Source organism: Rosa rugosa, chromosome 5 (assembly GCF_958449725.1).
Source record: "Rosa rugosa chromosome 5, drRosRugo1.1, whole genome shotgun sequence".
Lineage (NCBI taxonomy): Eukaryota > Viridiplantae > Streptophyta > Magnoliopsida > Rosales > Rosaceae > Rosa > Rosa rugosa.
The window spans coordinates 28,754,995-28,826,883 of NC_084824.1; the positions used below are offsets into that span (position 1 = coordinate 28,754,995).

At 38.2% G+C, this 71,889-nt stretch overlaps 5 protein-coding genes, 2 long non-coding RNA genes and 1 pseudogene across 7 annotated transcripts; 2 read left to right on the forward strand and 6 right to left on the reverse strand.

The window, feature by feature from the left end:
- Positions 1-7,608: 7,608 nt before the first annotated feature.
- Positions 7,609-8,418, reverse strand: LOC133710528 (major strawberry allergen Fra a 1.08-like). Its single transcript, XM_062136619.1, has one exon. The coding sequence runs from the start codon at positions 8,285-8,287 to the stop codon at positions 7,805-7,807; it is 483 nt and encodes a 160-aa protein (XP_061992603.1). The 5' UTR covers positions 8,288-8,418; the 3' UTR covers positions 7,609-7,804.
- A 3,622-nt stretch (positions 8,419-12,040) lies between these two features.
- LOC133711494 (probable purine permease 10) lies at positions 12,041-22,909 on the reverse strand (annotated as a pseudogene).
- A 2,945-nt stretch (positions 22,910-25,854) lies between these two features.
- On the reverse strand, positions 25,855-26,682 carry LOC133711495 (uncharacterized). Its single transcript, XM_062137605.1, has one exon. The coding sequence runs from the start codon at positions 26,680-26,682 to the stop codon at positions 25,855-25,857; it is 828 nt and encodes a 275-aa protein (XP_061993589.1).
- A 643-nt stretch (positions 26,683-27,325) lies between these two features.
- LOC133712695 (uncharacterized) lies at positions 27,326-30,192 on the forward strand. Its single transcript, XR_009847545.1, has 3 exons — positions 27,326-27,892; positions 28,568-28,643; positions 29,569-30,192. It is a non-coding gene; the product is annotated as an uncharacterized LOC133712695 (long non-coding RNA).
- A 228-nt stretch (positions 30,193-30,420) lies between these two features.
- LOC133707821 (protein WUSCHEL-like) lies at positions 30,421-32,630 on the reverse strand. Its single transcript, XM_062133302.1, has 2 exons — positions 31,741-32,630; positions 30,421-31,651 (listed from the first exon to the last, which is right to left on the reverse strand). The coding sequence occupies exons 1-2, from the start codon at positions 32,264-32,266 to the stop codon at positions 31,434-31,436; spliced, it is 744 nt and encodes a 247-aa protein (XP_061989286.1). The 5' UTR covers positions 32,267-32,630; the 3' UTR covers positions 30,421-31,433.
- A 1,056-nt stretch (positions 32,631-33,686) lies between these two features.
- Positions 33,687-37,090, forward strand: LOC133712203 (uncharacterized). The gene is made up of 3 exons (XR_009847223.1): positions 33,687-35,121; positions 35,797-35,872; positions 36,798-37,090. It is a non-coding gene; the product is annotated as an uncharacterized LOC133712203 (long non-coding RNA).
- A 2,809-nt stretch (positions 37,091-39,899) lies between these two features.
- On the reverse strand, positions 39,900-40,606 carry LOC133710716 (major strawberry allergen Fra a 1.08-like). The gene has a single exon (XM_062136852.1). It carries the CDS (start codon positions 40,532-40,534, stop codon positions 40,052-40,054), a length of 483 nt encoding a protein of 160 aa, XP_061992836.1. The 5' UTR covers positions 40,535-40,606; the 3' UTR covers positions 39,900-40,051.
- An 11,421-nt stretch (positions 40,607-52,027) lies between these two features.
- LOC133710772 (major strawberry allergen Fra a 1-3-like) lies at positions 52,028-53,008 on the reverse strand. Its single transcript, XM_062136904.1, has 2 exons — positions 52,720-53,008; positions 52,028-52,546 (listed from the first exon to the last, which is right to left on the reverse strand). The coding sequence occupies exons 1-2, from the start codon at positions 52,901-52,903 to the stop codon at positions 52,257-52,259; spliced, it is 474 nt and encodes a 157-aa protein (XP_061992888.1). The 5' UTR covers positions 52,904-53,008; the 3' UTR covers positions 52,028-52,256.
- Positions 53,009-71,889: the final 18,881 nt, after the last annotated feature.

Here is a 71,889-nt window from a genome sequence, read left to right on the forward strand (position 1 = left end):
GCCCTACCGATGCGATTACTTCGATTGGTCATGGTCTTTCTGCTCCAAAGATTTGGTTGAATCAGCAGCCTCCTTCTGGTTTCGGGCATTTAATTTAGACCAGCTTAGTATAAGTTGCCCAAGGGGATTCTCCTTATAATTTTCCTTTTCTTCTAAAAAAAAAAAAGCCTTTTATGGAGAGATTCACCAAGTTTCTTTATAAAGGAATGAAGATCGAATGCTGTAGAAATTTTGAGTTACTTTTGCACTAGAGCTCTAGTATAATTACGGACATTAGATTATTAGATAGAAATAAACAATCCAATATAAACTTCGAAATTTGTAGTAGTCAATATGCAGTTTAAATTTGTAGGAGTGACGTACTTCTCCAATATAGGGCGATTAATCAATGATTGCAAGGTTCTTGCAACTGAGGTTAGGGGTATTTATTTTCGCCTATATATCGTGGAGAAGTTTTAAATACACACCCTTAATTACTTAATACACACTCCTTACTCAATACACCTACCATTTAATTTCTCATTCTAATATTTTACTAAATACACAACCCAAATTACCTAAAATATCCTTAACCTAAAAAACCATGAAATACACTATTATTTAACTACATTAACGCTACTATTTAATTTGATTAGTATATATTAACATATTAGTGTTTTATAATTGACCATGCATATTAATTACTTGTGTTAGAAATAGGTATTGTATTATTTGAGTTCTCATCCACCAAACACCATATTGATCAAGTATAAAATTTTGAGTCGAACATTCAACCAAAATTGTATCAGTAGTTTCTCTACAATGGCAGAACTACGAAATTGTCATTGGATGGTCAAACAAATTAACAATTACAAAGTTTTATACCTCTGATGTTTTATATTAGATAATAAATTGACTAATCATAACTTTTAGAAAAAAAAAAAAAACTAAAACTGGGAGTAAAGCGATTTGTTTTAAAAATAGGGTCCTTGACCAAAACCCCTAAAATGAGTCAAAGTTATCCCACTTACCCCAGCAAGAGATTTTTATTCTCACTTACCCAATTTGAAGGAAAATGACAATTTTACCCTTAATCAAATTAATAAACCCCTTGATCTCTCTCATCTCTCTCATCCCTCTCCGATTTCTGTCAGATCTCTCTCTCTCTCTCTCTCTCTCTCTCTACCCTACAAAGTTCCAACGCCAACTCTGCCTACTACTAGACTCCGTCCGCCCACCACGGCGTCGTCACCAGCCACTGGCTCGCCTAGGCTCAGACCACCGTGGCCGAAACCCCGACGAACAGGGGTCGGTTGTCGCCGCCGTTAACCTCGACTACCGTCGCCGTCGACTGCATCTCTCTCTCTCTCCTCCCTCTCGCCGTCGTCATTACGCGGTCTTAGTTTCAGCAACAGCATCCTCGGGTTTTCCAGAAACAGCTATGGATCTTCCTCTGCCTTCTGCTTGTTGTTCGTGCTCGCTGCTTCTACCTCCTTGTGTCGCTTTACAGAGAGACACTAGGCCAATAACCTTAACATACAACACTTTTTACACAACGAAAAAAAAAAATTTGTTGTGTGATGAGGGAAAGTGAATCATACAACACGTTTACAAAACTTACGTTGTATAAGGCTGTTAAAATTATGAAGTTTTTAGCTAGAAGATCATTGCATAACACTTACAAGAATAATTTGTTGTGTGAATGAAAAAAAAAATAGCGGCAGATTTTCCTCCTAGCTTGACTCAAATTTAGCTTTAAATTGATACTACATAGTACAACAGAATAGTTATATCTGTTGTATGAGAGTAGCGTGCAAAATATCATACAACAGTTTTTGACTTTGTGTTGTACGATCAAGAGGGAAAGGTTTGGACGTGCCTATATTTGCCCCAAAATAGCACTCATTCCCCCTCAAGACCTATAACTTTTGATTGAAATATATCTGGTAATTGATGATCCCACAACCAAATGACTTATTTGTGTTGTATGAATGAGTAATGCCTAACCTAGAGCCAAAATTGTCGAAGTATTTGCATATAGGCGGGAACTTTCCCTCCTTACTCGCTCAGCTCAAATTTAATACGTACCAAAACAAACAATATTTATGTGTTGTCTAATTCATGAATGAATACAAAATAAAAACAACCAAATGCTCGTACACTACTAGAATTTTACTCTTAGACATCACGACAATTACATCGGTGAGGAATTCACGCGATGTAAAAAAATATCATTAACATCAATTCCTTAAATTCTGATTTGTATGCATATAACTGACATCGATTTTTAAAATAGCTGGTGACTAAAATTTTATTCAAATTTTTGTGAAAACGTAGAGCGGCTAAGTTTAAAAAATTTCAAGAAACGCGGGACATGAAAATTTGTTTCCCATACTTCGACATATTTGGACGGCTAAAATTGACTTTTGAGGCCCCAACTATTCGACTAGCACCCAACCTCCCTTTCCTCTCCTCCTCCGCCTCCGATCAGAACCCTCATCCTCTTCATTCTCCGCCTCCGACCAGAACTCGATCCTCCTCCTCCTCCTTCTCCGCCTCGGACTAGCTCCTCTGCTCAAAGATGGTGAACGAAATCGGAGTTCGAGGGATTTGTGAGCTTTTGTGTCATAGGTAATTCACGAATCTGTTCAAATCATGGCTTCAAAGGATTTGCGAGTTCTTAATTCACCGATCTGCTTAGTTTTCTTTCAAGGGTTTTCGAGAAACAAGCATTCTTCATTCATTGAGCTTTCTGGGCAAGTTCGAGCTTGCTGGGTTGTGACCATGTAATTGCCATTCATGTTCTGAGCTTTCTAGGCATTCTCCATCTCTGGTTTGCTCTCTCTCGATTCTTCTAATTGTTTTGTGATTGATTTGGAAGGTTTTGGGCTTTTGTTGAGTTTTAGGTTTTGGGTTTTGCAGAGGAGACTTCATGCTTGTTCTCGCGCTGGTCAAGACATTCGATTCTATGTTCTCTGCCGATGAAGGTTTCTGTAGCTTGAAGCAGGTCAGTAACTTCAAATTTGTTTCTCTGTATATTATGAATTGGTCAACAGAGATTAGATTAATTTCAATCTTGGGTCTTGGGGATTGAGATTTGAGAGCATGTGAATGGTGGGCAAGTTGATCTTGGTTTTCAAGGTTTCTGATCTTGGTTTATATGCTTACAACAGGCTTCCTTCTCAGTTAATGGTGTTAATGGTGAGTCACTGTGACTAAATTCTTTGTTTTCTGTTTGGGTCCTGTGAATTTTGGGTCTTCAATTTTGAGGGTTTGGTAATTGATCGAAAATTGAATTATAGATGGGTGGAGATTCAGGGATATATGCTTGAATGAGATTTAGAATGCAGATTTGTGATATGGTTGCAGAACATCTGTGGAGAAGAATTACAAAGAATTCATATACAGAAGGTGAGGAAAGATCTCTTGGTGTGTACTTTCTTTTAGTTATCTTACCTTCTATCGGTTGGTTGCAGAACTTGGAAGCAAGGTACGGTAGTCAAATTGGTTAGAGGAATTCATTTGCACTTTCATATAATTAAATGACTCTAACTTGTCAAATTGTCTCCGTAATTGTTTGCTTTTGTTGATTGCGGTCTCTTGTCATACTAGTATCAATGTCATACACAGCAACCTCAGATTACAGAACTAGATATACCATTTTGACACTTCAGATTAGTGTGTTATTTATTTTACTATATATCAGCTAGCTGTGTACTCGATCTTATTTGGGATTGACTATTATTGGGTAGGCAGGTGAGCTCATGAAATTTGAGTACCAAAAGAAGGTCGCCTCGCTGAGCAAGCTAAAGAAATGTAGTACTAACTCAGAAGCATTGGAGAAATCAAGAGCACCAGTGAGTCATCTGCATATAAGATACATAGTTGACATGCAATCCATGGACCCAACAGTATCAAAGATAAACTCTTTACTTTCAGCTTGTTGCAGGGTGAGTTTGCAGTGTACTCATATTTGACATTCTTTGGTTGTGATTTTGTCTGTGGTTGGAGTCTTTTAACTTTGCACCTGATAATTACATTTCTAGATGAGCAATTTCAAACAGGTTATTATAATTCAATAGAGAAAATTGAATTTGATAACATCGAACTAGAATCTATTAATTTTGGTTGCTTAGGTACTTTTGGTTGATCAAGGCTTTGGTAGATAGTTTAATGGGTCTGATGGTGAGTTGTGGGTAGTTGGTGGGGAGGGCAGGTAAAGGTTTAGGTCCTAGGTTTTGAGTATTAATAAATGAGTTGTAGACTTGTAAATTTTGCTAGGAGGTCTTTTCACCTAGAAGCATTATAATAATGCCTTGTTAGGAGCTTCTGATACCATTTTTGCTGCTGTCAAGTGTGAACTTTTTCTGGGTTGAATTATGTTCTTTTGGTGAAGTAAAGTATCTGTTTTCAGTTAATGCTTAGTTGTAATATATTTTCCTTACTTCAGATATTTTCCTACTCGAGCTAGATATGGTATTATTCCCTCAAGAGAGGATCCCAACTTTGATAAGATAGCAGCTAGTTATGACACTTCCCTAACTTTTTGTTTTCTGGGTTTTCAATTTTTTTGGTTGACATATCTTAATGCTTTTGCAATTTTGATTACTTAGAAATGAGTGAAAAACTAGGTTATCAGATCCTCTCCCCATGACCAGACATTTATTTTACCTGATTAAATCCTTCATAACCTTGAATTTTGCTTATTCTGTTTGCAGGTTTGGGAACATCTAGTGAAATGTTGCCTAAAGAGTCACTAAGTGATCAAGCATGGAATACCAAGCAATGAAGCAAAATATATTTTCCTTCATCATGTAAATTCAGCTAGCTATGAAACTTTATAGTAATGACATGTTACTTGGATTCAATATTTGGTGGATATATTGGAATTTTATTGATGTATCACATTGCTTTTGGCGTAAATATTAATCATTGTTCATTGGATAATGATTTCAAGCACTAATATAGTAAACTTCACACAATTAGTCACTGTTCGTTAGGTAAAATGGAGCATTATTATCAATGCACAAAATCCAGAAAAGATGATTATCACACAACAGAATTTCTAATGTTAATAATGTTGTCTGAAGTAACAATTTGGATGTTCACACAATGAATCCTTATATAACATGCAACGGTTCTACCAAACATACGTTGTCTGATTTACAATAACACAACTGTAATAACTAGAATACGTTATCTGATTCGCCTTTCATACAATGGCTCGGAAACAACTTTCGTTATGTGAATGATGCCAATGACATGTGCAGCATGACTGCGCGGCAACTGTGGCTGCCATCTGCTGAGAGAATGCACAACAGTTTTAACCAAATAAGTGTTGACTGTTTGTGATTCACACAACGGGTTTCCACCGTTGTGCCATTTTTCATCACACAACGCTCCGATACACAACGGAGATCGTCCAAATCACACAACGAATTTGGTCCGTTGTCTGTTCGCTTTTTTGGCCTAGTGAGAGAGCTTCGAATTACAGAGAGCATGGCCTCCAAGAGCTCTACGAGATCGAGCTCAGCGACCTATTCGTACATACGGAGCTTGATTGTATCGAATTGGTCTCTATTAAGTTTATTTACTGGCTCTACTATTGTGTAGATTAGAAGTTGTGGTAATTATGAACCTGCTATTGGAATTTGACTGTCAGTAAATTTGAAAAGATTGTACAGTGTTTGTGATTATGGTTCAATCTCGGAGTTTTGTAATTGCAATACTTTGATTTTCGGTTCACTGTCAGTTCTTTTTTTTTTCTTTTTTCTTTTTTGTAAAATGGGGACTATTAAAGTTCTATTGGAGGGCAATAGACAGCTATTGGGGGGCAATAGACGTTTTGAATTGATGTAATCTCCTTGTTTTTTTTCTGTAATCAAAGTTTTATTTGTCTAAACTTAGGGAGATTAGTTCTCATTCTAGCAACTGAAAGTCCTATTGGGGGGCAATAGACATCTATTGGGGGACAATACATGCCTGATAGTCGTTTATTAGGGGGCAATAGACTATTAGGGCAATAGACGTCTATTGGGGGCAAAAAACTTTCCAGTGAGATTTTCAGCAAATTCCAGTAGGCGGCAGCCGATGACCGGAATCTGGCGAAAGTTGACCGGATTCCGGCGAAAGTTGACCGGATTCCGGCGGCGGGTGATCAGGCTCCGGCGAAGTTTCTCATGGTTTCTCTCTTTCTCTCTCTAAGTAACAAAGGGGAGGGTAAAATGGTATTAAAAAAAATTAAAAAACAAAAAAAAAATCTTAATGGGGTATTAGGGAAGACCTCCTTAGAGTGTTTTGGGTAAAAGGGAATTAAAAAAACTTAATGGGGTAAGTGGAAAAAAAATCTCTAAAAATGGGGTAAATGGACAAAAACCCTTAAAAATATTTAATGCCATTGATTTTGAAATTCTAAATTATATGGTTTCTCACCCCATTTAATTACAATTTATTTAAGGAAAATTTAAATTAGATGGTTTCTAACTTTATTGTTGTTTTAAATGAGGATGCATGTATAGAAATTTATTGTGTTTATAATTATAGAATCATATAAGGAATATATGATTATTATTATTTTTCTTCTAATACATAGATGTCTATTTTGGTCATTTAATCTACCTATAAAATCTGATTTGAAATATAAAATAATAGGGATGTGTATTAACTAGTTTGGAATGTGTATTAAAAATTTCCCTATATCGTGAAGCAAATAATGTGGCACATAGATTCGTCCATTTCACTAGTTTGTCTAATGAAGATTTATGTAATGTACACTAGGGTCAAGGTTTATGTCCCCCTGATGATTTCTATCATCAATAAAGTTTGAAGATTGTTAATTTCTTCCTTTCAAAAAAAAAAAATATATATATGCAGTTTAAATTTTAACAAATAAAACATATGTGAATATATTGAAATAAGAATTGATACAGGATCGATCTCTTAGTCTATAGTCAAATGCTAGCTATACCATTATTCTAAGAGCTCAATTCAAAGTTTCACCATTAGTTAGAATCCGAAGCGGCATATGGTACCCTTGTTTGGTTGAGATTCCACAATGTTTCTAGAGGTTGAAATTTATATTGGTAGATAACTAATAACTCATGGTTCACTGAGATCGATACTGACACTTCCAGAATTATTTGACAATTTTGGATGTTCATAATAACAATTTAACTTCCTCCAAATTTCAAACTAAAATAACTATAATGAAATTTCAGCTGTTTAAAACGCTCATGTCTAAATGCTTATACATGTATGAATGCACAAATTATTTGAAAACTCCACCAGCGACGGAAAAATATGATATGTTGATGAGAAGAATAGTAGTGAAAGTAGTGTGACTATAGACTATAGAGAATGAAGATTGAAGAATATACACATGAACAGTTAAAACGTAGCTTGTTATGCAAAAGATATTCATGTGAACGACAATTAACTGTACGAAAAGACATGTAGGACACTTCTTTATTTAGATTGTCAATTGATCGGATTCAAACTGTACGTGTTAACATAATTGTTCTTTTTTTTTTTTTTCTTTCTCGATAAGGATAATTGTTCTTTTATGATTGTAGCTCAAGTTGCTTGAACTCGATTAGCAGTAATTAAATATTTACATGGCGACCAGGCATGCACTTTGAGTTTGCTGAGACAATTAAAAGAAAACAATACACAATTTAATATTGAAATCAAATACGAATACGTCACTCAATCAAAATAACTTGAAAGATCAAAAGTTGAACAAAAATGAAAGCCACGCACACAAACATAGAAATGAGGACATGTAGGGTTTGCCAGCTCTAGCATATCGAGTATAGTAGAGAGAGGTTTAGTTGTAGGCCTCAGGGTTGGCTAGAAGGTGGCTCTCGATGATCTTGAATAGACCAGCGGCTCTTTCTTTTCCAGCCTTGACATGCTCTTCCTTGATCTCCACGTCACCCTTTATGTGGTAGTTACTGGTGCTCTTGATGACGGAGCCTCCATCGGAAGATGCTACCAACTTAGTCTCATAGGAGATCTTCTCGATTTTGTCAGATATAGCGTCTCCCTCAATCATGCTGTATTTGTAGACAAAGTTGTCTTTGTCAATTCCGTCAATCTGGTGCTTCACATAGCTGTATTCACTTCCTTCACCAAGGTTGATCTTCTTGATGGTGCCAACTCCTCCATCACCTTCAAGAATCTCGGCACTCTTAACTGCTTGGGGGGCAATCTTGGGGATGAGGTTATCGGCATCAAGGACAAAGGCCTTGAACAACCTAGCTGGTGGGATGACAGAGGTGAACTCAGATTCATAAGTGAAGACACCCATGATGACTTAAGTTAATGATTTGATGAAAGAAAGGTAGTAAAATGCTCGTGGAAGAAGTGAAGATAATCGATATTGATCGAAGGTATTAGATGTCGGAAAGTATGAGCACTTGATGTGGTTTTATAACCTTTAGGAAGGAGAGTGTGGACATTTTTTTTATATTGTTCAATAGCTGTTGAATGTTGATTATTCCAGCAATGTGAAAATAAGGGATATAATTTTCAATTCAATACATCAATAATATTTTAGTCAAGTCATCCCAGTTTGAAGTTCTGGAAGTACAAATATACTAGCTAGTTGTTAAGTACGGACTGCCTCATGGGAACTGTGAAACTTAGACGTTAAAACCGACCCAGTATCCATTTGATTCAAGTAGTAAACTACATCTCAGTTTTTTTAACCAACTGTTTCACCAAAGTAACAATTGGAGAGTTTCTTTCTTCTTCTATTTTTTTTTTTTGTTTTTTGTTTTTTTTTAGAGTTTCTTTGAGATCCTACAAGTTGGTTCAAAATGTGGTACACAATTCTCTAACAGAAGTAAAAGAAAGTGACACCAATTCCCACGTACAAGACTAGAGAATAATTAAGTAGCTTAGAGCAAGGAAAATAAATAAAAACATTAAAAAATGGCAGCCAGAATTATAACAAGATTATTATTCCTATTAGAAGCTTCATTCGAGACTTGAAAGCTCGAGTCTCTTTCAAAAATGGCAGCATCACTACCATTATCTGTCATTTAGAAAATATTAATTTTCATTGACATGCACTTCGTTAATCTATATATATATATATTAAGGGGTCTCTTTTTTTTTGCCATTCTAAGGGATAGCTTATTAGACCCACTTTACGATCGCATTTCGGCATCTTGACCGTTCAGTTTTTAAGTTCTAATGTATAGATCCTTATACAAATTTTCAGCCAAATTGATGGTAGTTAAGGTACCGAACTAGATTAAATCAATGGACGAATTGAATTGGTCAAACTCGAACTGTTCATGTTTATAATTGTAAACACCAGTTATAAATGCCCTAATGATAATCAATTTGGTTGAAAATTTATAGAGGTGATCTACTCATATATACCTACAAACTAAACGGATGAGATGTGAATATGCAATCGAAAAGTGAGTCTAATAAATTATCCATTAAAATAGCCAAAAAAAAAAAATGATTCCTCACTAGAAAGGTCCTGATATATATATATATATATATATATATATATATATACATATATATATATATATATACAACCATTCTCAGGTGCGGACGTCCGTACCTAAGCAAAAGGTACGGATTTCCATTTTTTCCCCAGATTCCGATCACACATTTACATCTTAACCGTTCAGTTTTTAGGTCCTAATGTATCGATTCGGAACCGTTCGTATTCATTGTTCTAAATTGCAGTTTTGAATGCCTTAACAATCACCAATTTGGCTGAAATTTTGCAGAGATGATCTATACATTAGGACCAAAAAACTGAATGGTTAATGTAGTACCCCGGAAATTCGTTATTATTTTTCGAGGATTTTTTGGAATCTAATTTGTGGTTATTGGACGGTTTCGTGGCTCATGGATGGAGCGGAAGTGTTTCGGATGAATAATTATTCGGGTTCTTTCCCGTATACCCAAAAAGCTCTGGTATTTTTCTCAACTGCCCAACACTTTTGTATTACACTGTTCTTTTTAAGAATAGACTACCAATGATAAGTCTTTATCTAAATGCCATTTGTATCCTATATTAACCCGTGGTTTTGCTAATACTGTTCGACCAAACAAACTTCCTTTTAAAAGACAAAAGCAAAACAAAACTAGCCTTCAACATGCCTAAGTTTTTCTCTTACGGCCTCTTGCCTAACGGATACTTTAACAGGCGGAATCACTGCTGTTTGTCTTAGTTTTGGTTTTAAAACTGGTTTTTTCAATTGAATAGTATAATCAGAACCTTGGATCTCTACAAGATGCAGACATTTGGATAGTGACCTATAAAGATGAATAAAGATGAAGATAACTATATAATGACAACGATATTTGTTGAAGAGGTGAATGAGCAACCACATGAATTCATTTATTCAAATAATATACATGTTAAACATTCAGAGCCTCATTCTTAGGTAAACAGCAAAAGCTGTTTAGCTATCCATGAGAATGAGAACAGGTACTTACTTGTACTGAAGCACACTACTTCACTTCTAGATAGGAATGGAAGCACACTATTATGGCTCTTTTCGAATATCGGATTGATGTTTCCGTTTTTCGAATGCCTTACAAATGAAACTAAAGCTCTTTATATAGAGAGCGGAACTCAAACTGGAATTCAAAACACAAAATGTACAGAACAACTCCGTGATCTTCTGCTTTTCTGAGTGCTCCTGATGATGGAGGTCGGACAGGGAAAAGCAAAAGTATCTGGGTGAAATGTTTTTCACCTTCTTCTTTTCTGAAAAGCAAAAGTATCTTTTTGAAAAAGGGAACAGTTGCTTTTTTGTTTTGGTGCTTTTTTCTTCACCAGCTGCTACATGTTGTCGTCAGTCTCCGAGTTGTGGCCAAAGACAAAGGAGTTGTTGTCTGCCTGGGCCATTCTGACTGTTGTAGCATTGTCTTCAACGTCTGTGTCGACATACATCTTGTAGTGGTTGTCGTTTTCAAGTTTGTCCACCCACTGCATGCATGCCACTGTTGAGTCTATCTCTTTTCTGGTGAGAGATAGGAATAGGTCACTGCTGACTACGTCAGGATGATCGTAAGCAATGATAATAGTCTTTTCTCCTGCTGCCAGGAAGGTATTGCTGAGGTCTTCAGAGATGATCTTTTTCATGTATTCCAGAGCCATGGCCTTCATCCATGGGATGCTAGAGTTTGGTTGGCCATTGTATCCAATACAGGCAGGTTGTAGATATTGTCTTGGAATAATTCTCACATAGTGATATGGAGCAATGTATTCAATTTCCCCATTTGCTTGCTGGATCCATTCTGGAGGAGTGGATCTAAACTTCAGTCGAAGCATACAGTCAGTTTTTCTAACATTCTTGATTGTATTGACGATGATGGGCAGCAAACCTTTTAGATCATCATTAGTTTTGGTCCACAGATTATGGACAAAACCATTTTCAACAAGCCAAAGCTTGTGTTCTTGTGGATGTTCACTCTGAACATTTACCAGGTATCTTCCAACATATGGTCCCGCGATGATGAAGAGGGTTGGAGGAACTAGGTCTTCTGAATTGTGCCTTCCTATTAGATTGTGGAATTTATGCCAGTCTGCTTCAGTGAGTGCCATGATAGGGACCCTAGCACTTTCTGGGCTTTCAAGGAAGTTAATTTTTTCTTTCTTGACAGCACTCTGCTGTAGTTCTTCGAATTGTGGCCTGCCATTTTCATAAAGTTCTTCAGCTAAGGCAAAGAGGGCTGGGAACATTAGACCACTGCTTCTTTCTTGAAAGGCAAATAAAAGATTATCCAGAATTGCCTTCTGGTGGTAAGCTAATCTCCTGCCAGTTCTGAACACAGGAGTATCGAAAGTCCGAAGTTCGTAATTGAAAACATTTATTACTCCAGTTGGAGTAGGTTTGCTTTTTGGCAAAGCAACAGCCGTCAACGGTCTTGATGAGCCTTTATCGTCTGCCGTTTGAGACGGGCTAGTCAATCCTTTACCCTGGGATTGATCAGTTGTGGCCAAGCCCTTTGGACTTAGCAGGAATCTCTTGAGGATTTTTTCTTTGGGATCCTCATTGGTTTCATGTTCTTTCCCAGCTCTTCTGCTTCTGGGATTGCGACCTTCGTCGTCGTCATCATTTCTTTTGCTGAACATGGCTAATTCTCTTGTTAAGGCGTCTGGAAGATAGTTTTTGTTTCCTACAATTAATTCAACAACATAATCATATTGGTTAAGGAATAATTGCCAGTTAGCTAGTCTTCCTCTATCAGCAGCTTTATCAAGTTTGAAATTTTTGAAATTCTTTACTCTGGTACAATCGGTGCGGATAGTAAAGGGTTTTCCAAGGAAAGCTGGAGAATTTAAAATTGTTTTCTTAACAGCCAAAATTTCTTTTTCCCCTGTGGGATAATTCAGTTCTGCAGGGCTGAACTTGCCACTACAAAATTTACAGATCTTTTCAATGTTAGTTCCAGGCGCTCTCGCCAGAACCACACCAGACCAATAATTATCACTCGCATCTGTTTGGAGGATAATTTCATCGTTCTCTTCAGGTTGTTGAAGAGGAGGGAGGTTTTTGCAGAGATTTTTTATCTGCTTCACGATTTTCTCATCATCTTCTGTGAAGTTCCATTTTCTTTTAGAACTTGTTTTAGGAGATAACATCGCTGTTAACCCCGATAATTTAGGGATAAAATCTCTCCCATAATTAATGACACCAAGGAATCATTCTAGACTCTTAGCATCAGGAATCCTGTCTGGGAACTTCCAGATCTTCTCAAGGATATGAGGTTGGAGTTTTATCACTCCATTTTTGATATTTATACCTAGGAAATCAACTTCATCAAGGATAAAGAAGATTTTCTTTTCACCTAGGATAATTCCATGCTGAACTATCAGCTTTACAACCTCATGGAGGTGTTTCATATGTTCTTCTCTGTTTTTGGAGAAGACCAGAATGTCATCTATGTAGACGACGCAAAACTCCGCAATGTGTTTGAAAATGTTGTCCATCTTTCTCTGGAATATTGAGGGAGCTTGCTTTAGACCAAAATGCATTACTAACCATTCGTAATGTCCTTGTGGTGTTCCAAATGCAGTGAGAGGTACACTCTCAGGATGCATTTTGACCTGCCAGAAACCCGACTTTGCATCGAATTTCGAAAAGACCTTGGCTCCTCTGAGCTGGTTGATTAATACTCTTACTTGAGCAATTTGATAACCGTCTTTGACAGTCTTTTTGTTGACATCTCTGTAGTCAATCACCATTCTAGCTTTTCCTCTTAGATTTTTTGCATGATTTCTCACGTAGAATGCTGGAGCATGATGAGGGCTAGTGGAAGGTTGAATTAATCTCTTGTTCAGGAGATCTTCAATATCTTTTCTGAATTCTTTTTGGTCTTCCTCTTTGTATTGAGGAATGGCTTTGACATGACAGATGGCATTCATGTCATGCAATCTTAATTCACAGACCACTGGGTCTTTTTCCCAAAACTTCTGTGGGTCTACATTGATGTTCTGCTCGAGTAGTTTTTTGATTTTTTCAAGAGTGGGAATTTTCTGAGACTCAAGCTTATTCTGAAAGTGCTTGAGGTTATGCTCATGGATGAAACTAGCTTCTTCTTCTTCACTAGTTTCTGCTTCTTCTTCTTCTTCAGAAGATTCTTCAACAAGTAATTCTTCTTGTTGTTTGATTTGGAGTATGGGTTCAAATTTGGGTTTGTAAGGGGTAAGATCACCACTATTCTGTTGCGATCTTTGATATTGGGTAGTAAAGTTTGGACCTACAATACTTTTGGCCTGAATAAGCCTATCAGCCCAGAACACCCGTTCTCCTTTTCTGAAGCCTATTGCTTCTTCATCCTGAATAAATCTCTGTTGGAGAATAAAATCATTTCCCAACAAGAAATCTGCGCCTTGGCCTTCAGATTGCCAGACGTTGTGGATGATAAATGTTCCTCCACCAATGGTGATGTGAACATTTTTTGCTACTTTATTCATGGTGAGATGGCTTCCATCAAAAGTAACACCAGTAGCTGTTTTCTTTTCTTCTTTCCAGAGTTTTTCTGGAATTGCAAATCTTTTTGCAATTGTAAATCCTGATCCATTATCTACAAAGGCATGTAGATGATATTTTTTGTGATCAGGAAATTTTAGTCCAATCTCTATGTAGTTGCTGTATCTACTCGTAGAGACGACTTTCAATTGCTGAAGCTCATTTTCTTGAGCTTGTTCCTTTGGAATGAATGGTTTACATTCTTCCGGAACAATTTCTGGTGGTTCAACCAGTTCAAAATTTAAATTTTCATCGGTTTTTTCTTCTTCGATGATTTCTTCCTTTATTTTTGAGGAAGATGGTTCCATAATTTCTTGGAACAAAGTTTCTACTTCTTTCTCTTTTTGTTCAGAGAAATATTCTTCATATTCTTGTTCAACCAGTTGGCTGACAAGACCATTCTTGGTTTTTCTTCTTGCTTCAACTATGAAGCATTCTTTGTGGTAAGTCTTTTTTGACTCTTCACAAAACATAGGGAGACCATTCTTTTCATGACATAAGCAGTAGTCACAAATGAATGTACCAGGGTTCACCTGATAAGAAGACATTAAGGATTCTGTCTTGCTTTCTTCCCAGTTTTTGATTTTCAAAACATTCATTTGTCTGGATTCGAAGTACTCTACTTCAGAATCTGTCTCAGACTCAGATGAATCTTCTTCTTCGGACCAGGCAGAGTAAACTGACCTGTCGTCTTCTTCATCATCAGAATAGGCTATTTTGTAGCCTTTCATATTTGCTGATTCTACTATATGCTCATATTCTTCAAAGAGAGCTTTAGTAGATCTTTTACCCTTTTCCGGGCATTCATTGGCATAGTGCCCTTCAGCTTTAAATAGCCAACATCTGCAAGCTTTCTTGCTTGGTTGTTTATGTTGACGAGTATTCTTCTTTTTCTTGAAGAATTTCTTTTTTAGATCTTCATCCTGTTGTTTCTTGTAATTGGAACTATTCTTGAATTTCCAATTCTTTCTTTGATTACTCTTTTTGAATTTTTTAGAGTAATATCTTCCTTTCTTTTTTCTGTAGAACTTGGATTCATGACATCCCCAGTTGGTTGGCATATCCAGTATTCCGTAACAGAAATTTTCAACTCCTTTGAGTTGTTTCTTGGCCATCTTAGCTCTAAGATTGGCTTTGCATTGTTCTTTCAGTAATTGCCGGATTCTGTCAGCAATTCCTCCAACTGAAAATCTTTCAATTGGTTTTTCTGCTATGCTTTCTCGCACAGCTGTTCTCCATGGTTCAGGGAGTTTCCTGTGCAACAGGTTGACTAGATCAGTACTTTCTAGTTCACCAATTGTACAGTAATATTCTTGAAATTCATTCAAGTATTCTTCAAAATATCTCATGTCACAAATTTTGAGAGCATAGATATTTGATTTGGCCGTTTCTCTGGCTTTTTCACTCATATTTGCAGAATCTCCACAGAACTGATCGTACAGGGGTACTGCAAAATCATACGGAGATTTTGAAGCTTTGATATCTTCCAGCCATTCTTTTCCTCTGGCTGTTTCTTTGAAAGAGCAATAATATTTCTTAGCTACTCCTGTGAGAGTAGTTTCAAAGTACATCTGAAGATCAGAAGCTTCGAATTTTCCAAAGGTGAGAGCAGATGCCATCATCAGGCTGTCTACCCATTGGTCAAGAGTTTTTCTCTTGTCTAGAGTTTTGTCTAAGTCTAACCAGATACCAAAATTGGTAATTGGTACTCTGGGTATCTTGTCCTCTGGGACAAATCTTTGAGAATTTCTTTCTCCATCTCTGCCCGTAGGGGCCTTCTGTATAGGGAGTTTCACCTTTCCTTTTTCTCTGGTGATGGAAGTTTTGGAGCTTTCTCCTTCTTCCATTTCAACATCCTGGTAAGGAAGGAGTTTTCTTTCCTTTCCTGGATTGAAATTTTTCATTTCTTCGATTAGTTTTTCTAATCTTTCTGGATTTTCACAGAATTCTGCTTCTTCATAAAGATCATAGAGCTTTTGTGCTCCAGGCATATTAACTGGTCTGTTTAGATCAGCTTCTAGGTCTTCTTCAGTAATTGGCTCTTCAATAGTGGGTTTTGTGCCACTAGTACTAGCTTCTCTAGTGCTATAGCTTCTTCTGAGAAGATTTTTGTTTATCCTGATATTCTCAGGACAGACATCACTTTTTTTGTGATTGTCAAAATTTAGACTGATTTCTCCAGTCTTTCTGCTTTCATAAATTTTAGCTTTTGCACTTTCTGCTGGTAGCTTCGGACCAGATAATTTCCATTCAATGGGAAAAGTTACTTCATTCCAAGTAACCTTATGGATCTGTTGTGAATGGTTCTTCTGACTGGTGAGGAATCCAGTAGTAAGACCAGGGATGTTTGATATCCTTGTCTTTGGCTCTACTGTAGTACTCATCAGTTTATAGTATATCCTGTATACTATTGCCAATTCTTGCATATCATTTTTCATAGATATGTCATCTGTCTTGACTCTCAGTCGGAGACAGTGGGCTGCATCTTTCAAGCTTGTTGAAAAGTTGGGGAAGCAGTTGAAATATGTCACTTGGTTGCACAGAGATGCTTCAAGGGTTCCCAAAAGACTAGCATGAAAATCTGTTAGTCTATTGTCTTGTAAGACACATAGAACTGAACAGTTTATGCCTTCTCGAGCAAGAAGTTTTATGCCTACTTGGACTGCTCCAATGTGCATAAATTGATATTTTTTTGCTTTTGCTCGGGCAACTTCAGCAGGAGTGATCAGTAAAAGATCGGTTTCTCCTGTTGTAGAGGGGGTTGTAAATTCCAGTAATTTGAAATGATGGCTATCCATCAGGTCAAATGTTCCCCTTTTGTATATTTGTTTGAAATCTAGCTTTGGAATTGAGGCGTTTTTTACCTCATGCTCGATTTCATTATATTCAAATTCTTCAGCATTTAGGAGTTGTACTCCTTTCTTTTTCCCGAAGATGCTCATCATGTTAACATCTCGAGTTTCTTTCGGCTTTTCATACCGAATACTAGTAGAACTAGTTGAGGGATCCAGAAAAATCAAGTTTGGAACAGGATTCTCTGGTCTTTCTAATGGGTTAAATCCATTAGCTTTCTTTTTTACTGTAGGCACTTTCTTGTCCTTCAGTATAGTTTTCATAGAATCCAGCGTTTTTTGCTGTTCATTGATTTTTCTACTAACACTTGTTAGCTTTTCTTCTTCCGTTTTTGGAAGTCCTTTGATATAATCCAGTTTGTTTTCCAATTTTTCTAACCGGTGGATTATAACAGGAATTTGTTCTAGATGATCTTGACATCTAGCTATTTCTTTCTGCAGGATCTGATATTTTTCATCAGAAGATTTTAATAGAGAATTCAGTCCCTCTATTATTAAATCAGACATTGTCCCCATAGGGGATTCCCCTGCTGAGCTATTTTACAAGCTCTGATACCAGTGATTTGCGGATCTAACCAATGCTCAAATAATCAAGAGGTTTTTGTTCCTCTTCCAGAATATATAAGAGATTATCAATATTTTCTTCTATTTTATAAATTCTGGTTTGAAGCCTATAGATAATATCCCAGTAGTTGGGAGTTTCTCTCTTAGATATTCTTTTAACTTTCTCAATTTTTCTCTCTCCTTTTGCAATTCTTTGCTAGTATTTTTACAAATAGCATTTAACTCAAGTCTGTCTACGATTGAAATCTTGAAGTGTACTGTTTACCTTTGAAATAGAGGATGAATGCAACAGCTGTATCTATTTAAACAAATATAATTCTTATGAGCCCACCACGTTTCAACAGAACAATAGACAACAGATTTTTAAAGGAAAACCAACTGACAGGGACTTCAAAGAAGGGTACTACCGGTAAGAAAGTTGATAAGATGGGTTGGTAGGAATGGAAAAGAGAAAGAGTTGTGTAACGAGGAATAAAAATAAGACACTGGGGTGTATGAGAAGTATTCTCAGGAATCTGGAGTGTATGAGCATTAACCCTAATTATTCGAAGAATTTGGTTTTAAGGGGGTTGCAAAGGTTGACTTTTTATTCGTTGGGTTTCTCCGAAAACTTCCTTCATGAAAGTCGTGAAGCGCGTCGATACGAGTTCGTGGACATACGGAACGCAGAAATCGGAGTTCGTATGAAGAAGTTATGGCCATTGGAAAACGTTTCCATTTTGGTATATATGGGAAATTTCCGAAAAAATATCAGAAAAATCAGATTTCCCTTTTTGGAAAGTTTTTCTCTCTCCTCTCTCCCGAGTTTTCCTGAGCAGTCATCTTCACTGAGCTCGTTCTCCCTCCTCCGGCCACCAATCAACGAGATTCTTGTCTCTATCTCTTCGCCTCACTCCCATCTACGACTCTATGGAGTTTCACGACGTGGGTCGGCCTGTGAACGACACAGCAACTCCGGGAAGTTTGGCACCCAAGCTGCAAATCGCCTTGATCGGAGTCGGCTATTCCGGCCACCATAGCCGGTGGTTCTTGAGGGCTTTTGGAGCCCAGAGGATGTAGACGCTTCTCCCAAGGTGGCTTGCATCGATTCAACTTGTGGAGATCGAATTTTGGAATTTGGGATTCTAGGGTTCATCGGAATTCAAAGCTTTCGAGGTAAATTCCGGCCATATGGCTTTGATTTAGACTTTGTGCTAGTTATGGAAGTTGTAATTGGAGTTGAGATGAAGAACTTTGGTGTTGGAAGTTTTGCCAAATTTCGACTTTGGGCCGACGGCGGTGCTGCCACTGTGGTGGTGTTTTCCGGCTGTTTTCGGCCACCTCGGGATAGTTTCTGTTCCTGATTTCGATCTACTCGTCGATACGAGCATTTTGATATACAATACGTAATTTTTGGAGATCATATGAGCAAGTTATGAATTTTCAAAGTTTAGGGATTTCGGTTCGATCGATGTTCGATCCGTGAGGATTTGGCCGTCTGATTGACTTGTAGTTTTGATTTATTGATCGTAGAACTGTTCCGAAGATGTTTGATGGTCTCGGATGAGGATCTGATGTTGGATCGTCGTGTAATTGTGTTTTGTGAATTGTGTGATTTGTGTTGTATTGAGTGTGACCTTGATGTGATTAGATGATTGACAAAATTGTGTGAGCGGAGTTTGGACGATTTGTGCTTGTCTTGGTTTGTGTGAAGACGCAGCAGGATTTGGAGGTGAGTAAATCTCACGTGGTTCATTTACGAACGGATTTATTTATTACTCGGAATTACTTGTTTAATTGTTAAATCATTTTCGAAACAATTATTTATTTTAAAATATATGAACTTGATCGACAACGGTTCATGGGTAAGTTAAAACAATGTTTTGATACAAAATGATTTTCGAGAAGTATAATTTATAAAACTATGGTTGGTATTAGTGGTCATTCCTGCGTGAATGATTACGTATATATATATTTACGTGGAATATATATATGGATGGCGTGACATTGTGATATGCGTATGATTTGGGAATTATTCGCATTATTAATTGTGCATTTACTCTTTTCGAGAATGCAATATATCATGTGATTGATTGATGTGATTGTGTTAAAGAGTATCTTGTGTTGAGTGTGATGTGTTGAGTTGTGTGGGACTTTATAAATATTTTCGGATCTATGGATCTGGTGTCACAGTTGTGACTGTTTTCGGATCTACGGATCTGGTGTCACAGTGGTGACTGAGGCAAGTATATCGGGAACCACACATTTGGCCAGGTTAGTGGTTACGATCAGTTAGAGCTCTAGTCTGTCTGCCTTTGTACTGCATGGGAGTGACGCGTTGGGTTACTTGAGATCCATGAGTACGTACTGCATGGGAGTGACGCGTTGGGTCACTTGAGGTTCATGAGTACACGTGTTTTTAAAAGAGAGTTCGGGTGGGTTCTTTCTTTTATTGTCCAAGAGGGACTTGAGTTTCATATTATGGGTGAGTTGGAATAATATGATTTTTTTATCACTTTTGTGATGTATGTTACCTTAAGGGGTAAGGATGTCGAGTTTTGAAAACGAGTCATGTTGTGAGATGATTTATTTGGAGTTGATGGGTGATCATCGACTTTGGTGTTGATGGGTGATCATCGACTCTAGTGTGAGTTGTTTGACTTCTTTATCTATTTTCCGTGTCATTCTAATTGTTTGATTTTAAATGTAATCTCCTGAACTAAGTTATATGCAGGGATTACTGCCTTTTGAATTGTTTGTTTTAATGTAATCTTCTGAACTAAGTTATATGCAGGGATTACTGCATTTTGAATTGTCTGTTTTAATGTAATTTCCTGAACTAAACTATACGCAGGATTTGATATGATTTGAATTATGTGATTTTGGTGATCTCCTGAACTAAATTTCTATGCAGGGATTACTAATTTTTATCTAGTGTGATTGGATGTTTGGTTGTGTTTTGTGGAGTTAAATGTTGTTGCTTTAATTTATCTCACGAGCTGCGAAATTATAAGCATGAGTGACGTGAGTCATTTTAATTGAGTTTACTCATACGAGCTTAAAAAGCTTACCGGGTTTGTTGTTTGCAATCCCGGTGCACTATTCCATGTTGTAGAGGTTATTGTGCAGGTTAGAATATTGATTAATCGTCGTCGAAGGGTACTCTTAGTTTTAAGTCTTCCTTTGTGTAGTGAGTTGTGGTGGGTGTGTTTACTTATTGAATTGTCATTCAGTTTAATTTGTAAACTATCTGTAATGTAATATGTGACTCTAAAGAACGAGTCGGTATTGACATTCTGAGCTCAGTTTGCAATTTTTTAATTTCATTTCTGTTAAGAAAGAAATGTCATTTTATTTGTGTAGTAGTGTTATTCTTCAAAAAATCTGAAATTAGAAATTATATAGACTTTGTTGCACTCTTGACAAATTTAGAAAAAATGACTTATATTCGAGTTAATCAATATACAAATACGGGGCATAAGAATAATTCTCGCCCAGGGCCTTGAAAGACTCAGGACCAACTCTGACCAAATGAAACAAGATATTAAAGGCAACCTAAGATTATGCTAAGATTAAGACTAGAGGAACTAGTAACCTGACACTACTAGGGAAAGGACCGGAACAAAACCAAGAACTTACCTTAATATGATCCATTGAACCTTAGGACCACCCTACGCAGAGGAGGCGTCCTTAGGGAACAAATCTAAAAGAATTAAACTATGCTCGAAAGGAAAAAAAAAAACCCAAACAGACAAGGCCCAAAACAAAGCAGGCCCAGTCCAAGCCAGCCTAGCAAAATGGAGGCCCAACACTGAGACCGAGCACCCACCCTCTGACCAAGGCCCCTGCCGGACCCACCTGCACCCACCTCGTTCGATGCAGACCAGAAGGATGAGTAGTCGCCCTTCGTCCGCCAACCAAGACGTAATCAGTAAAGGTATCTCTTCGTAGAACCCATCCGTATCTTATCAAAACAAAAAACAGAACCATAACCAGAACCCACAAGTCCTTAAAGCCATAAAACGACTCGGTATGCTATAAAAATTAACATCAACTTGGAAATTAATTTCAGAATTCTCTCAGGCAATCCTAGAAATTTGTTGCCATTTCTGTTTGCCTTGGATTTTAAATAAGGGGACGGGTGGTGGGCTCCCAGAGTGTAGTAGACCCTTCACCTTTGGGTTTGAGGGTGGGACTCGCTCCCTAAATCGTCTACTTCCGAGGAGCTGATATCGCCTCATCCCTTATTTAAAAAAAAAAAAAAAAAAAAAAGTCATCTAGGTAATGTTGATATATGTAGGAAAGAAAGGCCCAGATCGCCAAAAGCATTGCTATCACCTTCATTGCATCCATTTTATCATGTAAAGTGATGACAGCAAGAATGGGAACTAGTGACAAACCCAAGGTACTGATGACATTGGAGAAGAGAGAAGACACTTCAAAAATCAACCCCAACAAACCCACCGAGCAAATTTGCCATGACACAGCAGTCCAGAGCAGGTTCATTATATAAGAGATTCTTCCTTCTTTGTATTCCTTCATCTCACTTTCCAACCCTTTCCATTCCCCACTTGCAAAAAGCCTTACCACACAACCACATGTTGCAACAAATGATGGGTACTATAATTGCATATCTAAGACAGTAGAAAATGTTTATCTTTTTATCACCTTCTGGAATGAAAGTTGCACAAGGGAAAGGTACAATGAGTAAGTCGCGGAGGCGCCGAGGGTACACAAGAAACCGATCACATACTTTCGTTTAGAGATGCGATCGGTAGTGTTTTCAGAGTCAGAATTGATTGCGAGAACGGAGGCAGACATAGTGACAAGGACAAGAGAGTTGAATATAAAAGGAGTAAATTTTTGAGAGTTCAGAAAGAAAGAGAACAATGCATTGAAGGCCAATTGGGTTTCACATAATAAAGAGTAAGTAGAGACGGGGAGAAAGAGAAACCCGTAAGAGTACCTCATGTTGTCTGCCGTCAAAAGCAAGCCAAGGGCAACATAGAGGAATACCATTGTTGTGAGTTTGAGTAATTTGGAAGCAGATGAAGTAGTACTACCAACAGGGTTTGTAGACAATGTGGTTGTTGATGAAAAGAAACAGAGGAGAGGAAGAAGAACTGGGAAGCCGGCGGACTGAACAAAAGTTGCGATCCATTTGCTATTTCCACCTTGATCATAGTACAATCTTCCCAAGAGTGTCGCTGTAGATTTTCCGGCGAGAAGAAAGACGGTATAAATGGTCACACGAAGCCACCACTTGTAATTAGTTGATTCCAATCGGTTACCAAAAGAGTTTAGGCCAGTGTTTGTTGGTGAATCTGGTCTCGGTCTCCAACTGGCCGGTACCAGCACACATGTACATAAAAGTTGATGTTCAGAAACTATTTTCAAATAATTTTATTGGATTCTCCAAATTTTACCCACCAAATTTGTGTTTGCAGATTCCACAATGTTTCTAGAGGTTGAAATTTATATTGGTAGATAACCAATAACTCGTGGTTACGTGAGATCCATATTGCCAGTACTTATAGAATTATTTGATAGTTTTGGATGTTCATAATAACAATTTAATTTCCTTCAAATTTCAAACTAAAATAACTTTAATGAAATTGCAGCCGTTCTAAACACTCATGTGTAAATGCTTATACATGTATGAATGCACAAATTATTTGAAAACTCCACCAGCGAGGGGGAAAAAAATGAAATGTTGATGAGAAGAATAGTACGTAGTGAAAGTAGTGTGACTATAGAAGATGTGTTTAAGGATACTTAGATTATGTGTCTAGTGCAAACTCTAGTAACAAGTTTTAGCTATAATAGGGGTAGATATCTATAAGATATTTCAATAATAGTAAGATTACGTTTCCTTGTAGTATTCAGATTCTGTATCTTGTAATCTTCTATATAAAGGGATCCCTTCTAATGAGTACCACTATAATGAGGACTAGTTGAGGACTTTTTTGTTAGACCTACTTTTCAATTAATCACGTACATTTCCGCAAATCAACTGTTAGATGTTTAGATATTTATGTATAGATCATTTTTGCAATTTTGCAACCAAATTTATGATCGTTAAGACATTCATAATCATGATTTATCAGTTATAACCATGAATGGTTCATGTTTGACAGCTTTAGTTCGTCCATTGATTTGATATAGTTTTATACATTAACAATTAGCAATTTGGAAGAAAATTTTCAGAAGTGATCTACTCATGTATTAAACATCTAACGGTTGATTTGCCGTAATGTAATTGAAAAGTGGGTCTCCCAAACCGTTAATTAGAAAGCCATCAACTAGTCATCATTATAGTGGTCCTCATTAGAAGGACTCTCTATAGAGGTCCCTATTATCAATGGAATACATAATTCATTGTCCCCAACCTAGTTTCTCTTCAACATAATGAAGATCGAAGAATATAGACATGAACAGTTAAAACCTAGCTTGTTATGCAAAATATATTCATGTGAATGAAAATTAACTATATGAAAAGACATATATACAGGAAACTTATTTATTTATGATCCAGGCGAGGATCCTGATCTGTGCATCTCCCAGACCTAAGCATGGGCCTGGGTTAGGTGGCTTATGGGTTTGGAATTGTTTTCTGGGCCCAGATTGCTTTAAAATTTATTTATGTTGTTTTTTACTTTTGATTAATGGTGGCTTAATGCCGGTAATAAGTCCCTACCGAGTGGTGGTAGGGCGACGTGGGCTCTGTCCCAGACTGCACCTTTTGTGTGCCTGGTCTGCCTTAGTTAGGTGGCGAGTTCCCAAGTGGTCGCAACCTCCTAGTGGCAAGATGAAACTAAGTGTCATCGGACTTGTTTTCCGGTGGCAACATAGTGGGAAAGCTGATTTTATTAGTATATTATGGCTTCGAGTAAGCATTTACTTTCCGGTATGTCGCCGTATTTGTAAAGCGAATAGAGTTGCTAGTAGTGCACTCTTCGCTAGTTGGTGCCTATTTAGAATACACACTTGTGTGGAGACTCTCGTTATTATCTCGAGTTGTTCTTCTTATGCTTATTGTAATTTTGGGGTCAGGTATCATGTTCCCCCCATGTATTCTCAAGTTTCATTAATGATCAAGGCCTAAGGGCAGCTCTGCAAGCCCTTTTCAAAAAAAAAAAAAAAAAAAAAAGACATATATACAGGAAACTTATTTATTTATAACACATAATAGTCCTGTCTCTTTTTTTTTTTGGTGAATATAATAGTCCTGTCTCTCTTGTCGAAAGCTCCGCAAAAATAGGAAACAGAAAACAGGTAGTTAACTATTTGGTTTCTCTGCTTTTCCGGCAGTGCCTCTACGCCGGCGTTCCTTTCCCCGGCCTCGTCAATGTGCTTACAGTGCGGCCGGACGGGCTGATATATTTCTCTAGTAGTTGGGTAGATTGGTTGCAACAGATGTTCGTGATCTTCTTCTTCTTCTCGGATGGCAGTTGGTAGTGGCGGTAATCTTCGACGCAACTCCGATGGGTTGGTTTGCTCGGCTTCTCCGACGGATTCCAAACAGATCGGGTTGTTCGGCAGTTCCTCTAATTCTAGTTGCTCGGGTTTGTTGGATTTCTTCGACGGAGTTCTTCAAGATCGGTTTCTTGGGTTCTTCGACGGGTTGCTCGGAGGCTGGGTATGGGGATTCCCAGAGACGGGTTATCTGATTTTGATGGGCGGTGGTTCAGAGGTTGGTTGGGTTTTTTTTTTGCGCGGTCAGTGGCTATCTAATGGGGCTTATCGTAGTCTCGATAGGTCTGTGGTATGGTAGGGACAAAATTGGATTCTTGTTGTCTATTTGGATCTGGCCGGAGTCTCTGGTGATTGTTGTTCACCGTCTAATGTCAACTCTTTCAGGAAGCAAGGTGGTTCCCGGTGGCTTGTTGTAGTCTCTTTATTAGGGTTTAATTTTGGATTTAAGTTTTGTTTAGGGTTCTTTAAGTCTCTACTCTCTTGAGTTAGGGTTGTTTGTGTGGTTGTCCCATGATTATGGTGTCATCTCCAGGGACTAGTTGTTTTGCTAATTTCGATGTTTTCTTGTACGTTGTCAATGTAATGGAGAGTCGCCTCTACACGTATACTGGCAATTTTGGTATATAGTGTCAAAAGGGGTTAGTCTCTTCTTGAGATTAGTTGTAAGAGTGTATCGACACTAATGGGTTAGGTTGTTTTTCTGTATATGTTACAGTCGAGCCCCTATCAGTTCATGGTGTCTGTAATCGCTAGTTTTATATTAGGGGTATGAGTAATTCCTCCTCTCTAATTGGAGTAGTTAGGATTTACAGTGTCATTCCCGTTGTAATTTATTGGATCAATAAATTATTTATTTTTCTATAAAAAAATAAAATAAAATAAAGGACACACTTGTTTATTTTAGATGTTGAACAATGCAAATTAATAAGATTTTCAACTGATCATCTTTTTTTTCTTTTTTTGAAAAAGCTACATGTTCCATTAATCAATTAAGCAATATGAGCAGAGTCATATTGTAATACATCAGAGATACATTCAGGGAGTCGGTTAGTCCAGACCATATTAGACAGAACAGAATCAAAAGCATAGGCAGCAAGCTTGTGCGCTATAGCATTGCAGGTTCGCTTGGCATGCTGAATTCGAACCTGTGGTAAGCTTAATAGTTGGTGCAGAATGTCATCCACAAGAGCACCCAACTCATCCAATTCATGATCCTTCTTAAGAATTAATTGCACAGCATCAAGACAGTCACTTTCAATTGTGACTTGCTGCAAGTTTAAACCCTTAACAAAGGCCAATCCTTGTTTGATTGCCATTAGTTCAGTCTGCTTCGCTGAGCTAGTATGCGGTACTGCATGAGCAAATGCAGCCATAAACCGGCCTTGTGAGTCCCTAAGAACTCCACCAGTGCCACCCCTTGCCAGTTGAGGAACAAAAGCTCCATCCACATTTAACTGTGGATTGTTATCCTCCGCTGGCTGCCAGGTTGGTTTCGGTGGTGGCTGCCCTGCCCCATGCGTAGATCGGGCTTTTTTAAATTCTTCCAACCATGTCAAAGCTTGCAGACTCAAGCTTTGAGAATTTTGCGACTTGTTGTTCCATAGCAAATTGTTTCTGTTCTTCCATAACATCCATAGCTGCATCATCAACTTTGCAAACACTTCCAACCCAAGATGCATCACACATTCTAGTAACCAATCCTTGAAATTTGTAGCCGTCAATAGTGTGTGTTGTAGCTGCAGAGAAGAGTCAGATAAAACTTCCAAAGCAATGGGGCATTTGCAGAAAAGATGCAAAGAATCTTCTAGTCGATGCATGCACAAAAGACAATGCTCTTCTCCCTCATAACCTTTAGTCAACAACCTGTCTCTAGTAGGTAATAGGTTGTTTGCAGCTCGCCATATACAAATCTGAACTTTCCCCGGTACCTGCGCTCTCCAGATTTTATTCCATAAAACACCATAGGGATCCCCACTGGAGGAGGAAGCAAGAGCGTTACCGAGAACCGTTTGGCGTGCAATCCAATATGCAGATTTTACTGTAAACTTTCCTCTCCTCTCCGAACTCCAAGCAATCTTGTCCGGCCTACTACACTGTAATACCCGAAAAATTCAAGTTAATTTCCGATGACGTTTTGGAAATGATTTCGTGGTCGTGGACACGAGTACGAAGCTTAGAGGAGTGTGGAATTAGTTCGAACGATTTTATTTTGAAAACTGAACGTTTTAGGGGGGTCAAAGGAGTTGACTTTTTATACATTGGGAAATTGGGAAAACTTCCTTCATGAAAGTTGTAGAACGCGTCGATACGAGTTCGTGGACATATGGAACGTAATATTCGGAGTTCGTATGAATAAGTTACGAATATTTGAAAATTGGGATTTTCTATAAATATGAAAAAAAAATCCGAATATTGCAAATGAGGACAAAATTTCTGGAACTCCAGAAATTTCTCCCCATTTCTCTCCCGAGCCCAGCCGCGACCCCCTCCCTTCGTCACCTTCGTTCTTCCTCATCCGGCCACCGATTGATGTGAAACAAAGTGGGTTTTTCTGGTCTCGACCCCCTTTACGAGTTTGTAGAAGAAATCGAAGTGAAATACGAGCTGTATGAGGCTCTACAAGGTCGAGAAGAGAGCCTCGTCGGAGACGAAATCGCTCTTCCCCACTTTTTCTGGGCTCTACTTTGTCTGGCCATATCTTCCTCTACAGGCCTCCGATCGACCTGATTCCAAAAGTAATTTTTCTCACCGTGAAGTTTTCTACAACTTTCCAGAAGACATCGACTTGAGATAACCATCGTGGTGGCCACTAGAAGACCGAGAAGCCGCACAGCCGAGCTGGAAATCGTCTTCCTTCGCCACCTTGGTTCTCCCAGCTCCGGCCACTATAGCTCGAGTTCTTTGAGGGCTTTTCTAGCCCAGAGGAAGTAGAAGCTATCCCCAAGAAGGCTTGCAGCGATTTAATCCGGGGTGATCGAATTTTGAAGATTGGGAAACTAGGGTTCTTCGGGTTTCAAAACTTGCGAGGTAAAATTCTACTTTTTGGCTTATAATCTGACTTTGGTGTAGTTATGAAAAGTGAAATTGGAGTTGAGTTGAAGGACTTTGATGTTGGGAGTTTTGTCTAATTTTGACTTTGGATGGGTGGCGGTGCCGCCACTGTGATGGTGGTTTCCGGCGACCTCCGGACACCCCAAGGACAGTTTCTGTCCATTTTTATGTTCTACGTGTCGATACGATCGTTTGCATATATAATTCATAATTTTTGGATATCGTATGATGAAGTTATGAATTTTTAAGTTTCGATCGATTTCGATCGTTAGATTTGTGATATGTGAAGTTAGGACCGTCAGATGGACTTGTAGTTTTGATACGATGATCTTATGACTGTCCCAGTGGCTTTGTGTGGTCATGGGCGAAGATCCGACCGTTGGATCTTCGTATAAATGCAAAACGGTGATTAGGGAGGCGATTCGTGAGAATCCGTCCGTCGGATTTTTGTATAAATTTGTGAAGATGTTAGTAAGGACGATTCAGGAAGATCTGACCGTTGGATCTTCGTGATGATTTTTGGGGGGTGATCCTAAAGGCGATCCGTGAGGATCCGACCGTTGGATCATCATTTAATTTCGATCCGACCGTTGGATTGTCGTTTGAGTATGTTTTTGAGCTATTGGCTAAGTTAAGGTCATGTGTGATTAGGTGATTGACGGTCTCCCTTGGGTGAACGATTTCGGTGTGTATTGTGTTGAATTGAAGACGCAGCGGGAATATCGAGGTGAGTAAATCGCACATGGTTCATTCACGAACCGAAATTCGGTGATTTTATTTAATTGAGAAATTGTGGAAATTGTTTTACTAAAATAAATATTTGTTTTAAATTATATGGACTTGATCGACTACGGTCCATAGGTAAGTAAAATGTATTTAAACTATAAAAATGAATTTCTAGATTTTATTGCATGTGAACTATAGTTGGTATTAGTGGTCACTCTTGTGTGGGTGACTACGTATATATATATTTACGTGGAATATATATTGGATGGTGTGATTTACTGAGTTATATTTTGAGCATTACCCTTGGAATATGTGATTTATCTTAGATGTTGTGTTGTCTATGATAATGGGTAATTGAGTAAAGTGCGATAGTTGAGTCGTTGAGATGAATTAAATGAAGAGTCGAGTGAATTGAGAAAAGCAGTCATTCGTAAGGTGAACCTTGGCCCAGGTGACACTTTACGATACAGTTAGAGCTCTAGTCTGTCTGCCGTCATACTGCTTGGGGGATAAACGAGTTATCATATGCCCTTGGGTATGACATGACATACTGAATGGGGTGATTAATATAATTAATCATAAGCCTGTAAGTATGATATACTGAATGGGGTGATTAATATAATTAATCATAAGCCTGTAAGTATAATATACTGCATGGGATGATTTATATAAATAAATCATAAGCCTGTGAGTATATATTGAGTAAGAAGTTGTTTATTATTGAGTAGTCATGATGAGATGTGAGTTGATTGATGCTTGAAGTAATGTTGTACACTTCAATTCTTATGCAAAACAAAATTAAAATGTGCTTGAGTTGATTGTGTTACTTTAAATCGTGCAATCCTTTCATTTACTCATACGAGCTTTGCAAAAAGCTTACCGGGTTTGTATTGTTGCAATCCCGGTACACTATTCAAACGGTGTAGCGGGTAATCCTGCAGGTCAGGAGAATCAGGACGGTGATCGTGCGGGTTAGAGAATTTGTTTTAGTTTTACAGCAATTGTAATTGTGAGGTGAGTTATGCTCATTTGAGCCTTACAATATAATTTGGTGAGAGTGTGCTGTAATAAACAAATTTGAGATTTGGTTTATGTAATATCGAGCGATGTGAGGTGTGGTTGTTTTGAGAAAAAAAAATTCAGGTTGTATTTATGTGAGTTGTATTAATTCATGTTTCGGATTTTGATTTGTATTTAAAATTCGGGGCGTGACAGTTTGGTATCAGAGCGTAAGGTACATATTTGGTGATAATCAGTACTCCCCGAGTGATGGCCCGTCTGCAGCGGATCCCCATCGTATACTCTTCGGTACTGGTATAATCATTGGGTATGTCTTAGTATGGGGTCTAGACAGCGTGTATGTCAGTAGGACGGTAGAGTTGTCTTCTAAGTTCGTATTAGAATAAGTTTAGTTTCCGCAGGTTGTAATCTTTGAGGAATGGAAACCTCCGGATTTAACTCTGATGAGTCAGTGAGGATTGTTTATGGAAATGAGTTTCCTTTTGTATGTAGAAGTGTTTGGTTGAAGGCATGGTGTGGACCTATGCTCGTATCTGATGTGGATACGAGTATTAATTGATAGTAATTTTGCCTTCTTAAGTTGGACATACAGATGCATCTGAATAGATTCTAGACTCATGTGGAGTTGTGAGTAGTGTTGCGGTTAGGGAAGAAATTATTGTGGTTAATTCTTCCATGTGCTTGTAAGTTGTTGAGCAGAGTTTGAGGTGCGAGAACGGAGTTTGATCTTGTGTTTTAGTGATTGAGACGAACGACTATATATTTGAGTTCTCTCCGAGTACCTAAAATCTTAAGGGCTATTTGAAGTGGGACTAGTGGTAGTTTTAGTATTTCTAAATTTAAATCGAGATCCGAGGAACATGTTTTGTATACGTGGTTGATGTTGCGAGCATCATTTTGATTGATATTTTGCGTTTCACAAAGACAACTGGATTGGAAATTCTCCGTTTGGACACCTTGGTCTGTTGACCTGACTATGACTTGTGGACATAGTTTTATTTAAGTGAAGGAAATTGATTTTGTGAACTAGTTTTCTTAAGTTTTGGATCGTAGTATGGAGTTGGACTGAAGTGAATTTGAGGTTGTTTGTGTTTTAAGTTTAAGTAGGCGGGACACTTAAAGTTTTGAAATGGAGTTTGATCTTGGTCGGTAAATAATGGGGAGATTTAGAGTCAACTCTCTGTAAATGTTATTAGATGAGGGTGTGTTTCTGTGGTGATGGATTTTAGGAGAAATGGTTAAGTGCAATTTTGGGTATTGATTGTAGTGACATTGTTGGGTATCCATAGTGGTTCAAGTGAATTACTATGCGATATGGAGTTTGATTCGGTTTCTAAATCGTAAATTCATAGGGTATGAATTGTGGTAAGTTTAATGGAGCAATTAATAGAGGAAATGGTTGAGATTTTATAAGATTTGTAAGAGTAACTCTAAAGACGTGGGTTTTTCCTAGCTAACTCAGGATGTGTTTAGCTTTATAAATCCCTAATCCTATCGATGAAATTGTTTGTGTTTGGTTTGACTCAGAGGATACTAGCTAGACCTCGATGCGACTTAATTGATTGTTGGATTCTTTTTGAGTGATTGTTTTTATTGCATCATTATGAAAGATGTGTGCAGTAGAGTTGTTTATGGTTTTGAAAATAGTATTGGGTGACCAAGGTTCGATCCTTGGTGTTGTTGTTGGTTAAACAAAAAGAAAAGAGAACATGCACACCATCTTATTGATTTAATATTACAAAAAGGAAATTGGAACTACGCTATACTAAGCCTAATCAGTAGCTCCGGATGGGTTGAGGCTGAGCTCAAGAGAAACTGGAGATCCACGGTTGTAACCGCCTGCGCCACCGAAATAGTAATCATATGCGCTACCTTCCTCGGAAGTAGTCTTCGGGTTACCATAGACGTCCTCGCCGTGCACGGGGAACAGAGGAAGAGTTTCAAACTCCTGGCGAACTCCTCCTCGTTGTTCCATGGAAGATTGTCCTCCTGTTGTGCCAAAAGAGTTGTACTGGTATTAGTATTGAAGGGTGAGGAAGATTATGAAACAAAATTTAAGTAAATAAATCCTTCATTACCAGTAGAAGCAGTGGAACCAAAATTGAGATCAATGGATCCACCAGCACCAGTAGAACTAGTGGACCCAAAATTGATGTCAATGGATCCACCAGCTGGCCCAAAATTGATGTCGATGGATCCACCAGCACCAGTAGAACCAGTGGACCCAAAATTGAGATCAATGGATCCACCAGTACCAGGAGAACTAGTTCCCATGGGCACTTGAGCAGCCTGACTGCACCTCTTCATCTGCTTCTCTCGAGCCCTGACATTCTGGAACCAAAAATAAATGTTCTTGCCCTCAACCTGTCCATACTGTTGCAGCTGGAGACAGATCTCGTGAATCTGCTCTGTAGTTGGGGTCTTAACTCCCTTGTCGTAGTAAAGATCCCTGAGGATCCTTATTTGATCTGGAGTAGGAACCCACCTGGCACGGCTTCGCCAGAAATCTGTGTTGGCACTACTCCCGGCTGCTTGGTTGTTTCCTCCATCCTCGATTTGTTGCTGGGTTTGTAGCTCCATCAGTTGCAGAGTTCGTGGTTCCATGGTGATGGGTTGAGGGGATGTGAAGATCGAAGAGTAAAGTTGTCGGGTGTTTGAAGGAGTTGTTGTTAAAGGGATTAAGGATGATGATGGTGGGTTGGAGATCTGAAAGTTCAGAGAAAAGAAGAGATTGAATCTACCAGATGGAAGAGAAGATCGGGAGGAGAAGGATTGAAATTGATGAAGAAAGGATTTGAGTTTCGAGAGGAAGGCTGAAGAGTTTGAGAGAGAATGGCTGGGGAAAATTTCTTTTCTTTGGTGTGAACAGTTTTTCTCCAGAATGCACCTATTTATAGAGCGAGGTGAGCAGATCTCCACCGTTGGATGGACGATTCCTGTGATTCATTCTACGCGTTGGATTAAAGTCGCCCCGAAACCCGGAAAAGCTATTGGCGCGTGTTGAGCGTGTAAGGGGACAGGCCGAACCTCGAGACGCTGTGGCAGACAGCTTTAGCAGAAAGTGATTTGCTTTCCGTAAATCGCGGAAGAGACGTGTCGTGGCACGTGGAGTGTACCGACAGTTTGTTGTTATTCTATCGCTTATGATAGAATAAATGAAAGAAGTTGCATGGATAGTAACGAGAGCAGCTGGTGCTCTAGTGGTTGAAGAGCAAGGCTCTTGTACAAGAGGTCAGAGGTTCGAACCTTGCCTCTCGTTTATTTTTATTATGTTCGCTTATGACATAATAAGTATAACATTTGTACACATTATATTAAGCACAGCTTGTGCTCCAGTGGTTGGGGGACAAAGGTTTCGTGCGGCAGGTTGAGGTTTCGAACATTGTCTTCCCCGTTATTTTATTTATGTCACTTATGACATAATAAATATAACACGTGAGCATATATTAATGAAGGCAGCTCTTGCTTCAGTGGTTGGGAGCAAAACCTTCGTGTTCGAGGTCGGGAGTTCGAACCTTACCTCTTACAAATATTTTTGGATCTCGTATATGCTTGATATACGGACGTATATACGGTATGTACGGTATACATAAGTATATACGGTCTGTACGGTATGCATAAGTATATACAGTTGTATGGTATGCATACGTATATACGGTCTGTACGGTATGTATACGTATATACGGTATGTACAATTTCATACCGTAGCCGAGCTAAAAAGTTGTGGGCCGAATAGTAGGCCCGAATAGTAAGCCCAAATTTGGTTGGGCCTATTCAAAATGCGTTTGGTTCGGCCGATTGGTAGGCCCAAATAGTAAGCCCAATTGTTCGGCCGATTTGTAGGCCCAAATAGTAAGCCCAATTGTTCGGCCGATTGGTAGGCACAAATAGTAAGCCCAATTGTTCGGCCCGAATGGTAGGCCCAAATGTTAAGCCCAATTGTTCGGCCCAAATGGTAGGCCCAAATGTTAAACCCAAATTGGTTCGGGCCGGTTTGAAATGTGGATGGTTCGGTTTCTTCGGCCCAATTGGCCAGCCCTGATGCTTAGCCCAAGGATTGAGCAAGCCCAAGTCATCATCACTGGGTGTCAGATTTTATTGGCATGCTTTTGGGGATGATTTGTTTTGAGTGATGCATCTCTATTGTTGTGTAGAATAGTGCATGCTTAAGTTTTACTATAGAGATTTACCGTGATGCTAATTGAGTAGCGAAACGCTTTGTGAGAATGTTTACTGTGCTTGTATGCCAGTACAGGATGATGATCTATGTGAAGATCTATGTGATGATCTATGAGATGATCTATGTGAAGATCTATGTGAGGATCCATGTGGTGATTTTGTGTGAGTTTACTTTTGTGATGAAAGAATTTGTGGCCTTAGGAATGTATTTTTATACAAAGGGCTGTGGCTTTGTAGATTACTACAGCTTTGGAAAGGATGGAGATTCGATGGTTAGGTTAACCGTAATCGAGAGCAATTAACTTGCGCTTAAATTTCGGGACGAAATTTCTTTAAGGAGGGTGGATTGTAATACCCGAAAAATTCAAGTTAATTTCCGATGACGTTTTGGAAATGATTTCGTGGTCGTGGACACGAGTACGAAGCTTAGAGGAGTGTGGAATTAGTTCGAACGATTTTATTTTGAAAACTGAACGTTTTAGGGGGGTCAAAGGAGTTGACTTTTTATACATTGGGAAATTGGGAAAACTTCCTTCATGAAAGTTGTAGAGCGCGTCGATACGAGTTCGTGGACATATGGAACGTAATATTCGGAGTTCGTATGAATAAGTTACGAATATTTGAAAATTGGGATTTTCTATAAATATGAAAAAAAAATCCGAATATTGCAAATGAGGACAGAATTTCTGGAACTCCAGAAATTTCTCCCCATTTCTCTCCCGAGCCCAGCCGCGACCCCCTCCCTTCGTCACCTTCGTTCTTCCTCATCCGGCCACCGATTGATGTGAAACAAAGTGGGTTTTTCTGGTCTCGACCCCCTTTACGAGTTTGTAGAAGAAATCGAAGTGAAATACGAGCTGTATGAGGCTCTACAAGGTCGAGAAGAGAGCCTCGTCGGAGACGAAATCGCTCTTCCCCACTTTTTCTGGGCTCTACTTTGTCTGGCCATATCTTCCTCTACAGGCCTCCGATCGACCTGATTCCAAAAGTAATTTTTCTCACCGTGAAGTTTTCTACAACTTTCCAGAAGACATCGACTTGAGATAACCATCGTGGTGGCCGCTAGAAGACCGAGAAGCCGCACAGCCGAGCTGGAAATCGTCTTCCTTCGCCACCTTGGTTCTCCCAGCTCCGGCCACTATAGCTCGAGTTCTTTGAGGGCTTTTCTAGCCCAGAGGAAGTAGAAGCTATCCCCAAGAAGGCTTGCAGCGATTTAATCCGGGGTGATCGAATTTTGAAGATTGGGAAACTAGGGTTCTTCGGGTTTCAAAACTTGCGAGGTAAAATTCTACTTTTTGGCTTATAATCTGACTTTGGTGTAGTTATGAAAAGTGAAATTGGAGTTGAGTTGAAGGACTTTGATGTTGGGAGTTTTGTCTAATTTTGACTTTGGATGGGTGGCGGTGCCGCCACTGTGATGGTGGTTTCCGGCGACCTCCGGACACCCCAAGGACAGTTTCTGTCCATTTTTGTGTTCTACGTGTCGATACGATCGTTTGCATATATAATTCATAATTTTTGGATATCGTATGATGAAGTTATGAATTTTTAAGTTTCGATCGATTTCGATCGTTAGATTTGTGATATGTGAAGTTAGGACCGTCAGATGGACTTGTAGTTTTGATACGATGATCTTATGACTGTCCCAGTGGCTTTGTGTGGTCATGGGCGAAGATCCGACCGTTGGATCTTCGTATAAATGCAAAACGGTGATTAGGGAGGCGATTCGTGAGAATCCGTCCGTCGGATTTTTGTATAAATTTGTGAAGATGTTAGTAAGGACGATTCAGGAAGATCTGACCGTTGGATCTTCGTGATGATTTTTGGGGGGTGATCCTAAAGGCGATCCGTGAGGATCCGACCGTTGGATCATCATTTAATTTCGATCCGACCGTTGGATTGTCGTTTGAGTATGTTTTTGAGCTATTGGCTAAGTTAAGGTCATGTGTGATTAGGTGATTGACGGTCTCCCTTGGGTGAACGATTTCGGTGTGTATTGTGTTGAATTGAAGACGCAGCGGGAATATCGAGGTGAGTAAATCGCACATGGTTCATTCACGAACCGAAATTCGGTGATTTTATTTAATTGAGAAATTGTGGAAATTGTTTTACTAAAATAAATATTTGTTTTAAATTATATGGACTTGATCGACTACGGTCCATAGGTAAGTAAAATGTATTTAAACTATAAAAATGAATTTCTAGATTTTATTGCATGTGAACTATAGTTGGTATTAGTGGTCACTCTTGTGTGGGTGACTACGTATATATATATTTACGTGGAATATATATTGGATGGTGTGATTTACTGAGTTATATTTTGAGCATTACCCTTGGAATATGTGATTTATCTTAGATGTTGTGTTGTCTATGATAATGGGTAATTGAGTAAAGTGCGATAGTTGAGTCGTTGAGATGAATTAAATGAAGAGTCGAGTGAATTGAGAAAAGCAGTCATTCGTAAGGTGAACCTTGGCCCAGGTGACACTTTACGATACAGTTAGAGCTCTAGTCTGTCTGCCGTCATACTGCTTGGGAGATAAACGAGTTATCATATGCCCTTGGGTATGACATGACATACTGAATGGGGTGATTAATATAATTAATCATATGCCTGTAAGTATGATATACTGAATGGGGTGATTAATATAATTAATCATAAGCCTGTAAGTATAATATACTGCATGGGATGATTTATATAAATAAATCATAAGCCTGTGAGTATATATTGAGTAAGAAGTTGTTTATTATTGAGTAGTCATGATGAGATGTGAGTTGATTGATGCTTGAAGTAATGTTGTACACTTCAATTCTTATGCAAAACAAAATTAAAATGTGCTTGAGTTGATTGTGTTACTTTAAATCGTGCAATCCTTTCATTTACTCATACGAGCTTTGCAAAAAGCTTACCGGGTTTGTATTGTTGCAATCCCGGTACACTATTCAAACGGTGTAGCGGGTAATCCTGCAGGTCAGGAGAATCAGGACGGTGATCGTGCGGGTTAGAGAATTTGTTTTAGTTTTACAGCAATTGTAATTGTGAGGTGAGTTATGCTCATTTGAGCCTTACAATATAATTTGGTGAGAGTGTGCTGTAATAAACAAATTTGAGATTTGGTTTATGTAATATCGAGCGATGTGAGGTGTGGTTGTTTTGAGAAAAAAAAATTCAGGTTGTATTTATGTGAGTTGTATTAATTCATGTTTCGGATTTTGATTTGTATTTAAAATTCGGGGCGTGACATACACCGACTTAAAGGTATTGCAAGGATTTTATCGGCAATGTCCCTCTGAAAAAGGGACTCAACAATAGTAGTGTTCCAACTTCGATGTTCCGTATCAATAAGTTGAGAAACCATGACCTCTTGAGTATTCACTGGACGTTGTATCAAATACGTAGGGCAATTTGGTATCCAATTATCGGCCCAAATGCTAATCTGCATGCCATCACCCACTCTCCACGTTATTCCTGCCTTCAAGGTTGGTCTACCACTGATGATGCTACGCCATGAGAATGAAGGAGAATCCCCCAATTCTGCGTCCCAAAAGGTGCCATTAGGGAAGTATCGAGCCTTGTAAATTTGAGCAATAAGTGACTGAGGATTAGTGACTAGCCGCCACCCCTGCTTTGCTAACATGGCAAGATTGTATGCGTAAATATTTTTAAACCCCATACCCCCTTCCTGCTTTGTAAGACAAAGTCGCTCCCTACTTCTCCAATGAATTTTCCTCTTGTCATCAGTATCCCCCCAAAAGAAAGAGGCACAAAGTTGATGAATGTCATCACAGAGTAACAGTTCATGGCATATAACGGCATGGATTGAGCCACCGCTTTGATCAAGAGCTCTTTACCGGCACAACTAAGCATCTTCGATTTCCATCCTACAAGCTTCTTTGTAATCCTCTCCTTTATATAAGCAAATTTCACACTTTTGGACTTCCCCACATGGAGTGGTAACCCTAAATATTTATCATGTTTAGCCTTACACTGAACTTCCAACAAACCAGACAATCTACCCTGCAACTCCTCAGGCACATTTCGACTGAAAACCACACTACTTTTTTGATAATTTACCTTTTGGCCAGAAGCTTTTTCATAAGTACTCAAAATGTTCCGGATATTAAGACATTCAGTTGTAGTTGCCGCCCCAAACAGAAAGCTGTCATCAGCAAAGAAAAGATGATGTAAAATGGGAGCTTCAGGGCACATCTTCAAACCATGAATGCTGCCATGTTGCACCCCCTTTGTGATTAATGCTGAAAGCCCTTCAGCACATAAAATGAAGAGATAGGGAGATAACGGATCTCCTTGCCTTATACCCCGAGTTGGGGTAATACTCGAAGTACATTCACCATTAACTAAAATAGCATACCTGACTGAAGTAACACAACTCATGATCAGCTCAACCCACCGTGGTGCAAAGCCTAGTTTGATCAACATAGCATTAAGAAAATTCCATTCGAAGCGATCATACGCTTTACTTATATCAAGTTTCAAAGAAAAGAAACCCTCTACTTGGTGGCGAAGCTTGTGCATGAAATGAGCCACCTCATTGGCAACAAGAGAATTATCTGATATTAGTCGACCCGGAACATAAGCACTCTGTAATGGTGAGATGATATGTGACAACCACCGCTTCAATCTGTTAGCCACCACTTTGGAACATATCCTGTAAATCACATTACAAAGTGCAATAGGCCGAAAATGAGTAGCATCAGTTGGATCTTGTACCTTTGGTATGAGGCAAAGATGTGTAAAATTGGACTCATCCCAAACATCACCTTTCTCCAAGAAATTCCGAATGGCCAAGCAAACATCCATACTGACAATATGCCAATATTTTTGGAAAAAGAAAGGGGACATGCCATCTGGTCCCGGGCTCTTGGAGGGATGCATTTGAAAGAGGGCCTGTTTGATTTCCTCATCAGAGTATGGTTGAAGTAGTGCACAATTCATTTCCTCCGTGACTTTTGTCGATGTAGCGTCAATAACTTCCATTAGAGCATCATTCTCCACACCTTCAGTTGCATAAATATGGTTATAATATTGCAGCAGAATACCTCTAACACATTCAGGATCAGTTTGCCATCTCCCATGCTCATCATGAAGACCCTTGATGAAATTACGGCTTCGGCGGTTGGAGGCCTTACGGTGGAAAAAAGCTGAATTTCTGTCTCCTTCCTTGAGCCATAAGGTGCGAGAACGCTGTCTCCAATATTTCTCCTACTGCGTCAAAAGCTCACTATACCTCACATGAAGTCTCCTTTGTTCTTCATACTGCTCAGGCACCATAAGGCATTCGCATCAAAGTATCTAACTTCTCCTGCACAGCTCTCATCTCCACCTTTTGTTTTGCAAACTCAACATTGTGCCACTTCATGAGTTTCTCTCCCGTATTCCGGATTTTTGTACCTAGTTGACAAAGAGCATTTCCAGTAAGAGGTGTTGCCCAACCCTGTTGAATCATTGCCGCACATTTAGGGTCACCATGCCACATTTCTTCGAACCGGAAACGTTTCGGTATTTGTCTCCGCCCAACCCCTCCTTTCGAACCTCAATCAACAGAGGGGAGTGATCAGATTCCGAAGGGAGCAAAGTGATGACTCTGCTATACGGAAAGCAGGCTCTCCACTGCATAGATTGAAAACCTCTATCAAGCCTTTCCTTTGTGTGCCTATCTGACCAAGTAAAACGACAACCCACAAAACCCATGTCAAACAGGCCACAACTCGTCATTGTTTGCCGGAAACGCAACATAGGTTCTGCGCTTCGAGGAATACCTCCAGACTTGTCTAAGTTGCTGAGGATTTCGTTAAAATCCCCAGCCATGATCCATGGTAGATCACAAACTTCTGCTGCTAGGGTTTCAATCAACTCCCATGTTTTATCACGTTCAGAGCGAGCTGCACATTGAATTCAAACATTGTTAACGTAATTGTTCTTTTATGATTGTAGCTTAAGTTGCCTGAAATCGATTAGCAGTATTTAAATATTTACATGGCGACTAGGCATGCACATTGAGTTTGCTGAGACAATTAAATTTACGTGTACGTATTGTTTACTATTTAAGATTGATATCAAATACAAATACGTCACTCAATCAAAATAACTTGAAAGATCAAAAGCTGAACAAAAATGAAAGCCATACACACAAACATAGAAATGAGGACACATGGGTTTGCCTCTAGCATCGAGTATAGTAGAGAGGTTTAGTTGTAGGCCTCAGGGTTGGCTAGAAGGTGGCTCTCGATGATCTTGAATAGACCAGCGGCTCTTTCTTTTCCAGCCTTGACATGCTCTTCCTTGATCTCCACATCACCCTTGGTGTGGTAGTTACTGGTGCTCTTGATGACAGAGCCTCCATCGGAAGATGCTACCAACTTAGTCTCATAGGAGATCTTCTCGATTTTGTCAGATATAGCGTCTCCGTCAATCATGCTGTATTTGTACACGAAGTTGTCTTTGTCAATTCCGTCAATCTGGTGCTTCACATAGCTGTATTCACTTCCTTCACCGAGGTTGATCTTCTTGATGGTTCCAACACCTCCATCACCTTCAAGAATCTCGGCACTCTTAACTGCTTGGGGAGCAATCTTGGGGATGAGGTTGTCGGCGTCAAGGACAAAGGCCTTGAACAACCTAGCTGGTGGGATGACAGAGGTGAACTCAGATTCATAAGTGAAGACACCCATGATGACTTAAGTTAATGATTTGATGAAAGAAAGCTAGTAAATGCTCGTGGAAGAAGTGAAGATAATCGATAGTGATCGAAGGTATTAGATGTGAGAAAGTATGAGCATTTGATGTGGTATTTATAAATACCACTTGAGGAAGGAGAGTATGGACATATATTTTTATTTTATTTTTCAATTGCTGTTGTATGTTGATTATATTCCAGCAATGTGAAAATAAGGGATATAATTTTCAATTTAATACATCAATATTTTAGTCAAGTCATCCCAGTTTGAAGTTCTGGAAGTACAAATAACTAGTTGTTAAGTGCGGACTGTATGTACAAGACTAGAGAATAATAAGTAGCTTAGAGAAAGGAAAAATAAATTAAAACATTCAAAAATGGCAGCCAGAATTATAACAAGATTATTGTTCCTATTAGAAGCTTCATTCTAGACTTGAAAGCTCTAGTCTCATTCAAAAATGGCAGCATTACTGCCATTGTTTATCATTTAGAAAATATTAATTTCCATTGACATGCACTTCGTTAATATATATATTTTGCAGGTAGGGTATATGACTGGAGAGAGACTTCTGTGGGGCACCCGTACCACGTGGATATAGGGCTGACCAATCAACCCCCAGCAGGGGGGGTCTTTTAGGTATTGCATTTTTAAAAAGTAGGGTTGCCCTATATCCACGTGGTGGGGAAGCCCCTACCTAAGAATTTCTCATATGACTGAACTCCCTTTGACTGCAACAACGTACAACTCAGACAACCGAAAAGCATGATTTCATTTACATAATGGAACCAGCTGACACTGAGCAAGTCCATCCGTTGAGGTTGGCATGTCAATACTATTCACTATTTTTTGTCTTTCATTTCCACCATCTAAGTCAAAATGTCAGATACTATTCACAAAATGTCACCGAATGTCAGTTGGCAGGTCAAGAAATTGACCCAGAAAGTGACCCAGAGTGACTTTTGTGAACAGTATCTGACATTTTGACCTAGCTAGATGGTGGAAATAAAAGGCAAAAAGTAGTGAATAGTATTGACATATCAACCTCAACGGGTGGACTTGCTCTGAGATATACAAACTTGCCTGAACTCTTGTCTTCAGCAGACAGACACTTCGTAGATGAATGTTCCTTAACTTTACTTCCATTAGCAGAGTGACACTAATACCATCGTCAATGACACTTGGGTTCAAACCGTACGTACTCACTAAGGACAGTGTCAATGTGTCATTGACGTAGACCTTACTCTGTATTGACAAAAGATAGTTCGACAAATCTACTTTGTTTTACGGCTACAGTGTGATTGAAGGTGATGCTATAGTTGAGAAGATTGAAGAAAAGAATATTGGTTGAAGATGATTTCATTGATAGATACAGAGAACGTTTTATACAAAAGAAAACTAAAGGTACTAGAGTCCTACTACAACAATCTAGGAATTAATTAGGTAAGTAATCTACGTAATCTCCTAAAGTAATATTATGTAATCCTAATTCAATTACAATTATGATACACAATATTTTTCTACACTCCCTCTCAAGTTGGAGAGTGAATGTCACGAGCTCCCAACTTACGAATCAAAGGAATGAAAATTTCCTTTCCCAAGGCCTTTGTGAAAACATCAGCTAATTGAAAAGAGGAACTCACATGCTTTGTAGCTACTGAACCATCTTGAATCTTGTCCCTGTTATAGTGACAATCCATTTCAATATGTCTGGTCCTTTCATGAAAGACAAGATTAGCTGCAATATGCAAAGCTGCTCTATTGTCACAATACAGTAAAGCAGGCTTTGAATGAAGAATATTCAAATCTCTAAGAAGACTCCTCAACCACGTCAACTCACAACAAGCTCCAGTCATTGATCTATATTCTGCCTCAGCAGAAGAGTGTGAAATTGTCTTATGTCTCTTTGATTTCCAAGAAATTAGTGAGGAACCAAAAAATACACAATAGCCTATAGTGGATCTTCGAGTCATAGGACAACCAGCCCAATCTGAATCACAATAAGCACGAAGTCTAAAATCACTTTGTGAAGAGAAGAATAGTCCTTGTCCTAGCGTATTCTTGAGATAGCGAACAACTAGTAAAGCTGCATCCATGTGAGGTTTGCATGGCTCATACATAAACCTGCTCAACACATGCACCGAGTAAGTTATATCAGGCCTTAAGATGGTGAGATAGATCAGTCTGCCAACCAATCTCCTGTAGCGTGAAGCATCCTTAAGCAAATCCCCCCTGTTAGATGATTTCAAACCACGCTTCATAGGAGTATCAACAGGAGCTGCTCCCAATAAACCTGCATCACTGATAATTTCCAATGCGTACTTTCTCTGAGAAATATAGATTCCATTCTTGGAACGAGAAACTTCTATGCCAAGAAAATACTTTAAATCACCAAGATCCTTAATGCGAAAGCGGCTGTTGAGAAAGTTCTTTAAAGCAGAAATGGTGATGGGATCATTACTAGTGATTAATATGTCATCAACATATATCAAAAAAGCAGTGAATGACTTCCCCTGTTTACGAGTAAATAATGAGTAATCTGCCTTAGATTAAATATACCCAGCTGATCGAATAGCATCAGAGAATTTTGCAAACCATTGTCGAGAAGCTTGTTTTAAACCATATAGAGATTTGTTAAGGCGACAAACTAAGTTCTCCCCCTGTCACCGAAGACCAGGAGGAGGAGACATGAAAATTTCCTCATCAAGATCACCATGTAAAAAGGCATTATTGACATCTAACTGATGAATTGACCAATTTTGAGCAGCAGCCAAAGATAACAAGCATCGAACAGAAATAATCTTCGCAATAGGAGAGAAAGTTTCATGATAATCGATACCTTCCATTTGAGTGAAGCCCTTGGCAACCAAACAGGCTTTGTACCATTCAATAGAACCATCTGATCGATGCTTTATTTTATTCACCCACCGACAACCTATTGGGGTATTTCCAGCTGGTAACGGGGTGAGAGTCCGGGTGTGATTGGCCTCTAATGTTTGCAATTCAGAACGCATAGCTGCTTGCCACTCCGGATGAGAAGCAGCTTCAGCATAAGTGTGGGGCTCAGTAGCCTGTGATAGGAGCATTTTAATGTGGTATTTAATAGTTAATTCCTCACATTTTGCTTAGTTAATTCCTTAACGAATCGATTTTTAACTCAATTTCTATTTTTAGGTACATTGGAGTAGATGATGATGAAATAAGTGTTAGGTCCATAATTACCTAGAAATGATGGAGAAAAATGGAAATGCACTAAAAAGGTCAACTTTACACATTTTCCTACTCTGGCTAGGAGAAACCAAGCCAAGCAAGGAAGAAGGAGCGACCACCTGACCAAATGAACTCCAAAGGAGCTGAAACCTTCCGGATCCATTCTAGACATCCTAAGAAACATTTTTTATGAAGAGTGCAAGAGCCAGATAGAAGTGGAAGGCCTTCAAACAGTCAGCCCAATTTTCTGCAGAAACAAAACTGGAAAATTGGACCTGTAAGGAGTCCAGCAGCGATTCCGGCCCAATGGCATGAAAATAAATTCTGAAAATTTGACAGAATGATCTACACTCATGGTGGATCATTTCATATGAAGAAGTCACGGGCAAAATCTGAAGTCTTGGTGGAGAATTAATTGAAGGACAAATGAGAAGAAAGTGACTAAAACCTAACAAATTCTATTAAGTGTTTAAGTATTCAAACCTAACATTCCATTAGTGTTTAAGTGCTCAAACCTAACCCATCATGATTTATTTAAGGCCAAATAGTGTTGCTTGGTAGCCTATATATAAAGGCTACAACAAAGAAGAAAAACACATTCCTTCATCCATTTCATCTTCTTTGTCTCTCCATTTCCTTTCCATTTTTCTCTCCATTCTCTAGTTGTAAAATTCTGCATTTTCAAGCAAGGAGAGGGAGCATTTTAATGTGGTATTTTAATAGTTAATTCCTCACATTTTGCTTAGTTAATTCCTTAACGAATCGATTTTTAACTCAATTTCTATTTTTAGGTACATTGGAGTAGATGATGATGAAATAAGTGTTAGGTCCATAATTACCTAGAAATGATGGAGAAAAATGGAAATGCACTAAAAATGTCAACTTTACACATTTTCCTACTCCGGCTAGGAGAAACCAAGCCAAGTAAGGAAGAAGGAGCGACCACCTGACCAAATGAACTCCAAATGAGCTGACACCTTCCAGATCCATTCTAGACATCCTAAGAAACATTTCTTATGAAGAGTGCAAGAGCCAGATAGAAGTGGAAGGCCTTCAAACAGTCAGCCCAATTTGGAAAAACTGGAAAACTGGACCTATAAGGAGTCCAGCAGCGATTCCGGGCCAATGGCATGGAAATAAATTCTGAAAATTTGACAGAATGATCTATACTCATGGTGGATCATTTCATATGAAGAAGTCACGGGTCAAATCTGAAGTCTTAGTGGAGAATTAATTGAATGAAAAATGAGAAGAAAGTGACTCAAACCTAACAAATTTCATTAAGTGTTTAAGTATTCAAACCTAACATTCCATTAGTGTTTAAGTGCTCAAACCTAACCCATCATGATTTATTTAAGGCCAAATAGTGTTGCTTGGTAGCCTATATATAGAGCCTACAACAAAGAAGAAAAACACATTCCTTCATCCATTTCATCTTCTTTGTCTCTCCATTTCCTTTCCATTTTCCTCTCCATCCTCTAGTTTCAAGTTTCTGCATTTTCAAGCAAAGAGAAGAAGAGAAGAAGAAGCCATGAAGCCTCCTAGCCGTCATCATCCACCTTGTGCCATGATAGTGAAGTCTTGCTTTCAAGATTCAAGATCAACGTCTCAAGCTCTTCATCATCCACTCCCTTCACGGTGTAATTCTATCTTTTTCTTTATAATTTCTTTTGGTTTTCTTTGTTTGGATTTGTAGAACTATGAATTGTAGTTAACGTAAACGTTTAGGGCAAAGTTTAAGCCCAATTTCTATGTTTGAATAAAGATTTCGAATTCCATAATTGTGATTCTAAGTTGCTTATGTGAGTTTGTTCGATTGAATTTGCTTGATAGAAAACTTTTATATGTTTATCTTATTTGGGTCGACACTTATAGGATTTGCATGTAATTGGTGCTAGATTTTGGTAAACGATTCTCCTAATAGTTTTGTGAACCTAAATCACAAGTAGTAAAGGCTTTGGACAAAGGTCGAATTCAATTGAAGAGGATTGCAAATAGGTGAACTTATTCATAATTAGGTTGTGCACTTAAGTTGATAACCTTTCTCTATGCTTCTTGCGTTGAACATGTTTTGATTAGCTAGCTTTCTAGACTTTGATTGCATGTTTAATAGGATTGATCTAGGTGCTTTCATTTGGATTAATTAGTTAAGGAAAGTAAAATATGGGAAATCATTTGCTTCGAATGTTTCACATGATCAACTTCTTTCTCATGACTTGGATGATCAATTATAGGGTTTGAATCTGTGATGCCCCGGAAATTCGTATTTACTTTCCGAGGATTTTCCGGAATTTAAATTTTGGGTATCGGACGGTTTCGTGGCTCGTGGATGGAGCGGAAATGTTTCGGACTAATTTTTATTTGAAAAGTATGACTTTAGGGGGTTGCTAAGGTTAACTTTTGATACGTTGAGATTCTCTGAAAACTTCCTTCACGAAAGTCGTAGAGCGCGTCGATACGAGTTCGTGGACATGCGGAATGCTAGAATCGGAGTTCGTATGAAGAAGTTATGGGCTTCGGAAAAACTTTCCATTTTAGTATAAAAGGACAAAAATTTCCAGAAATTGCAAAAGAGCCCAGATTTCCCAAAATGGAAACCCGAGCCCAGTTTTCTCTCCCGAGCCCGCGCGCAGGCAGCCACTTCGCCGGCGTCGTTCTCGCTCGTCCGGCCACTGTTTGCTTCGATTCAAAAGTGGGTTTTGCTCGCCTCAATCCCCTCTTGAGGTCTATGGAAGGATTGAAGAGAGATTCGAGCTGTGGAGGGAGCTACATCGACTGGAAGTGGCCGCTTCGGGGATGAAATCGCCTTGATCAGAGTCGGAGATTCCGGCCACCTTTGCCGGTGGTTCTTGAGGGCTTTTGGAGCTTGGAGGACGTTGATGCTTCCCACAAGGTGGCTTGCATCGATTCAACTCGTGGAGGTCGAATTTTGGAATTGAAATTCTAGGGTTTCAATCGGTCCGATTTGTTCTAAGGTAAAATTCGATCGATTGGTTTATAATTGGACTTTGTTGTAGTTATGAAAGTTGAAATTGGGGTTGAGATGAAGAACTTTGGTGTTGGAAGTTTTGTCAAATTCCGAGTTTGGTTTGGCGGTGGTGCCGCCACTGTGGTGGTGTTTTCCGGCGGTTTCCGGCCACCTCAGGGATAGTTTATGTTCCTGAGTTCGATCTACTCGTCGATACGAGCATTTCGATATATTGTTTGTAATTTTTGGAGATCGTATGAGCATGTTGTGATTTTTACGGTTTCGGACCGTTCGATGTTTCGATCCGTGAGGATTCGAGCTTCCGATCGACTTGTGGTTTTGGCATATCGATCGTAGAAGTATTCCGGAGACATTTGGTGGTCTCGGATGTGGTTTCGCCTCGATTGGCGTCACTTTGGGGATTTTAGTTCAAAACAGGGGTTTCGGACTTAAATCAAATGTGAATCGTTACTAAGTGGAAACCGTTTGTGATTAGGTACTTGACGAAGTATTTGGACGGTTATTTGGCGGATTGGCCGCTTTGTTCTTTGTTGAAGACGCAGCGGGAATTCGAGATGAGTAATCTCACAAGGTTCATTATGAACGGAATTACCATTATTGTTTTGGCGTTAATTGTTTAACTGCAAACTATAGTTGGTATTAGTAGGCATTCCTGAGCGAATGACTGCGTATATATATATATTTACGTGAAATATATATATTCTTGTGGATGATGTGTGATGAATAATATGCATAATGGGTTCATATTATTGTTGAATGGGACTTTTCATAGAAACAATATTGTGGAAAAAGATGTTTTCTATTGTTTGAAAAGTATTGAGTTGATGTGACATTTTGGAGTCAAGCGTGACTCATTTTAAATGTATTGGTCCTTGTACCAAGGGTCACAGATGGTGAGCAGGGAGGGGGAAAGCCGGAACTAGATGGTCGTAACGTTTTAAGTTAGGTGTGACTTACTTAACGTTGGCTTGAGACCAGATGGGGTCTGAAAAGCATGGGTTGCAAATGGTGACCAATGGTTGATCTGAGACCCGATGGGGTCTGAAGATCAAGTGTCACAGATGGTGATAGGTCGCAGATGGTGACCAAAGGTTGATTACGAGAGCCGACGGGGTCTGAATGACTATAGGTCACAGATGGTGACAGGTCGCAGATAGTGACCAAGGCATAAAATAGGGAATCACGCAGTTGGCCGGGTAAGTGGGTACGATCAGCTAGGGTGCTAGTCTGTCTGCCATGGTACTTCATGGATCTAAGTAGGTTACTTATGACTCCTGGGTACGTACTTTGTCCAGGTTGGACTAAGAATCATATTCTATTTGTTAGGTTAACGATAGGTATGATTGAGGGTGTGTTAATGTGTTGTTGTGTCCAGGTTGGACTAAAAGAATCATATGTTATTTGTTAGGTTAACGATAGGTATGATTGATGTGCTTATGTATTTTGTCCAGGTTGGACCGAATTGATGTGTTTTGTCCAGGTTGGGCTGATTTGATGTGTTTTATCCAGGTTGGATCGATTTATCATATTTGAATTGTTAGGTTAACGATTTGTATGATTTTGCCACTGTGTGACTTTTGTGATTTCCTTTTGGGAAGCATGGTATGTTTTCCTTATTCTCGAGTCGAAAGATGTTCCTCGTGTTGGCGTGAGTTGTGCGGGCTTTTATCCCGTAATTTGGTGTGATTTGTTTTGAGTTACTCATACGGGCTTGCAAAAGCTTACCGGGTTTGTTGTGTGACAACCCGGTGCACTATTCAAACGGTGTAGGGGTTAACCTTGCAGGTCAGGGTGATCGTGGCTGAAGCTGAGGCGGCTTGTTGGCAGCAGAACGGGTAGGAAGCATATTTGGTTGGCCTTACCATTTTTATGACTTCCGTTGTGTAGTAAATTCAGAGGAGCAGTTACGTTTTATATTGTGTTGGCAATTTAATTCGTAAGCTTATGTAATATATGACTCTGTGGTCGGGTCAATATTGACATTGTGGGTTCAGGGCATCAATGTGTATGTAGTTTGAAAAGGAAAAAGTTTCCAGGTATTTTGTATTGATGGTTGAACGTTCACGCATATATAATTATGGGGTTATATATATCGATTTTTATTTGTGTAAAAATCAGGGGAGTGACAGAATCGAATTTGATTACATGGAATTGGTTTTGATCTTCGTTCCTTGCGTTCCACCCTTGTATATGTGTTTTTACATTCTCTTTATTTCATTTAATTTTAATTCCGATTCTATAATCCCAAAACCCCCTTATTTGTGTTCACTTGTATATGTTTCTATTCTTTATATTATTTTTGTAAATAATACTTTATTATTTTAATTCTTTATTTGTTTACACAATTACAGGTGTACCCTCAATCCCCGGCTAGAACGATCCCTACTTATTCTATACTAACAATAACATTTTACAGGGTTAAATTGCGCACTTGCTTTTAGCGAATCAGCCTGGCTAATCTGAGCAAGAAAAGACTGATGTGTAGGAGTATAGCGGTGATATGAAATGTAGTTGCACAGAGGATAGCGCGTACCTTGGATTTTAACAGAACCTGGAGACGAAGATGACGAGTTTGGGAAAGTTGTGACCTGTGAACATATGTAATCCCGGAGTCGAACTGAAGCCAATGTTGGCTGGGCAAAGCGACGGAGAGGTTGGGGTTCTGGGTTGGGTGGCGGTGGTTCCAGGATGAGAAGCTGCGGGTCGGGGACGGGAGGCTCGGGAATGGGGTTATGTGGCGCAGCGACAGATGGGGATGGTGCCGGAAGGGGAGAGATTGTCGGATTTGCAGCAGCCGCGTCTGAATAGGATGCGGCTACGTCAGGAAGTGGGGCAGCGCCGGAGGGAAGCAGCCAGTCTGAAGGTTGACCGGCTGGTCGAGGTGGGTCGAGGATGGGAATCTGTGGCGCAGTGGGGGACGGAGAAAGCGCCGGAATTGTCGCGCTTGGATTTGCAGCGGCGTCGGGAACGAGGTTTTAAAAGAAAGAGTGGAGTGGGTAAACGATTAATAACATGAACAGCAGTGAGTACACATTCTCCCCAAAATTTTGGAGGAAGATTAGCCTGAAATTTAAAAGCGCGTGCAACCTGGAGGATATGGCGATGCTTGCGTTCCACTACCCCATTTTGTTGGGGCGTATAAACACAAGAATGCTGGAAAAGGACTCCATTATCTTGAAAAAAAAAATTGAATAGAAAGGAACTCAGCCCCATTATCACTGCGAAAACTTTTTATCTGAGATGAGAATTGAGTAGATGCAAAAGCAAAAAATTGTTTTACTAAAGATTGAGTTTCATGTTTATGTTGCATTAAAAAAACCCAGGTAAAACGAGAATAATCATCCACAATAGTAAGAAAATAATGGGCACCAGAAAGAGAAGAATGTTTATAAGGACCCCAAATATCACAATGAATAAGATCAAAAGGTTTAACAGATGAGATAGAACTAGTACCAAAAGAGAGACGACTTTGCTTTTCTAATGGACAAACATCGCAAGCATGATTCGAATTAAGAGAAATTTTTAAGAAATATTTAGCAATATAATCTAGAGGAGGAGAGGAAACATGGCCCAAACGACGATGCCAAAGGTTGGTAGTGGACATGGTGAGGTGACAGGCAGGTTGAATGGGTGATGAATGATGTGGTTTGGACGTGGTTTTCTCAGTCGCTAATGCCACCAAATAGTAGAGACCGTCACGTTGCTTACCCAAACCAATCGTTCTCTTCGAAACCAGATCCTGCAAAATACACCAATATGGGAAAAATGTCACGGAACAATTCAAGTCCCTTGTCAGACGACTGACTGATAACAGATCAACTTTGAATGTAGGCACACACAATACATCACGCAGGTAATACACAAAATTCAGAGGCAATGATCCTTTTGCAAAAATATTAGTCTTCTGTCCGCTAGGTAATAACACAGGAGGCAATAAACAATTTTTATTCTTATGCGAAAATAATTTAGAAGATGAAGAGATGTGATCCGTCGCCCCGCTGTCAATAATCCAGCTGCGGGAATCAATCTTAGATAAACCTGAAGAATAGGACTGATTGGGCTTGTTGCTCCTAATAGCCAAGACTTGCTGAAGTTGTTGCTCGGAGAGAGAATTGCAAGCTGAGGAATCGTCTTGTCGATTAGATTGATTTGGTCGATTATGTCGATTGAACACTATCACCAAGGCCGGATGATCAGAATGATCAATGAAAAATGATTTGAAATTTTGATTTCTCATGGAGACGAGATCGAGGATTGTTGTACGAGATATAGAGTACAACAGAATGAGAAGAAAATTTGTTGCACTAGAGACAAGGTGCAGTGGCTATGGAGTCAGGATTCTAGTCCTGCTCTGATACCATGAAAAAAAGAATATTGGTTGAAGATGATTTCATAGATAGATACAGAGAACGTTTTATACAAAAGAAAACTAAAGGTACTAGAGTCCTACTACAACAATCTAGGAATTAATTAGGTAAGTAATCTACGTAATCTCCTAAAGTAATATTATGTAATCCTAATTCAATTACAATTATGATACACAATATTTTTCTACAAAGATCTCTTATTAATTATGAGATTAACTTTGTGGTATCTGCAGATCGAGGTTCCATTATAAAGAGCACTAGCAAATACGTCCGGTGCACATGTGAGGTTGAGGAAGAGCATGTCAAGGCCGTTGGTTTGTTCAAGATCATTGAAAGTTTTGGCCGACCCTGACGCCTTCATAAAATTTATAATCTTCGATCATGTTAATTAAGATTTTTTTTTCATTGTCGTCTGACCAAAACAGAACTCGGCTTGCATTTGGTGGTACTCTTGGTTGACCACAAGCTTAAAATTGTATTTCTTTGTGGTCTCACAATTATAAAGGATCATGAGTATTTCCTCTTTACTGTGCAAGTTTTATGTGCATGTAACATTATTGTACTCGCATGAAATAAAATGGTTGAACCATGTCTTTCATATTCATGTATAGTAGATCTGTTTACCATTTTTTTTTTTTTTTACCAAATTTGTTTCTCTTATATCCAGTGAGTTATCAAAATGCATCTGGGAACTTTTGTGTAGGTTGATTATTGAGAATCTAGTTTGGAGAAACAAAAACTAGTGCTTTGAGTATGTTTCTTGGTCGGGTGTTTTTGCATAATTCAGCTCTTCATTTAGGGTTTCACTTGTTAGTTTTTCTTCTTTGCGGTGAGATAATTATGTGTACTTCCATCATTTCCTTTCTTGTAATTAACAGTACTAGTAATTAAATATCTACATAGCAACCATTTATGCACATCGAGTTTGAAGAGACAGTCAAATTCATACGTATTATTTTCTTTATTGAGATTGAAATCAAACACAAGTACAACACTCAATCAAAATAACTTGGCAGATCTAAAAGATAAACAAATATGAAAGCCACACAACATAGAAATGAGGAGACATGGGTTTGCCTCTAGCATCGAGTATCGTTGAGAGAGGTTTAGTTGTAGGCCTCAGGGTTGGCTTATGCATGGTGCTCAACCAAACTTAGTTGTAGGCATCATGGTGCTCCAAGAGGTAGTTCTCAATGACCTTGAAGAGGTGAGAAGCCTTCTCTTTCCCGGCCTTGACGTGCTCTTCCTTGATCTCAACATCACCCTTGACATGGTATTCACTGGTGCTCTTGATTACGGTACCACTGCCGGATGCCACCAACTTAGTCTCGTAGCAGATCTTCTCGATTGAGTCAGGAGCTCCCTCAATCACACTGTAGCTGTAGACAAAGTTCTCCTTGTCAATGCCATCAATTCTGTGCTTCACATAGCTGTAAGTGCTACCTGCAGAGATTTGGAATCTCAGTTAATTAAGTACGATCCATCTTTTCTGTGTTGTGGCTCAAAATAAGTTTTGGGTTTTGCTTTAGTATTTAGAAATTTATATTAAAAACAACGTAGTTTTACACGTAAACATATATAAGATGACCAATATTAACGTGAGCTAGACTAATTACCTTCGCCGAAGGTGATCTTCTTGATGGTTCCAGCACCACCATCTCCTTCAAGGATCTCAGCGGACTGAACTGCCTGTGGTGCAATCTTGGGGATGAGGTTGTCAGCATCGAGAACGAAGGCCTTGAACAACCTAGCTGGGGGAATAACAGAGGTGAATTCGGACTCGTATTTGAAGACACCCATGACTAGGTAAGTGTTTGGAAACTGAGAAAATGAAGGGGAAGATCACTGAGATTGATGATGTTGTAGTGGGAGATTTTGGGTTGGGAAGAAGTGAGGAGTACTATGGGTTTTTATAGGGTTGAGGATGAAGGTTTACATTACAAGTTCAAAATAACGTGGTGACCATACTTTTATCCATGGAATATCTTGCAACTTGGTCAAGGAAGGCACCTTGGTATGAATAAGAAATACCCAATTAAGCTCACGAGGTGGACTATAACCTTAATTATTTTCTTCCCATTATTTGATAAAAGGTACAATATCCATGTGCAACCAACCAGTGCTTTTTGATGAACCATGTTCTCTCCCAATTTTAAATTTCTAACAGATTGCTCACTGTCTGTGGGTCCATTTGATAGAATCCAATAGATCAGGGTTCAAAGAAATTAGACTTCTTTTAAGAAGCTGCTTGAGTTTATTCATTCCCATTAACAAAGTCTCCAGTTCCTTGTTTTCATTACTATTCACCCTCTCATCTTCACTATTCACCGTCCTCAGCAGTTCAATTTGTATAAGCAAAGACGATCATCACAGAGCCTAGAAAATTAACAATTATTTAGTTCCTTGTTGGCTATCGATCTCACTAGGGTTACACCAATATCCCATGTTTAGTATGAATAATCATTTAAGCAAGTTAAGAGAAAATTTGATCCTCTGAACAATAATATAGTTTGTCTCCAATATTGACTCCGTATGATGTAACTGTACCCTTCTGTTTTATTAAGAAGACTTGGAATAATCTACATTTGTTGGTCTATATGAAAATATATACATGCAACGTATCGACATGAATGAAAAGTTAAGAACGTGAACATGAGTTGTTAAAAATATTGGGAGATTTTGGAGCTAGCCATGCTATTAAAACAACATTTTCCCTTAAACGATGTTGAAGTGCAGGTTGCTGAAGTCGAGTCATCCTACTTCGAAATTTCGGTGAAATTTGGAACTTTACCCATTTGATTCCAAGTAATGCATGCACGTACTCGTAAACCCCATTAATCGATATTACTGTCTCATAAAGTCATAATTTGATAGTCCTATAGTGAAAGCTAGAGTGCTTTACATCTTTACTCTTGGTAAAGTTAGTATTTGCTCCTAGATACTTTATTAGTAGCTGACCACACCATTATCGCACATGTTAGAAACCAGCTGGGTTCACAGAAGTTACTTTGCCAAGGGTTAATGATCGAGAGCAAAAGAAGCTGAAAACATAAGAAATGACTACGTACAGGAATCGATTCCGATTAGAAGCTTCGTTTTAGGTTCAAGACTTGAAAAGCTCGAGTCATTCAATTATGGCAACCACGGCCGGTCAACATTTGTTATTAGTATTCTGTTAAGTCCAGTTATATTTCATTTTCTCAGAGAATAAAGAAAAATGAGTGCAAAATAGAAAAATGAGTTCCTTCCATTCTTTCGACTTCATGATGATCCTACTTGGATCCAACACACTCATTTCTGAACTACTTTGCGTACATGCTTCTAAGTACTATGATTATTCATGGTGTGTTTCTAATTATACCTTCAAATTTAGTATTTGAACCTCCCTCTTTTTTCAAGTGATAATTAATTTTATCAATACATATGAAATTATTAATGACACACAAATAAAGGGGAAAAAAATTACTGTTTTTCGACATAGCCTTTAGTCTGTTTTCGTGTTAAATCTCAATCTCTATAACAAAGTTTGCCTGCATAGTAGTGTTCATACTAAACCTCATACTTCATATACAAATTTTTTTTCTGTTGGATCATCAAAGCATTCAATATGCGTGTAATTAAACACATATTCCACTACTTCATGATCTGCCCACGATACTCTTTACTGGCATTAGTCTGGGTACCTTATAAATTGATGGTATTTGTGCTTTTGATTGATTGATTGAGAGAGAGAGAGAGAGGTCTTTCCTATGTGCTATGGTCTTCAAGAGTGAATAACATCTTTGATGAACTCCATTCTGAACCTCTTCCAATTGTAGAAGAAGAGCGAAGATCAATTGCATGTTTTTATTTGTAGACTAATTGTAAGGTAATTGCTTGGTATCAAGTCTATATCGAAAACCCTAAGTTTTGTTTTATATTAAGCCCGATAGCATTTTAGGAAAACTACAGGAGGTGTAGTTAGAATATTACATATTTAAAAAAGAAATTTGGAGGTCTAATAAGTAAGGAGGTCCAAATGCTAATTTTAGATGTATGAATAGAAGCACTCTTATTCATGATCTAATTTATGTATATGCATGATTTTCTGAACGCCTTCTTTGACAATTCGTACAAAAATATTTATCTCCACCTTTTTTTTCATACACTAGTATTTAGAACTTGCCTGAACTTTGTAGTCATCAACAGGGTGATAGACATTTCAGTCTTCATCACAGTCACTACCACCAATCTGGGCTTCCAACACCCTTAGCAATGGTGTGAGTTGGGCTATTGGGCACCAATCAATTGTGGGTAAAAGTAATAGCAACAGCCTGTTGGAGAGAAAATATCCTACATAAGAAAAGTGACAAATAAAATATAACTTATAAGTGGATGGATCACACCAAATTGTACCGAGGCCTTTTGTGATTAAAACCCAACACTTATCGGGTGGTTAAGTTGGGACAGTATCGGTACAATGGTAGACCACGGGCCACGCTTATCGCTGTTTAACATGGTATCAGAGCGGATCCCTCTCAAATTGCGTCTCCAATTGTTATGGGCTCAAATTTGGGTTCCTTATATTGCCATTGGAATATTCTGATAGAATTGTTACCAAGTGTTCGTTGTGGGCATTGGATTGTTATATTGGCCAAGTCTATGATATGAGACTTGTGTCACTTGTGTCCCAATTTCCAATGTCAATTTCAAATGTGGGAATTGTATCTTGTGTCCCAATTTCGAATGTGGGAATTGGATTGTTAATTAATTTCACGTGAAGACCTAGAGTTAGGTTGCACGTGAGGGGGCGTGTTGGAGAGGAAAGATCCCACATTAGAAAAGTGACAAATAAAATATACTTATAAGTGGATGGATCACACCCAATTGTACCGAGGCCTTTTGTGATTAAAACCCAACACCTATCGGGTGGTTAAGTTGGGACAGTATCGGTACAACGGTGGATCACGGGCCACGCTTGTCACTGTTTAACACATCCTAGCTACTATTGTTGGATTGGTTGGTATAGCTGGCATGACAATTACCCATGGGCTCACCATCATTTGTCTCAAATTGTGGGTATTGTTACTTCATTGGTGATTTGTTACAACACACCAATGTTGTGATTGGTGGAGAGATATATGGTTGAATAGTCAACTATAATATATCACTATAATTAATAATGGTGAGTTTGAATTTAATTTTTATCTATATCAACTCACCATTGAAGCAAATTGTGAAAGTCCAATTTATTTGAATTATAAAATATTTATGCATATTATATTTTCATTTAATCCATTTGTTCCTTTCTTTTGAATTTCTAAATTATATTTGCTACTTACTATTCAACTATGAGTGCTTCTATTCATACCTCTAAAAATAGCATTTAGACCTCCTAACATTTTTGGAATTTTTGAAATCCTACTTCGCCCCTAAACCAAAAAACTGCATTTCTGCAAACTTCCCAGGCTTCCGACACCACCTCTCAAAACTTTGCTTCGCTGCTGTGAGTGTTACTGTAGGCAAACACTACCTCACTAATGACTACTGTATATTTTATATATTCTTGTAATATTTGCGCGATATCTTATAGATTCATCATCATATACAGTAGTTATGGATCTTATTTACCAATATTGAAAATGTATTGATTCCCACATGACAAGATGATATAATTATATAGATTCTTATGGTGGGAATGATAAAAAGATTTCACGAGATTTGGTTAAGGAATGAGAGGACCCAAGGATCAGATACATATACATATGTACCAGAACATAGTATTGGGTTAAGAGAGATTAAACTAAACAACCACATTCTTCACTGAGATTCAACCTCCTGCTCCAAGGTATATTTAAGTTTCAATCAAAATTGTGGTCATTGCTTGAACGTCTCTTGAGTTCTTTTGGATCGAAGTTGCTTGAAGATGGTGAGGTGAAAAGAGAAAAATATCTGAGGATAAATTTGGAAGTTTAAAAGCAAAATTTTTAGAAGAGGTCCAAATGCTAATATCGGAGGTATGAATAGAAGCTCCATTCAACTATTTCATTTAAACATATCTTGCAATATCATGGTAGGATAATTAATATATTCCAGTAACCAATAATATGATATTCACACAGCTAAATAAAGAACCAAAAATATTGCAAGAAAATAATAGATATTTAGCAACCCAAGTATACAGCTTATACATCAATTACAAACAGTCATTGTTCAACCATTTGAATTTGCATTGCAGAGCATATGTTGATCTCAAGTAGAAACAAAATGAACTTGATCACAACTCCTTCACAAAACACATGCATTTCTCTTTTATTTCAACATCACCAATACTTTTCATTTCAGCAAGCTATTACATCACCAAAAAAAAACATAAAAGGGAAATAAGAGAAATGCATAAACTTGAGAAATTCTAACCAACTTTTGAGAATTCAGAACATAATGGCTAGTGTTGTTACAGTAGGCTGGGGCCTATAAACCTCATCAAAGATTTGTATGTTTTGCTGCACAGTGGAAGAAGTGATTGGCACATGAGGTGTTTCAAATTCCTCAACACTTGATGTTGGGAGCGAGCTATTGTATGCCCCAATTCCATATGAAAAAACTCATATTTGTTGAACTAAAAATTGGGATAATATTATTAGGAAGTAATCCTACAGTGAGTAATCTTTCAAACATAGGTTGTTGCTTCTGTAATTGCATCTCCAGTTGTTTCATTTTAACGATTGTTGTCATCACTTTCTTATTCATTTCCTCTTTGAACTTATCTTCTCTCTTTTTGCTCTCTTTTCTAATGCAACCCAATTTCTTCTCATGTTCTTCTCTCAGTGCTTGAACCTCTAACTAAGCACTTATGTTTTTCACCAACATATTAGAGTCATCATGAAGTCAGACTCCTAACCCAAATCCTCTCACTATTCCATGTTTCTCATTTCCAAGCATAGAAGCATACACTTCATTTATCTCAGTGTTATTAATGCTTTCAGGAAGCTGAATTGCTCTTTTAGCATCTTTGATTATACTGATCTTTTTCCTCTAATTCATCTAGACAATACAACCATTATAGAAATTAGACACACACACACACACATATCATAAACTGGACTGATTGAAATATTTAACCAAAAACTACAATACTCACGATTGCCTTCTCAGACTCTTTATCCACGAATCTCCCATTGGATTATCTGTGAGTAAGCTCAAACATGGTACATTTGTTAGGTTCCAGACCGTCAAATTCTCTCTTCTGCAACCAAAGGTTTTATGAATTGTTAGCACCATCTTTAGTGTTGTAAAAGTATTTTCATATATCATTAAATTTTATTGTTAGAAATAGTAGTTTACAATGTCCATGTTTACGCATTTTGATACGCTTTGAGCAAGCGCATAATTTAACCCTAAAAATATCATTAGTAGTATAAGCAAGTAGGGATCGTTCTATTCCGGGGATTGAGGGTACACCTGTCATTGTCAAACAATTAAACAATTAAAATTAAAACAAAGTAATATAATCACAAAGATATTCACAAGTATAAACATATTTACGAAAAAGGGGGAATTTTGGATTTTGGATTCGAAAATAAACTAAGTTAAGAAAACAAATAAAACACATAAACATAATTAAACGAATGGAATGAGAGAACAAAGATCAAAACCGAAACTTATGATTAAAATTGATTCAAACCCTAATATTGTTCATCTAAGTCATGAGAAAGGAGTTGATCATGTGAAACATTCGAAAGCAAATGAATTCCCATTTTTTACTTTTCAATGCTAATTAACCTAAGCGAAAGCACCTAGATTAATCCTATCAAACATGCAATCAAACCCTAGAAAGCTAGTCAATCATGTCATGTTTAACGCATTACACATAGAGAAAGGCTATCAACTCAAGTGTACAACTTAGTATGGAAAAGTCCACCTAATTGCAATTCTCTTTAATTAAATTCGATCTTTGTACAAAACCTTTACTACTTTGATTCAAGTTTACACAAAACGAAAAGTCGATTTCATGTTCTTAAACCTAGCACCAATTATATCGAAACCCTAAGTGTTTGCAACCACATAAGATTAAAATACAAAAGTTATCCATAATGCAAATTTAATTAAACAAACCCACATAAGCAACTCTCGAATCACAATATATGAATCTGAAAATTCTCAATTAATCATAAAATTCCAGAAATTAACAATTGTTCAAACATATATGTCAACTAAGGCAAAACCAACGAAATACAAAGCAAAGGTTACAAAGTAGAGGTCGAATTACACCGTGGATGGAAGATGAAGATGGGTGAATAACGTTGAATCCTTTGAGACTCGAAAGCAAGCTTCAAAGGTGGAGGATGGATGATGATGCTCACGGCTTGGTTCTTCTCTTCCTTGGCCTTGCTTGAACTTCGTGGCTTGCCCTAGAGGATGTTGGAAAGGAAAATGGAAAGGAAATGGAGAGACAAAGAAGATGGAATGGATGAAGGAATGGTTTAGAGTGAGAGGAGAAGGTGTTTATATAGGGAAGAAAAAGAAGAGTGAAATGATAAATGGAAGAAAAATAATGAAAGTGGTTTGTAAAATATGGAAAAGATGGAGTAATGATGAAATGAAAGCAAGGCATGAAGGTGCAGAAGTATGGAAGTGATGATGATCTATTGGAGCAGAAAAATATATCCAAGGAAAAAGAGAAAAGCATCTAGCTTTCTTCATGTGGGTAGGAAACTTGAACATGTGGTGTTGAGCTGTTTTTAGATCAGTTTCTGCCCCTTTATTCCTTCAATTATTTCTCCAACAGGACTTCAGATTTGGCTCGTGACTTCTTCATATGAAATGATCTACCATGAGTGTAGATCATTTTGGTAAAATTTCAGAATTTATTTCCATGCCTTTGGGCTGGAAATGCTGCTGGACCTCTTACAGGTCCAGTTTTCCAGTTTTGCTTCTGCAGGAAATTGGGCTGACTGTTTGAAGGCCTTCCACTCAATTATAGCTCTGGCACTCTTCATAAGAAATGATCCTTAGGATGTGTAGAATGGATCTGGAAAGTTTCAGCTCATTTGAAGTTCATTTGGTCCGGCGGCCGCTCCTTCTTCCTTGCTTGGCTTGGTTTCTCCTAGCCGGAGTAGGAAAATGTGTAAAATTGACATTTTAGTACATTTCCATTTTTCTCCACCATTTATAGGTAAGTGTGGACCTAATGCTCATTTCACCATCATTTACTCCAATGTACCTAAGAAAATAGAAATTGAGTTAAAAATCGATTCGTTAAGGAATTAACTAAGCAAAATGTGAGGAATTAACTATTAAAATACCACTTTAAAATGCTCCTATCAAATTCCCCCACACTTAGCTTTTGCTAGTCCCTTAGCAAAATCAAAAACTAACAAACCAAAAAGACTATGACACAAAACAAAGAAACCAACGAAAAAAAATGACTAAGTATGGAAACAAAAACACAAAGACTCAAAGAAACCAAAAACGTAAAACACAAAGCAAAACACAAAGAAAAAAATGTCACACATAAAAGAGTAAATTCAAAGACAAAGACCAAGATGTTGACATCACAAAGACCTCTATTGCCCTTTAACATATTGTCTCAGAAATCTCTTACTTTCACAACACCAAGATTAGCACTCAACCAAGAATCAATGTTAAGCATTCGAGAGTTAATTAAAACATATGATCCACACATACACAAGTAGGACTTGGTTGTAACAATGGTGATGGGGTTTAGCTTAGCATGCTTCAGACAAGTATGATTCATATCCTCACAAGGTATATCCACTCTTTCTTCTCTCAGATCAAGGCAATGCTTAAAAGCTTATAATCACTCATTTATATGTGAGAGAACATATTTTAAGGCAGTCAAATAGCTCACATATATAAGAAACGAAAAGCACTTTGTGAATATAATTTTTTTTTTTCAAAAGATCTCATGAAGGATATCAACTACTTGCACGAATGGACCCAAGCCATAGGTTCAACTCTTGTAACTCATCTCCACATCAAAGGCTGTCCCATCTTAAGGATCAAGAAGGTCTTCTCAAAGGGTTGTAATGGGGCTAAGGCTCAAAGTTTTCAGAAATGAAAGGTATGGAATGTCAAAGTATCCTAAAAACCTAGCAGAGCTCATGCAGATGTAGAGAGACTTCTAGAAATCCACCAACTCAAAACGCCACACCCATAGAGGTAAAATAAAAGGGCTAATGTCTTCATGTTGGGCCCAACCTTCCTTCTAAACTTCCTTTGAACTCTAGTGAAATGGACAAAGGTCAAATTTTTCTGTAGTGGGCCTTCAATTCAAAGCAAACTCCAAAATCACTAAGTATGGGGGATGAAAGTCCATAAACATATATATTTTTTTTCTTTCTTTTTCTTTTTAGCCGTACACAATTTTTCTCTTTTCTTTTCATTTTTTCACGGCTTCAACATATCTTTTTCTTTATGGACAAGTCTATCCCCACACTTGAACTTTCACCTCTTCTCAATCTTCGTCCTTAGCACCAAACCCATGTAGTATGTCTCAAAAGATAGCTCCACTAAGTTTTTAGAACAAAGGGTAGGATTATCACTATACTAAGGTTCAGGGGTTAAGGATTTTTAGGGTGATGAAAGAAAAGGCTTAATGTAGGCTCAAAGGGGTTTATCTAGGGGGGTCCCACGACGGGCACAAATGGGGACACAAGTTTATTTAGCAATGGTGGTAATTCCTAGAGAACCTCTATCCCTTCCAGAATCAGGGCCATGTATTGATATCACGTCTCAACAAGCACAAGAGCGAATTCTAGCATTCTCTAGTCAATTAAACTTAATCTATGGCAAGCAGTCAATCAAGATGAAAGAATAATGAGATCATCAAAACATCGCCAAGAAATTAAGAATATATTTTTCATTTCACTCCAAGAAAAAGGGACATGGTTCAATTATCTCACATGGATTTTATGAATCACAACTCATCTTAACATGCTCATATTCTGTACCAAGGTCATGCAATCCATATCCACTACAAGTGCATACATTTTTCATATATCTCAATTAACCAAAGAATACCATGTTAAAATCATCTCAATGTTGTGATCCTCTTTTAGCCTTAATTTCAGAGATATAAGCTCATCCTAGACAGTTAAAAGGGCATCCTATGACTCAAAAATAAAAACAAAGGACTAAGACTCAATAAATAAAATCAACGAAATTTTTTTAATTTTTGACATTTTTCGATTTTTTTGTATTTTCCAATATATATGACTCAAAATAAAAGACTCAAATATAAATCCCTTCCCCCACACTTAAATATTGCATTGTCCTCAATGTAATCAATCATAAGCATGCAATGAAACAAATAAGCATAGATAGAAGACATTTATGAAAATAAATCCTAAAATAAAAACAAAAGAGAAAAAATTAAAAAATAAAAAGAGATAGGGAAAGAGAAAGCAAATCTGTGTAGGTAGACTCCTTCACAGCTACTTCTGAATTGGGTTGCCTCCCAAGCAGCGCTTGAGTTTAACGTCTTTCAGCCAGACAGAATAGAAATTAGAAAGTTAGTAACTATAATTAACTAAGAAATACAAAATATACAATTTGGGAGATATTTTTTTTTTATTATTTTATTATTATTTATTTATTTTTTTTTTTTTTTTTTTTTTTTTGTAAAAAGCTGAATTTAATAAGACTGAATGAATGCATTTTATTTTATTTTTATTTTTTTTTTATTATTTTTTTATTTTTTATTTTTTATTTTTTATTATTATTTTTATTTTTATTTTTTTTTAAAATATAGGACTCAAAAATATTTATAGGACTCAAAATGAAAGACAAAAATATTTATAGGATTCAAAATGAAAGACAAAAATATAAATCCCTTCCCCCACACTTAAATATTGCATTATCCTCAATGTAATCAATTAAAAGCATGCAATGAAATAAGTAAGCATATAGGGATGGAATTTACGAAAATAACTACTAAAACAAAAAGAAAATGGAGGAGTAAAAGGGGAAGAGAAAGCAAATCTGATTATATTTTGAATTGGGTTGCCTCCCAAGCAGCGCTTGTATTTTACGTCTTGCAGCCAGACGGTACCTACATTAAATAAAGTTAGTAACTTAATATTAACAAAGAAATACAAAAAAAAAAAAAACAAGTAACTATGAATTACAAACTACAAGTATAATTAACAAGTATTTTGTACATAAGACACAAGTTAAGTATACAAGTGAGTATAAAACGTAAAAAAAGTATTTTTACAAGTATAAAGTGTGAAACAACAAAATAATTTACACGTAAAGAGTATGCACAAGTATTTCTTTTGTTATAAACATTATTGATATCAAATCTAATTCCAAGCGGTAAATCAAGTGGACGTGCGGCCCAAGTATAGTCGTCTAGACACAAAGTCCCTCCTACATCCGTTGGGCAACCTTACTGAAATGGCCAGGTAGGGGAGGGCGAACACAAGAGGAAAAATCCATTTTGGCATGAGCTAGGCCCATTTATAAGCACTTCTGGATTCAAAAACCCGTCATGAACGTTGTCCCCTTCCTAGACACCATCTCACATAGGATATTCTTACTAGGATGTAAAAGGTCCTAAGTGTGTTAGACAGTTCAATGAATGTTAATAAAGGCCGCCCTCAACCTTAAGGGACCTGAACTAGGTACCAATAAGGGGTTTAGGCCAATATTAATAAACACGACTTCACCTATTCCATTCAATTTACAACTTACAATTAAAATCGTATTCAACAATAAAAAAAAAAAACAACCTAGTTAATTAATTAACTAAGTTTCAAACAGTTTATATACAATAATTATAAACAAAAACAAGTGATTTTTCAATTCCCCGGCAACGGCGCCAAAAATTGATACGCTTTGAGCAAGCGCATAATTTAACCCTAAAAATATCATTAGTAGTATAAGCAAGTAGGGATCGTTCTATTCCGGGGATTGAGGGTACACCTGTCATTGTCAAACAATTAAACAATTAAAATTAAAACAAAGTAATATAATCACAAAGATATTCACAAGTATAAACATATTTACGAAAAAGGGGGAATTTTGGATTTTGGATTCGAAAATAAACTAAGTTAAGAAAACAAATAAAACACATAAACATAATTAAACGAATGGAATGAGAGAACAAAGATCAAAACCGAAACTTATGATTAAAATTGATTCAAACCCTAATATTGTTCATCTAAGTCATGAGAAAGGAGTTGATCATGTGAAACATTCGAAAGCAAATGAATTCCCATTTTTTACTTTTCAATGCTAATTAACCTAAGCGAAAGCACCTAGATTAATCCTATCAAACATGCAATCAAACCCTAGAAAGCTAGTCAATCATGTCATGTTTAACGCATTACACATAGAGAAAGGCTATCAACTCAAGTGTACAACTTAGTATGGAAAAGTCCACCTAATTGCAATTCTCTTTAATTAAATTCGATCTTTGTACAAAACCTTTACTACTTTGATTCAAGTTTACACAAAACGAAAAGTCGATTTCATGTTCTTAAACCTAGCACCAATTATATCGAAACCCTAAGTGTTTGCAACCACATAAGATTAAAATACAAAAGTTATCCATAATGCAAATTTAATTAAACAAACCCACATAAGCAACTCTCGAATCACAATATATGAATCTGAAAATTCTCAATTAATCATAAAATTCCAGAAATTAACAATTGTTCAAACATATATGTCAACTAAGGCAAAACCAACGAAATACAAAGCAAAGGTTACAAAGTAGAGGTCGAATTACACCGTGGATGGAAGATGAAGATGGGTGAATAACGTTGAATCCTTTGAGACTCGAAAGCAAGCTTCAAAGGTGGAGGATGGATGATGATGCTCACGGCTTGGTTCTTCTCTTCCTTGGCCTTGCTTGAACTTCGTGGCTTGCCCTAGAGGATGTTGGAAAGGAAAATGGAAAGGAAATGGAGAGACAAAGAAGATGGAATGGATGAAGGAATGGTTTAGAGTGAGAGGAGAAGGTGTTTATATAGGGAAGAAAAAGAAGAGTGAAATGATAAATGGAAGAAAAATAATGAAAGTGGTTTGTAAAATATGGAAAAGATGGAGTAATGATGAAATGAAAGCAAGGCATGAAGGTGCAGAAGTATGGAAGTGATGATGATCTATTGGAGCAGAAAAATATATCCAAGGAAAAAGAGAAAAGCATCTAGCTTTCTTCATGTGGGTAGGAAACTTGAACATGTGGTGTTGAGCTGTTTTTAGATCAGTTTCTGCCCCTTTATTCCTTCAATTATTTCTCCAACAGGACTTCAGATTTGGCTCGTGACTTCTTCATATGAAATGATCTACCATGAGTGTAGATCATTTTGGTAAAATTTCAGAATTTATTTCCATGCCTTTGGGCTGGAAATGCTGCTGGACCTCTTACAGGTCCAGTTTTCCAGTTTTGCTTCTGCAGGAAATTGGGCTGACTGTTTGAAGGCCTTCCACTCAATTATAGCTCTGGCACTCTTCATAAGAAATGATCCTTAGGATGTGTAGAATGGATCTGGAAAGTTTCAGCTCATTTGAAGTTCATTTGGTCCGGCGGCCGCTCCTTCTTCCTTGCTTGGCTTGGTTTCTCCTAGCCGGAGTAGGAAAATGTGTAAAATTGACATTTTAGTACATTTCCATTTTTCTCCACCATTTATAGGTAAGTGTGGACCTAATGCTCATTTCACCATCATTTACTCCAATGTACCTAAGAAAATAGAAATTGAGTTAAAAATCGATTCGTTAAGGAATTAACTAAGCAAAATGTGAGGAATTAACTATTAAAATACCACTTTAAAATGCTCCTATCACATTTCTTATATATTGGTTCCACACCTGAGCAAATATTTTTGTTTCTGTTGTGTGGCTCATTTATTTCTTTGTGCAATTGCCTTTGTTTGAAATTGTTCGGTGCTGCTTCCGCACATACATTCAAATGTTATGCATACAGGATCACATCAATATGATAACTCAATAATCACATTTTTTGTAATATATAACCCAACTATATCATTGATCACTTAGTTTCTATATATGTAATAGATAGTTCTGCTATTATGATGTTACATTCATACATTTCCTTTGGCGTATCCCAATATTAACGAGTTTGACCCATTAAGCATTGTTTACCCTTATATCACCACAATGAAAACGTGCCTCAGTTCTCCAGTTTGGAGCATATCAGACCTGTCAAAGTGTTACATTGTAGTGCTTCCAGCGATGATTCAATTTCCTCTCCATTATATATCATATCTTTCTGATTTACTTTCTAGTCTCTAGATTAGACCATTAATTGGCTCTCTAGTGATACACATAAGTGTTACATAAATATATTCCAAAGAGTTAAGTCTCAGCTACTGCAATAAGGTAATAGCATCTACAAGAAATTCAGAACACTAAAAGAATTACCAAGTTAGATTTTACCTTTATTCTGGACCAAGCCTCATCTAGAACTTTGCTTTTCCTAAAATCGCATTAGTCAAAAACATCTAGACCAAAAGGAGTGTAATACCCCGAAAAATCCAAATTAATTTCCGTGGATTTTTAGAAATGATTTCACAATAGTGGAAGCGAGTACGAGGCTCTGAGAAGTTGTGGAATTAGTTCGAACGATTAATTTTCGAAAACGTACGTTATTTAGGGGCACGCGAAAATCGACTTTTTATACGTATGGAATTTGGGAAAACTTCCTTCATGAAAGTTGTAGAGCTCGTCGACACGATCGCGTGCATATATGGAACGCAAAAATCGGAGTTCGTATGAATTAGTTATGATTTTTTGAAAAAGTTTCCAATTTAGTATAAAGCTTCCATTTTGGAAATTTCCAAAAATAAAAAACAGATTTTTCCAAAATTGGAAAATCGGCTGCGATTTTAGTTCCCCGCCGGAAATCGCCTCCAAAACTTCGATCGACGATTTCTTCCTCCTCCGGCCACCGATCCTCACCAAACTTCTTCCATTGGCTTCGTATGGTCCTTGCGCACCTGTCTGTGGCAGCCTTTCACGGCGGCGCGGCCTGTAGCGGCGGCGGCAAGCCCGGTCCGATTTAAGCTCGATTTTGGTCAACGCCGGTTTTCTCCTAGCTCCGGCCACCAAAACTTCCGATCCTTGGCTCCATGAACTCCCCTCAACCTGCTGATCATCATACTAGGAGGATTGCACCTAGAGTGACCGGTTTCACGTTTGTCGGAGCTCGGTAAGTTTTCAATCCGAAACGAAAATCTTTCGATCGGTATATCTCGAGCTGTAGTGCATCGTTTTGATTGATTCTTTTTCCAGTGGGTTCCCCTTGATGTTATTAACAACTCTCTAGAAGGCATCGAGGCCTGAAATTGAAGCTTTGACGTCGAAATCGAGCCTTGCCGGATTCTGCAAAATTTTGGAATTTTTCCGACCACAGAAGCTTTCGATCGGTATATCTCGAGCTACAGACCATATTTTTCTGTGATTCTTGAACCAGTGAGTTCTTCTTGAGTTTCTTAACAACTCTTCAGAAGGAATCGAAGCCTTAAATTGACGTTTTTACGTCGAATTGGAGCTCGCCGTTTTCTGCAGTTTCTCGCCGGTTTCTGGAAAATTCCGGCCACCTTCATACTGTTCAAGGTAATTTTCGACCCCTTCCGGTCATTTTCAGACTTCGTGCTAGTTATGAAAGTTGTTAAGCATGATGAGAGGAAGAAGAGCAGCCCGGCCCCGACACCATTGGTGGTGGTTGGCGGCGGCTCTGCCACTAACTCCGGCGGCCCTTTCCGGCCACCTCCGGGGATCAAAAATATGGTTTCTGTACATTTTCAGATTCTATATTTCAATACGATCATTTCGATATATTATACGCAATTTTTGGATATCGTATGATTAAGTTATGAATTTTACGATTTCGATCGATTTCGATCGTTCGATTTGTGATCTGTGAAGATCGGACCGTCCGATGGACTTGTAGTTTTGTTATGTTGATCTTATGACTGTCCCAGTGGCTTTGTGTGGTCATGGGCGAAGATCCGACCGTTGGATCTTCGTATAATTGTGAAATAGTGATTCGGAAGGCGATTCGTGAGAATCTAACCGTCGGATTTTCGTATAATTTTGAGGAGATGTTTGTTAGAGTGATTCAAGAAGATCTGACCGTTGGATCTTCGTGATAATTTTGGAGGATGATCCTAAGGGCGATCCGTGAGGATCCGACCGTTGGATCATCATATAAATTCGATCTGGCCGTTGGATCATCATTAAATTAGAATCCGACCGTTGGATTTCCGTATATGTGTGGTTTATGAATGATTGCTAAGTTAAGATCGTATCTGACTAGGTGATTGACGGTTTGAGTTAGTGGACGATTGTGGATCGTATTTTGAGCGGAATTGAAGACGCAGCGGGATTATCGAGGTGAGTAAACCTCACGTGGTTCATATTACGAACCGAGTACTTTTAATTAATTTATTTTTTGTCGTCATTGTGTGAACTATAGTTGGTATTAATGGGCATTCCTGTGTGAATGTCTATCTATATATATATTATTTATGTGAAATAATATGTATTGTTGAAATTGTGAGATATTATGTACTGTTATGGTTGTGTTGAGTTTATTGTTGAAAAGCAACAATATTGTGAGAGGTATTAAATTTATTGTTGAGAAACAATAAATTGTTGATTTGTTGAGATATATTGATCTGTGGAGATCAATAGGTCACGGGGGTGACCATGGCATCTATTAGTGAACCACGCCCTTGTACCGGGTAGGTGGAAACTAATAGCATTAAATCGTGAACCACGCCCTCGCGCCGGGTAGGTGGAAACGATCAGTTAGAGCTCTAGTCTGTCTGCCAAATGTTGAGTGACCTTATGAGGGTAACGGGGAGTGACTCATAAGTGTATAATATTTATATATATATATATATTTATATATATATGAGAGTGAGAAAGTGAAGTGGTTTTGTGGTGATCATTGTAATTGTGATGTTTCTACATTTCTATACTTGAGTTAAAGGAAATGTATTTTATTAAATCAACAGTTCTTCTTGTTTACTCATACTGGCTGTAAAAAGCTTACCGGGTTTTGTGTTGTTGCAACTCCCGGTACACTATTCAAATTGTGTAGCGGGTAATCCTACAGGACAGGAGAACCAGGACGGTGATCGTGCGGTTAGAGCAATTGTTAGAGTTTTACAGCAATTGTACGTTGTGAGGTGTGTTATGCTCATTTGAGCTTTACAATATTGCTTGTGAGAGTGAATTGTAATAATGAACTCGAAGTTTCGAGATTTGGATTTTGTAATTGTAATTATTCATGTTTCGGATTTGAATTTATTATTCAAAATTCGGGGCGTGACAGTTTGGTATCAGAGCGTAAGGTACATATTTGGTGATAATCAATACTTCCCGAGTGATGGCCCGTCTGCAGCGGATCCCCATCATATACTCTTCGGTATTGGTATAATCATTGGGTATGTCTTAGTATGGGGTCTAGACAGCGTGTATGTCCGTAGGACGGTAGAGTTGCCTTCTAAGTTCGTATTAGAATAAGTTTAGTTTCCGCGAGTTGTGATCTTCGAGGAATGGAAACCTCCGGATTTAACTCTGATGAGTCAGTGAGGATTGTTTATGGAAATGAGTTTCCGTTTGTATGTAGAAGTGTTTGGTTGAAGGCATGGTGTGAACCTATGCTTGTATCTGATGTGGATACGAGTATTAATTGATAGTAATTTTGCCTTCTTAAGTTGGACATACAGATGCATTTGAATAGATTCTAGACTCATGTGGAGTTGTGAGTAGTGTTGCGGTTAGGGAAGAAATTATTGTGGTTAATTCTTCCATGTGCTTGTAAGTTGTTGAGCAGAGTTTGAGGTGCGAGAACGGAGTTTGATCTCGTGTTTGAGTGATTGAGACGAACGACTATATATTTGAGTTCTCTCCGAGTACCTAAAATCTTAAGGGCTATTTGAAGTGGGACTAGTGGTAGTTTTAGTATTTCTAAATTTAAATCGAGATCCGAGGAACATGTTTTGTATACGTGGTTGATGTTGCGAGCATCATTTTGATTGATATTTTGCGTTTCACAAAGACAACTGGATTGGAAATTCTCCGTTTGGACACCTTGGTCTGTTGACCTGACTATGACTTGTGGACATAGTTTTATTTAAGTGAAGGAAATTGATTTTGTGAACTAGTTTTCTTAAGTTTTGGATCGTAGTATGGAGTTGGACTGAAGTGAATTTGAGGTTGTTTGTGTTTTAAGTTTAAGTAGGCGGGACACTTAAAGTTTTGAAATGGAGTTTGATCTTGGTCGGTAAATAATGGGGAGATTTAGAGTCAACTCTCTGTAAATGTTATTAGATGAGGGTGTGTTTCTGTGGTGATGGATTTTAGGAGAAATGGTTAAGTGCAATTTTGGGTATTGATTGTAGTGACATTGTTGGGTATCCATAGTGGTTCAAGTGAATTACTATGCGATATGGAGTTTGATTCGGTTTCTAAATCGTAAATTCATAGGGTATGAATTGTGGTAAGTTTAATGGAGCAATTAATAGAGGAAATGGTTGAGATTTTATAAGAGTTGTAAGAGTAACTCTAAAGACGTGGGTTTTTCCTAGCTAACTCAGGATGTGTTTAGCTTTATAAATCCCTAATCCTATCGATGAAATTGTTGTGTTTGGTTTGACTCAGAGGATACTAGCTAGACCTCGATGCGACTTAATTGATTGTTGGATTCTTTTTGAGTGATTGTTTTTATTGCATCATTATGAAAGATGTGTGCAGTAGAGTTGTTTATGGTTTTGAAAATAGTATTGGGTGACCAAGGTTCGATCCTTGGTGTTGTTGTTGGTTAAACAAAAAGAAAAGAAAACATGCACACCATCTTATTGATTTTACATTACAAAAAAAAAAAAAAAAAAAAAAAAAAAAAAGGGAAAACGAGGACCATGCTATACTAAGCCTAGTCAGCAGCTCCGGATGGATTGAGGCTGAGCTCAAGAGAAACGTTTGAGCCACTGCGGTAACCGCCTGAGCCACCAGAATAGTAACCAAAAGCGCTACCTTCCTCGGAAGTAGCCTTCAGGTTACCAAAGACGTCCTCGCCGTGCACGGGGAACAGAGGAAGAGTTTGAACCTCCTGGTGATCTCCTCCTCGTGGTTGCAGGGATGTTTGTCCTCCTGTTGTGCCAAAAGAGTTGTACTGGTATTAGTGTTGAAGTGTGAGGAAGAATATGAAACAAAATTTAAATCAAGAAATCCTTCATTACCAGTAGAATAGGTGGAACCAAAGTTGAGATCAATGGATCTACCATCATCAGTAGAACTAGTGGACCCAAAATTGATGTCAATGGATCCACCAGCTGGCCCAAAATTGATGTCGATGGATCCACCAGCACCAGTAGAACCAGTGGACCCAAAATTGAGATCAATGGATCCACCAGTACCAAGAGAACTAGTTTCCATGGGCACTGGAGCAGCCTGATTACACCTATTCATCTGCTTCTCTCGAGCCCTGACGTTCTGGAACCAAAAGTAAATGTTCTTACCCTCAACATGTCCATACTGGTTCAGCTGGAGGCAGATCTCGTGAATGTGCTCTGTAGTTGGGCACTTAAATCCCTTGACGTAGTAAAGATCCTTGAGGATTCTTATTTGTTCTGGAGTAGGAATCCACCTGGTACGGCTTCGCCAGAAATCCATGTTGGCACTACTTCCAGCTGCTTGGGTGTTTCCTCCCTCCTCTGTTGGTTGCTGTTGTTGTGGTTCCATTTGTTGCGGGGTTTGGAGCTCCATTAGTTGCAGAGTTCGTGGCTCTTGGGTCATGGAGTGAGAGG

Bases quoted from the DNA above. Each gene is read 5' to 3' on its own strand.
- LOC133710528 (XM_062136619.1), bottom strand. From the start codon at position 8,287: ATGGGTGTCTTCACTTATGAATCTGAGTTCACCTCTGTCATCCCACCA.
- LOC133711495 (XM_062137605.1), bottom strand. From the start codon at position 26,682: ATGCATCGACTAGAAGATTCTTTGCATCTTTTCTGCAAATGCCCCATT.
- LOC133707821 (XM_062133302.1), bottom strand. From the start codon at position 32,266: ATGGAACCACGAACTCTGCAACTGATGGAGCTACAAACCCAGCAACAA. The intron at 31,652-31,740 runs GTAATGAAGGAT...TTGGCACAACAG, and splicing joins TGGTTCCACTGCTTCTACTG to GAGGACAATCTTCCATGGAA.
- LOC133710716 (XM_062136852.1), bottom strand. From the start codon at position 40,534: ATGGGTGTCTTCACTTATGAATCTGAGTTCACCTCTGTCATCCCACCA.
- LOC133710772 (XM_062136904.1), bottom strand. From the start codon at position 52,903: ATGGGTGTCTTCAAATACGAGTCCGAATTCACCTCTGTTATTCCCCCA. The intron at 52,547-52,719 runs GTAATTAGTCTA...AAATCTCTGCAG, and splicing joins GAAGATCACCTTCGGCGAAG to GTAGCACTTACAGCTATGTG.